The sequence below is a fragment of the Pteropus medius genome, unplaced genomic scaffold, assembly GCF_902729225.1.
Source record: "Pteropus medius unplaced genomic scaffold, Ma_sr-lr_union100, whole genome shotgun sequence".
Taxonomy (NCBI): Eukaryota; Metazoa; Chordata; class Mammalia; order Chiroptera; family Pteropodidae; genus Pteropus; species Pteropus medius.
In genome coordinates this window covers 41,533-104,076 of record NW_024343126.1, presented here as the reverse complement: position 1 = coordinate 104,076, position 62,544 = coordinate 41,533, and the positions used below count along the sequence as shown (strand labels likewise).

At 41.4% G+C, this 62,544-nt stretch overlaps 1 pseudogene; it reads left to right on the top strand.

Annotated features, from left to right (window-relative positions):
- Window positions 1-2,180: 2,180 nt before the first annotated feature.
- LOC120606077 (ubiquitin-like modifier-activating enzyme 1) lies at window positions 2,181-28,545 on the top strand (annotated as a pseudogene).
- The last annotated feature ends 33,999 nt before the right edge of the window (window positions 28,546-62,544 follow it).

Here is a 62,544-nt window from a genome sequence, read left to right as displayed (position 1 = left end):
CTCTCTGTCTCTGTCTCTCTCTGTCTCTCTGTCTCTCTCTCTCAGTACTTATTCTGCATATCTTATACAAAGGCAATCTGGTAATAAGTTACCTTTTGTGTTTAGTATGTTTCACTTAGCAAAATGTTTTCAAGGTTTATCCACGTTGTAGAATGTGTCAGAACCGTATTTCTTCTAATTACTTAATAGTATTATATTGTACAGATTAACAATAGCTATAGTGTTATGTATATCCACTCACCTTTCCATGGCATTTTAGTTACTTCCTCTTTTCACTATTAAAAATGATGCTTCTATTTACATTATTTGAAAATATAATGGATAAAAATATCCCAATTAATGATATCCAATTTTTACATTTTTGATTTTCCAAGTCTGACATTAAGGTTATTTTTTTAAAAGATTATAGGGAAAAATGTGTGTGAAGCTTTCTACCAAGAAAAGATTTAGTAAATGTCTCTTACTTGGCTTGTGTGCTTCAATTGAGTCAGAAAGTCATTGCTGTCTGAACTTAAAAAAAATGTGTGTCTTCACCTGTAATTGATTTGTTCTTTACTTTGTGATTTCTGCACTTTAAGAATCTTGGTGGACAATTATGATTTCATTCTAGTCTTTCTGTCTCATTTGCTCATTAGTTTATTTTTCATGTCTGTTTACTTAGTTGTTTGGAGGCATTTAATAGGGTCATTCATAATTTAATATGGTCATCTACGAGTATAGGCAATGCATTATTTTAAGTTGTGAATGCAAAGGAAAAAATCTTGAAGGAAATTCAAAGCACTACTCCAGTGAATGCAAGAATGACAAGAGAGTGAAACAGCCTTATTGCTGATATGGAAGAAGTTTCAGTGGCCTGGACAGAAGACTAAACCAGCCACAACATGCCATTAAGCCCAAGCCTAATACAGAGCAAGGCTCAAAGTAGCTCCAATTCTGTAAAGGCTAAAAATGAGGAAGCTTCAGAAAAGAAGTTTGAAACCAGCTTAGGTTGGTTCATGAGTTGTAAGGAAAGAAGCTGATTCTGTAACAAAAAGTACAAGGTGAAGCAGCAAGGGCTAACATAGATGCTGCAGCTAATTACCAGAGGATCTAGCTAAGATGACTAACAAAGGGGGCTACACTAAACAACCAGTTTTCAGTGCAGACAAAAGCAGTCTGTTTTGGAGAAGATGCCACATAGGACATTCACAGCTAGAGAGGCAATGTCAATGCCTGGCTTCAAAGCTTCCAAGAGGGAAGCTGACCGTCTTGTTTGGCACAGAAATGGACGATGGCTTTGAGCTGAAGCCAGTGCTCATCTTCCATTGTAAAAATCCTAGGGCCTTAAGAATTATGCTAAGTCTGCTCTGCTTGTGTTCTCTAAATGGAACTGCCATCCTCATGATAGCACATCTGTTTACTGAGTATTTGAAACCTAATTTTGAGTCTAGTTCAGGAAAATTAATCTTATTAAATATTTCTGCTCATCCACAAAGCCCCGTGTCACCTACGAGCTCTGATGGAGGTGGACGCTGACCTTAATATGTTTTCTTTTTTATCATGCCTGCCAGCACAACACCCATTCTAAATCAAGGAGTAATTTTGAGTTTCAAGTCTTATTATTTACAAAGAACATTTCATGAGACTTGAAATATCATAGATAGTGATTTGTCTGATGATCTCTGTAAAACAAGATTAAAAACTTTCTAGAAGAGATCCCTTATTCTAGAGGCCACTTGAGCATTCATGATTTTGGGGAAGAAGTCTGATCCCAAAAAAAACAGGTGTGGAGAAAAAGTTAACTTCAAACCTCACAGATAACTTTGAGGCTTCAAGACTTCAACAAGTAATAACCACAGATGTTAGAAATAGCAAGAAAATAAGAATTAGATCTGAAACCTGAAACTGTGATTGAGTTGCTGCCATCTCATGATACACTCTAACAAGTAAAAAGTTATTCTTATGGATGGTCAAAAAAGTGGTTCTTTGAGATGGAAAGTACTCCTATTGAAGATGCTGTGGAGACTGTTGAAATGACAATCAATATTTAGAATATTACATAATCATAGCTGAAAAAACAGCAGCCATGTGAGAGAGAATGGATTCCAATTATTACGAAGTTCTACTGTAGGTAAAATGATATACCAAACAGCGTTGCATGCTTCAGAGAAATTTTTTTATGACAGGAAGGGTCAAACAATATGGCAGTGGTCATCGCAACTCCACGCCTCAGCAACGGCCACTCTGATAAGTCTACAGCCATCAACGTCAAGGACAGACCCTCCACTAGCAAAAGGATTATGATTGGCTGTAGACTCAGACTGATAAGTCTACAGCCATCAACGTCAAGGACAGACCCTCCACTAGCAAAAGGATTATATTGGCTGGCAATAAATTATTTTAATTAAGGTACACATATTGCCTTGTCAGACATAATGCTGATGCACACCTAGTAGACTATAGAAGAGTATAAACATATCTCTATGTTCACTGGGAAACCAAAAAAAAAAAAAATGAAGTTATATTGTAATATTCACTTTATCAAAGTAGTCTAGAACTGAAACTACAATGCCTCCAAGGTATGCTCACCTGAAATAATGCCAGAAAGTAAAGTTGTCTTGTGATAGGTTCAATGAAGAAAAATGAAGACTTCTACATAGGCAATTTAAGCTAGTTAGGGCATCAAGGAAGAGTTTCATAAGAAAGCATGATGCAAATGAGATATGCAGTTTCACATGAATTTTAATGATGATAGCAGGAGTGTTTTTCATGCAGGAAGCAGTTTGACAGTTTGAAAAGCTGAACGCGTAATGTAATCAGAGAAGAGGAGCATACAGGGATTCTGGTAAAAGATGAATCAAGGAGTAAATAGAGATCAGATTTGGCTTGACCTTGGAGACCTTGGTTTGATACTGCTTGGTGTTATTTGGTGACTATTTAAAGAGTTTAAAATGAAGTTAGAAGTGTCTATTTGTGTTCCCATAGATCATTTTAGCATTATTCCAGAATGAATAATGCTCCCCTACAAGGTAAATAAAGTGATGTTTGTAAAAGAGGCATTATTGTTATTAGTGAAGAATAATGAAGGTGACTCAGATGTTTATAAGGTAATATGTATTTGACTTATTGAAAAGGTGAATATGGATAGTGAAGGTAAGAAGTGTAAAAGACACGTGTCAGCATGAATTACATGTTTTTGTGATTTTCTTTTAAGAATAATATTCATATTTATGAAGAAAGAATGTCTTAGATGATGGGGCTCTGTTCATCCCTCAGGAGATCAAATCAAAGTCGTGAGAGAAACATGAAGAAACAGCAAGCAAAGTTCCTTGGGATCTAGATGAAGAAGCCCTACAACAAGGGAGAGAAATAAGAAATCACCCTGCAACGGGAGGAGGCAGGACGTGGCCAGGATGTGATGCTGCCCTGTCTTGAGCAGCTGACTGTGACAGAAGCTGCAGCACCTGGCAGCTGCAGACACTTCATAACAGGGCCATGTGTATGAGAGGATTTTTGTGGTGATGGGCCTGCCCCGCCTGGGCACCAGCTCTGGGTCAGCTCTGTGGTGGGCACTAGAAACTTAGACGGAGATAGAGAGCTTTCAGAGTGAAAGCTAGAGGCAAGACTCTCTCACAGATAGAAATATGTGGATGCAGCACCGCCATAGCTGAGATATCATCAAACAAGATAACATAGGTCACTCTATTCAGAGGACTCCCTGAAACTCTGCATCCCTCAATTTGTGACCCCACCCAAGCCACATCCAGTTGTATCCTTGACAAATTAGGAGTTTCTTGGTCAGCAGGGCCAAGATTCATACTAGTGGCACTTGGCTTTGGTTTCTGGTATGTTTTCTTGAGGAAACTATAAGCATAGCATCTGTGGATTGCTTGCTGAATCTTAACAGGTGACCTTGGAATGGCCCCAAGTTCAGCTGGGACTAAACTCGGCCTGCAGCTGAAACCCTCTCAGGACTATGCTATGGGACACCTACCACACAAGGCCATTTTAATGAGACCAGGACACTTAGGAGCTTTGCTTAGTACAGAGAAACAGACAGAAAGGCAGCCAAATAGGAAGACAAAGAAGCAAAATCATGTGAAAGAACAGAACAGAGCTCCAGGATCAATGGAGTGAAGGCGTCTAACAGATGCAGAGTCCCAAACACTGTTTATAAAGATGCTCGGTGCATTTAGGAGTAGTAGAGATGCCCTCACCGGGAACTTTAACAAAGTAATAAAAAACATAAATATGAAAATAGGAATTATAAAGTGGAACCAGTCAGAAATAAAGAACACATTATCTGGGATGAAGTGCATATTACGAGGAATGAACAGAGTGGATAAAGAAGAAGATCAAACCACCAACTTAGAGGTTGAAGAAGCCAAGGACACTCAATTAGAATGGCAAGAAAAAAGAAGCCAAGCCTATAATAATCTAAGGAGCCTAGGGGGCACAATTAAATATAAAAATATCCATGCCATGGGGGTAACTGAGGGAAAACAAGAATTTGAATAGCTATTTGAAGAAATAGTTATGGAAAATTTCACTAACATGGTGAAGAAAATAGACGTACAAACCAGGAATCTCAAAGAGTCCCAAGAAACAGAGACCCAAAGAGGCCCACCCCAAGACATATCCTAATTGAAATGACAAAGGATAAATACAAAGACAGAATCTTAAAAGTAGCAAAAGAAAACAGTTACCGAACTATAAGAGAGTATGCAGAAGACTGGCAGCTGATTTCTCAAAAGAAACTATGCAGGACAGAAGGGCTTGGCACAAAATATTCAACCTGATGAAAACCTAGGATCCACAACCAAGAATATCTGATCCAGAAAACCTATCATTTAGAGTTGAAGAACAGATAAAGAGCTTCCAAGTCAATAAAAGCTAAAGGAATGTATCAACACCAAACCAGTATTACATGAAATGTTGGAGGGACTTCTTTAAGAAGAAAAGCATGTATCAAAAATAGGAATAAAGAATAGGAATAACAAATGCTTCAAATGGAAAAAAAAATTAAGTGCTCTAACGAAAGAGACTGGCTGAATGGATAAGAAAACAAGACCTCTACATGTGCTACCCATAAGAGACTTACTTCAGATTAAAAGACACACACAGTCTAAAGAGAAAGAGACAGAAAAAGATATTGCTTTCATGAACCTACAGGGTATTGTGCCAAATGAAGTGGATCAAATATAGAAAGACTATCATCGCATGATTTCAAGTACATGTGGAATCGAAAGAATAAAATAAACAGTAACAAAAAAAAGTAATAAACTCAGAATAATAACAGCAATATTAAACAAAGAGAAAATTTGAGGACTACCGGATTGGAGGGGGCTTGGGAGAATAGAAAAAAAAAATAGGCAAATGGATTAAGAGGTTATGAATGGATAGTTGCAGCATAGATATGGAGATGTAGAATGTAGCACGGGGCAGATGGTTAACAATGTCGTAATAAATATGTAAGGGAAGAGGAAGTTACTAGATTAGTGGATTGATCATTTCGGAGTCATTTGGACCTCTAATCACTAGGATGTACAACTGAAACAAACGATTATAATTGAAAACATGTTCATTGAATTGTACAATGTAAATACAAGTAACAAATTGTCTTATATTTTGATAAAGCCAGAATAAAATTACATATACAACCATTGTTACCTAATGTTTCTGAGAGTCAAGTATCTGAGGATAGAATAGCTGGATTTTCCGGTGAAAGTCTCTCTCTAGTCATCAGGAATTATCTCAGGGATTGACTGTTAGAGCCTTTCTTTACAAAATTGCTTCAAATGTTATTTGCAAGTCTCTTTTCCTGTGGGTATAGAACCTCAGTTCCTCAATGCCTATTCTTCATAAGGTATCCTCAATCTTTGTATCATGGATTTCTCCATAATATAGCTGATTTGCATTATCAGAATAAGCCAATAGATGGTGGGCAAGAAACAGGTCCCTGTCTTTTACACTTTAAAAAGTACAATTACAGCCTTTTCATTGTATTCTGGAAGTCAATCATCAGTTCCAGGTGACTCTCAAGCAAGTAGAGTACAGACTGACAGAGCCAGAGGAATAGAAATAAGTTTTTGAATTCCTTAGTGAAAAGACATTTATGTAACTTATGAAATGATCACCCACTATATCTAGTATTTGCCTGATACCATACACAGTTATTACAGTTTTATTAATTATAACCCAATGGGACAACATAGATGGACCAAGAGTCTTTTATGCTAAGCGAAATATGTCAGACAGAGGAAAACAAGTACCACATGATCTCACTTATGTGTGGAATCTAAAGACAAAGTGAATGAGCAAATAAAACAGAAGCAGACTCATAGCTACAAAGAACAAACTGATGTTATCAGATAGGGAGGAGGATTAGGGTGCTGGGTGAAAATCAGGAAAAGATTTAAAAAACAAATTGGTAGTAACAAAATAGTCATAGGGATGTAAAGTACAGCATAGCAATGACTACTTATGGATAATACATTTCTTTAGGGTGACAAATATGTCTCGGAACTAAATAGAGATGACAATTCCACACTATTATAAACATACTGAATGCCTTTGAATTGCATCAATTAATTTTTGTTCCTAAATGTTGTTTCTTTTTATTTTTTTAAATTATGTTTATTGTGTTGACATCAGTTAATGCTATCAAATATGTTTCAAGTGCAAACTTCAACAATACAACACATGTATATTGCATTGTGTTCAGTACTCAAAGTTAAATTTCCTTCTACCACCAAATTTTGACCCCCTATTTCCCTATCTAGCTCTCCCTCCTCTTTCCCCCTGGTAAGCATTAAACTGTTGTCTGTGCCCTTGAGTTTCCTCTTATGTTTGTGTGTTGCTTTAGATTTTGTATCCCATACGTGAGTGAAATCCGATGGTTCTCAATATTTTTTATCTGACTTACTTCACTTAGCACGGTGATCTCATGTTGTTGCCAAGTCAGTAGTTCATCTTTTCTTATGGCTGAGTAATATTTCATTGTATATATGTACCAAATCTTCTTTATTCAATCATCTATCGAAAATACTTTTGTTGTTTCCATGTCTTGGCCATCATGAATAATGCTGCCATGAATATTGGGCATATACATCTTTACAGAAAAATATTTTCAAATTATGGTGATAGACACCCCAAAGACAGGTTCCTGGGTCATATGGTAAATCTGTTCTTAATTTTGGAGGATCCTCCATATAGTTTTCCATAATGGCTGTACCAATTTACATTCCTCTCAGCAGTGTATGCGGGTTCCTTTTTCCCTACAACTTCTTCAACACTTGTTAGTACTTGTTTTGTTATTAACAGATATTCTTACAAAAGCTAAATCTAGTCTAATCCTAAATTAAACACTGACTCTAAATTTCAGCTTAATCATAACCTTAAGTCAAACTTAAACCCTAAATCACCTTGGCATGACACCAAGCATAACATTTCCTTCATAGAGTAAGAGAGAGTAAAGGATTGAAAGCTTATTTGAAGAAATAAGAACTAAAACTTTTCAAATTTGGGGAAGAAAACATACAAGTCCAGGAAGTTCAAAGAGTCTGAAGCAAGATGAGGTAAAGAGGCTCACAGCAAGATAACAAACAAATGTGGGTGAGAATGTGGAAGAAAGGAAGTCCTCATACACTCTTGGTGGGATTGCAAAATGGTACAGTCTCTATGTAAAACAGCATGTAAGATCCTCAAAAAATTAACAATTGAATTACCCTTTGCCCCAGCGAGTGCACTTGTGGATGTTTATCCAAAAGAAATCAGATCAGAATTTTGCAAAAAATTTCCATCCCCTCCCCCCAAACGCTGTTCATGGCAACATTATTCAAATAGCCAAGATATGAGAGCAAATTACATGTCTATACTATATGATGGGATAAATAATTTATGGTACATATACACAATGGAATTTTATTCAGCTATTTTAAAAACTGAAATCTTACCATTTACCATAACATGCATGGACTGAGAGGGTCTTCTGCTATGTGAGATAAGTCAGTCAGAGAAAGACAAATACCATATGATCTCGCTCATACATAGAATCTGAAGAACAAAAGAGACAAACTAACCAGAACCAGACTCTCAGATACAGGGAACAACCTGATGATTGCCATGTTTCTAGATATTTCCATAACATTACATCATCTTCTATGTCCCCTTGGATTTTCTAGTCACAAAATTATTTACAGATTCAAAGACCTACCTTGGATGCCTGCTCTAAACTTTGTTATTACAATCAGACTTTAAAATAAAACTTCTAATAATCACAAAAAAGAAATAAAAGACATTTAAATTAGAAAGGAAATAAAATTATTCACAATTACGTAATTTTACATGTACAAATTGATAAAGACCACAAAAAACTAACAAATGCAATACATTATAGGATATAAATCAACCTACAAAAAAATTGTTCCTGTACACTAATAATAACTTCTAAAAAAGAAATTTTAAAAAAGGCCCACTTACTATAGTACCCACATGAATAAATATTAGAAATAGCTTTTCAAAGAAGATGAAAGACTTGTATACCAAACACTGATAAAATATTCTTTTAAGTCACACAAAAATGAAAAGATATTCTGAGTACATGAATTAGGAGATTTACTATGGTTAAAATGCTCGTGCCACCCAAAGTGACCCACACATTTAATGCAATCCTTGATTTCATTTTAAAAATACATTGACAAGATTCAGAATGTTGTGATGCCCTTTTTCAACAGTATAAATACACAACTTGAGGTTGTATGCTTCTGACAAGATTGCAGTATTTGTTTTCACCATTTCTTTGTAAAAAAAAAGAGTCCTCATCTATTCATCTTGATCTTATTTCAAGGTTTCTCTTTGTCTCTGACTTTCAGCAGTTTTAATACTATTTGTGTGTGTGTGTGTGTGTGTGTGTGTGTGTGTGTGTGTGAGTGAGTTTATTTTGTTTGAGGACTGACTCTAATTTTGTAAAATTCATTGGCCAATTATTATTTAATTATTTTATCTCTTTTATTGTATGTTTTATTTGTCAATGGTTAGTCTTTCTTTTTTTTCTTTTCCTATTCAGATTGTAATTATTCTTACAGCACATTATTTCATTGAGCCCCACAGTGTGTTGATGTTCTCTTCTTTTTCTCATGTTTTTCCTTTTGAATTTCAGATTGTGTAACTTCTGACATGCTCAAATTTACTGTCTCTGCTACCCTTTTGCCTAACCTAGTTCTGAGCTTGTCGATAGCTTTGTTTATTAATTTTTCTGTTGTTTTCTTCTTGTTGTCACCACTTTCTCATTTCTATTTGATTCTTTCTTTTAGCTTCCATTATCCGGCTGTAATTACCTGTGGTTTGTTTAGCTTTCCTTTGACCTTTTAAACATAGTAACCAAAGTAATTTTTAATTCACTGTTTAGCAAACCTTAGATTTGTGTTACACACAAATGTCACTTTGATTTTTTTTTAATTTTTAAATTTATAGTTGACATAAGTGTAATATTAAAGTCAGGAGTAAAATATAGTGATAAAACATTAATTAGCAAAGTGATCACCCCAATAAAGCCACTCCCCCCTGACATCATATACAGTTATCAACATTTTCAACTATGCTCTCTATGCTGTACTCTACACCCCTATAACTACTTTGTAATGACCAGTTTGTATTCCTTAATCCCTTCCCTCTTCTCATCCTCCTCAACCCTTCATCCCATCCGTCAATGATCAAAACATTTTCTCTATCAATGAGCCTGTGTCTGTTTTGTTTACTTTTTCTTTGGATTCCATATATAGTGAAATCATACAGCATTTGTCTTATTTCATCTCCTCTGTACTACTCAGCACAATACCCTCTAGGTCCATCCATGCAGTTAAGGATGGCAAGATATTATTCTATTTTATGGTCCAGTGATATTCTGTTATATATGTGTATCACTTCTTTACTCAAATCTGGATTGGTGGGCATTTAAGGTGTTTCCATATGATCACTATTGTAAATAATGCTTCAGTGAACAGAAGAGTGCCTTAATCTTTTTGAATTATTGCTTTAGGATTTTGAAAATAAATACCCATTCATTTGATGTAAGATTGCTATGCCAGCTTTTCGGTGTTGTTTCCATTTCTATGAAACATATTTCCCATCGCTTTACTTTCAGTCTGTGTGTGTTTTTCCATCTGAAGTGCATCTCTTGTGGGCAGCATATGTAAGGCCTTTGTTTGCTTATCCAGTGAGCCGCTAATGTCTTTTCTTTGGAGCATTTCACTTACAATTCAAGGAGAGTGACAAGGTGACAGATGTGTAGTTATTGCCACTTTATTATTTATATTTATAGTTTCTTTCTTCACTTTCTTCTTTAAAAAATTTCTTTTCCGTAATACTGGCATGTATGTAAAGGAGTAAAAAACTCCTTTAGTTTTTTTCTTGTCTGGGAAGCACTTTATCTATCCTTTGATTCTAAATGATAAACTTGTTAGGTAGCATATTCTTGGTTGTAGGTCCTTGCTTTTCATCACTTTGACTATTTCATGCTAATCCCTTTCTGGTCTGCAATGTTTCTTTTGAGAAATCATGTGATAGTCTTATGGGAGCTCCCCTGTAGATAACTAACTGTTTTTCTCTTGCTGTATTGAAGATTCTCTCTTTGTCTTTAACTTTTGGAATTTTAATACGTGTCTTGGTGTAGGTCTTTTTGGTCCACCTTATTTGGGACTCTCTGCACTTTCTGGACTTGTTTGGGAAGCTTTCTTGAGGTTATTTCTTCCAAAAGGTTTTCAACTCCTGGCTCTCTTCCTTTTTTCTCTCGAAGCCCTATGAGAGAATGTTGGTATTCTTGATGTTGTCCCAGAGGCCTCTTAAATCATCCTTATTTTTGAATTATTAGTTTTGTGTTGCTGTCCTAATTGTGTGTTTTCTGCTACCTAATTTCCAAATTGCTGATTCAGTCTCCTGTGTCTTCTTTTCTACTGTCTATTCCCATTAAAGTATTTTAATTTAGGTTGTTGTATGTTTTATTTGTCAATGGTTATTTTTTTATGTGACTGGATCTTTTCCATATCCATTTCTATGTTTTCTATATTTTTGCTGAGCTTTGTACAGAGATCACTGAGCATTTTTATAATTGGTGCTCTGAATTTTGCATCTCGAAGATTGCTTGTCTCCATTTTGTTTAATTAGTTCTCTGGAGCTCTGTTCTGGGACATGTTTCTTTGTCTTCTCATTTTTACTGTCTCCCTGTGTATCTTTCTATAGATTAAGGAGGGCTGCTTGGTCTCCCAGTCTTTGCTGAGTGGCCTTCTGTTGTAGGTGTCCTGTGGGTCTTATTGGTGTAGCTTTTCTGACCATCTGAGTTGGGAGCTCCAGTTGCGTCCCATGTGGGGGTTGTGTGTGTTCCCCTGTTCTTGCTTTCTATTTGCTCATAAATGGAATAGATTGACCCTCCGGCTGATTGGTTGTGAGAACTGGCCACGACTGCACTGGAGGAACTATTGTGCATGAGCTGACCCTGTGGAGAATTTGATTTAGCGGGACACTGGTGCCTACCATTTCTGTCCTTAGGATGTGTCATATGTAAAGGTGGTTGAGAGTTGCTCTGGTGTGATTTGAACCTGGCCATTGGGCATGTTGGTTCTGAAGTCTCTTGGGAGGGGCTTAGTTGCAGTCTAAATTCAGCTCCTGCCAGTGGCCTTCCTGTGGCTACTTGATATGAGCTATGAAGTTCCAGAACATAGTTGCCACTTGTGCTGGGCTGGAGGTGCCTGGGAGATAATAAGCTGCAAATGAAGGCCAATGCTAGTAGTGCTGGGCTTGGGGATTCTTAGCAAGAGGTATAGGATATGTCATTGTGAATCTCTGAGGGGTTTTAGGAAAGTCTACATCATGAACAAGGACAGGCAAAGTCTACATCATGAACAAGGAGAAGCCACTGTAAGCAACTTAGTTGCCACTAAATATTGGATTTTAGGGAATCACTAGAGCAGATTCAAGGGTGTTATCTACTGGTGAGGACTCAGATATCGTGTCTGCCTGCATCAGCATGCTGGATGTAGGGAGGGCTCAACAAAGAAACTATGTCTTCTGTCAGCACAGTTGCTTCAGTCTGGGAGGCAGCTTCCCCTCCAACCCTTGCCATGAAGCTAGATAAGTTTGTTTCTCCTCCTAAGTCTCTGGTATCTTTTGAGCTGCTACTCCAGAGCTGAAACTCAGAGAAAGTGAGTCCATCAATGAGTAAGTCTCTGTGTGGGCTCTTTAAGAGGTTTGCCTGCACTCCAGCCTCCCTCCATCTCACTCAGCAGCAATCTCCAATCGTTTCATAACCAGAACTTGTGGAAACTTATTTTTCTGGGCTGGGGGAGCTTTGTGGAGGCTAGAACCCTTCACTCTTTAGGGGGGTCCCTCACAGCTGAAATATCTCTCCCAGTTTTTAGCTGAAACATGTGGATGTGCGACCGGTTCTGTATTTCCACCCTTCCTACCAGTCTCTATATTTTAATAGAACGTCTATTATAGGCAGACTTCAGGCGACTCTAAATGAAGGGTTTTTTTTTTCAGTAGTTTAGTTGTAATTTTGATGTGGTTATGATAGAAGACAAAGACAATATGTATCTCCTCTGCCATCTCAACCAGCAGCATTTTGAATGCCACTTTGAAAATATGTCCATCAGGACTCTCATGTTTGTGTTAGGTGTCATTATGTCATGTTCACAATTAATTAATTTGTGGGGACATGATCTCCCGGTACCTCCTACTGGCCTTTCACTGTGAATGTCTCTGTGAATCCAGTCAGGGCTCTTCCTGCGGGCTTTCGTTGCCCTGGAGACTACTGTTGAAACTGGTTTCTTTTATCGTCTTTAGAGAATTCCATTTTTCCTCTGATTCCTTGTTTGAGTTTCCTCCTTGGTGTGGAGTCTGTACATTCTGTTCTCCTCACAGAGCATCTATTTGCTTTTGCTCTCCCAGCTGCATCACCCTCATGTTTATGTTATGGTTGTTGATGTGGTAATGGGGCTGGGAGAGTGTCTCTACCTGACCTTTGACTGAGTCTTGTTCTCAGCCAGGGATGTGTCCTGGGTCTGGGTTGTTCCCATCTCTCCTCCAAGAACAGGTGTTCAACCTGACACATGTTCCTGCCCTGCCCCCATGATAGATAGTGATCTTAGCAGGCTGTCCCCCACAGGCAGTGGTTTTCTACCAGTTTACTCTGATGCCGTTTTCTGATGTTTGCACAACAGTTGGCTCAGAAAAGGGGACGTGGACACGTGCAATTAGTGGATGCTGATTTTCTCCCAGAGACCGCCACCTAGCTGAGTGGGAAAGGGTATGGATTCTTCCCAATCCTGGAGAAACCAGCAAGAGTGTAGGTATCCCCTTCAGTCTTTGCACCCTGGCAAATTTACACTCTGACCTTAGCACACTGACTGTTGGGAATGATTAAATATTTCTAGTTAAACCTCTGACCTTTCTAGGTCTGTGATATCTGCCGTAGAAGCAAACTGATGCTTTGTAGCATTTCCTACTGCAGAGACATGAATATCAGGAGTGGGTTCGTAGCTTTCTATGACTTTGCTTATCAGATTTGCTGAAAGAATTTATTGAATTGCAGTTAGTCTGGCTTTCTTGCTATTGTTCCTTGGAATGTTGTACTGCCAAGAACATTTCCACAGCTCTTTACATCCACAAGCTGTGTAGTATCTCTCATTGTAGTAGCCAGAAACTGGGGATAATCCAAACACCCATCAGCAGTTTAGTAGTAACACAGTGTGGTGTACACACACATGAGAATAAGACTCAGTACTAAATCTTCGCAAGCCTGAGTCACACCATAATATACATTTACAATCATGCTGCTGAGAGGACAATCAACTATTAGTACGTATTATGTAATTTCATTAGTATGAACTCTAAAAGATAAAAATTAATGTGAGGAAACAATACGAACATAGGAGCTTTCTAGGCACAGGGTGGGAGGCGTGATAAAGTGGAGGGAGGAATTGCAGAAGAACTTAAGAAGGACTGAGGTGATGAATTTGTTCACCATTTGCTTGTGGTGATGTTTGACAGGTGAACACATACCAGTACTCATCCAATGTAAATTTTCATTATGTGTAGTTTATTATACTGACATTGACTGCAACTACCTTAGCTATACCACAGTAAAAATGGTAGAAATAAAAATGTATGCATCGGAAGAGAAACAAAGTTAAGAGAAACAGATACTGCCATGAAACTACAGATGAGTCACACACCTGAAATATATATATGTGACCCTGATTCTTTGAAAATTTTCTCAGTAAGCACTAAGAGGAAGCAAATCACACACGCACTCATCACAGAAAGCAGACCTGCACCTCACTGGGCATGCCCCGCTCTGCCTGGTGGTGGCTCAGGGAACAGTGAGAACCAGGGGGGAGGAGCACAGGGACAGACAAATGAATTCACTCTTACCACACATGTGCTCTTGACACCACAACAACTCTCTGTGGTTCTGTTAGCTATTGTTCACCCATGAAATGGAGGTAAAAATGATGATACTTCTCGTGATTTCTGTGAATACATAAAAATCAAAGAAAATGGATACGGAGCTTTAAACTCAGTACGTCTAAAAAAAGTCATACTTTTCTAGTGCTCTCTTGGCCACCAAACTGCCACAGGACTCTCATACCTGCTCTGGGACTCTGCCTTCTCTGTAGGTGCCCAGCTCAAAACTCTGTCTATAGTTGAAGAACTTGCAAATAGGGACCCTCGGCTAATGGAAACCAGCCAAGACCTGACCCTGCAGCTGTGGGACAGGAAGTGCAGCCTAGGGTTTCCCAAGTGCCTTCCATGATCTGGACTCATACAGATGATGCTACACGGACTGTGGGCTTAGTTATGTTCCTTGTTATTTTTAAGAAAAAAAAATTGTCTCTTGTTCTCCAACAAAAGAAACTGAGCATGTAAAAGTTTGTGGCAGAAGAAAACAGAGAATGTGTGAGAGTTGCTCTATGTTTACAGTCATCCAGTGCAAGGTATAGCCTTGCACATGTCTGGAGGAACATGGTGCACATTGTCAGGGATGGTGGTCTTGATGATTCTCCTGTGTAGTCTCTGGATTCAACCTTGGTGACAATGACACCCTTGGCTCCAGGACAGAAGTTCTATTAATATTGATGGAAGTAGCACATACTATACCAGTTCATCTACTCTAGGGAAAATGCCAAGAACAAACCGTATGTGAAAAGGACTAGCCTGAGAGTTGAAGACATTGCCATATAGCAGTGTGCAAAGTAATGAGGGGCAGTGTGAGCACAGACACAGACCTTCCTATCAGAGACAGAAGGTCTGAGCTGCTCAGGACCTCCAGAGATCACTCAAGCCAAACATGGGTATTAAGAACCAGAAAATGGCCACGCAGGGCCATCAGCGTGCTCAGGACCACCAAGGAGCACTGAGGATCACCAAAGAGCACTAAAGATGAGGAGGGGACATTCAGGAAAGCCAAGGGGCATTGGATATCACTGGGATTACTCATAAACACAAGAGGCCACTCAGAACCCACAGGAAGCACTCACAATGACCAGAGCACTCTAAGCACAACCAGGGTAGGTCGGAGAACACCAGAGATCATTTGGGATAATTAGAAAGCACTGAAAACAACTAGGGGCTTCAGAACTACCAGAGAACACTCAGAACCATCATGGTACTCTCAGGACAGACAAAGCACTCAGGAACACGAAGAAGATCTAAAGAACACCAGGGTCACAACCAGGACCAATAGGAAGTACTCTGGACCAAGAAGGGGAACCAAAATTCACCAGGAGGCTCTCAGGAATACCAGGTGAAACTCAAAATCACCAAAGCACTATCGGCACCACCAGATGATGCTAAAATTCACCAAGTGGCTCTCTGAAAAACCAAGATGCTATGATGATGAGAAGAGATCTCTCAGGACAACCAGTGAATGCTCTGGACCATAAGGAGCCATCCATGACACCCAGAGAGCGAGAAAACCTTCCAAGGGAGTTTCAGAATCACTAGGGGTTTCAAAAGACTGCTTCCAGTAGCCAGGACGTCCACGGAAAACTAGCACCAAAAGGAAGTTTGCAGGACTACCAGGGTGTTATCAGGATGACCAAGAGTCGTTTAGAAACAGTAGGAGGGCACTCACCTCCATAAATAGAGCTCAGAATGAGCTCACAACTACCAGGACACACTCAGGAACTGCAAGGGGCATCCAGGTACACTGAGAAACAATCAGGAATAACAGGTGTGCTCAAGAACAATATAGCATATTCTGGACAGCCAGAGGGTCCCGGCATCACCAGGGATGCTCAGGACTACTAGGATACACTCGGAACCATTACCACACTATCAGATCCAAAAAGTGCTGAGAACCACAAGGGGACACTCAGAAGCAATGAGAGAACTAAAAATAACCAGGACACTATTAAGACCACCGGGAGCACTCAGGATGGCAAAGGAACGATCTGGACAAGCAACGGGCAGCTACAAATACCACCTGGGTGCTAAGGAACACCAGGTGGGAATCAGAAAAGAACGTGCTCTCAGAACCATCAGGTGGCACTAAAAACTACCGGGAGGAACTGAGAAATCCTGTGTGCTTCAGAATAAACAGGAGACTTTTAGGACTGCCAGAGAATACTTTGGACCAGCAGGGAATATCAAAAACCACCGGAGAGTGTTCAAGACATCCAGAACATTATCAGAAATACCAGGGTCTCTTGGGACCAACAGGGATACCCAGAATCACCTGGGGAAACTTAGGACTAGCAGTACAAAAAGGTAGCACTCAGGAATGCCAGCAGGTGATCAGCTCTACCAGAAAGCACTCTGCAAAACAGAGAACACTCAGAACAACCAGGAGAGACTCAGGACAAGTAGAGTGCACTCAGGATCAGCAGAGTACAAACAGCATAATTAGTTACGTGCTCAGATCCAAGAGGGTATGATCAGGAAAACCAAGGCTCAATCAGAATCACTAGGGGGTGCTCAAGAAAACCAGGGGCTCTCAGCATGACTAGGGAGCTTTCAAGACCACTGAGTGGTTCCCAGGAACACTGCTGGGTGTACAGAACAACCAAGAGTTGTCCAGAACCACTAGGAACCACTCAGGACATCCACTGCACCATCAGGATTAACAAAGCACTCAGGACCACCAGAGGGCATGAAGAAACAACAGGAGAGCTAAGGACCACCAGGATACTTATAACCACCACAAAGCACTTGGGACAACAGGACAGCACTTTGAACCAGTATGAGGCACTGAGGGACACCAGAGTTTGCTCAGGACTAGCAAAGGGTGTGCATGATCTACAGGGGGATCTCAGGACAGTGAGAAGGCTTTCAGAAATATGAGAGGTACTCTGAACATTAGGGGCTGTCAAAAGAAGGGCACTATAAGGACTCTGAGGTTGCACTCTAGACTAGCGATGTTCAACATTTTTGGCACCAGGGACAGGTGACCTAAAAGAATCTAAAGCCTGTGGATCTGAGGTGGAGCTGAGGCAGGGATTCTAGTTCTAGGGGGTAGCTGCAAGTACAAATGAAGCCTTGCTCACTTGCCTGCTGCTGACCTACTGCTGTGTGTCCTGGTTCCTAACAGAGCAAAAACAGGTACCTTTCCTTGGCCCAGGGGATGGGGATCCACAGATTAGAAGAATGCTATCACAATCACCAGGGCACTCTCGGGACCAATAGGAGGCTCTCCAGTCTGTCATGGGACACTCTGAAACACTAAGGGGTGTGAAGGACCAATAAGCTACTAATAGTACCACCAGGAAGTACTCAGCAAAGGGCAAGAAGGGCAAGCAAAGGGCAAGAAGGAACACTAGGGGGTGCTCAGAAATAACAGAGGTACTTGGGACAATAGGAGGTGCTCAAGAACACCAAGGGACACTCGTGAAGACCAGGGCATATTTAGCACTACCAAGTTGCTCTCAAAATGAGCAATGGGCACTCCAGTGAGAAAAGTGGAAACCTAGGAAAATATGGAAAAACTCAGGACAACCAGTAAGATCTTAGGACATCCTGGAGGCCCTCAGAAACTCTAGATGGCCCTCGGGATTACCAAGAAGCTATTAAAACTAACAAGAGCTCCTCAGGACCACAATGGGACATTCAGGTAGATCTGGGACCACCCAGCGCAATGCAGAGGCACTCAGGACCCCTGGGAGATGCTCTTTAATATAGAGGGAGCTGAAGTACACCAGGGCACTATTAGGACTGCCACAAGCTGTCATGATCACAAGAGAACAATCTGGACCATGGAAGAGCACCAAGAAAATCAAGGGGGCATCCAGAACAATCAAAAAATGCTCAAGAATACAGAAGTCACTCAGGACAATCAGGGCTCTATCAGCAACACTGAGGTCACTCACCACCAACAAGAAAGCAAGAAACAAAAAGGGATGCTTAGGACCAGCAAGTCAATATCTGGATAACTAAGGAAGCACTCCAGACAATGAGAATGCAATCAAAACAGCGGTGGGCCCTCAGGATTACCAAGGAGCTATCAGAATTATCATGGGATGCTGAACACAAACAGGGAATAACCAGGACAATCGGATGGGGCCTAGGACAGTCATGGGTCACTCGAGACCACCAGGGCACTCTTGGACAGACCGAGGTCTCTAAGTACTTACAGGGACACCTGAGAGGACTATAGGTACCTTAGGACTAGCAGGGAACACCCAGCAAAGATAGGTGAACACTCATGACCACCAGTTTGCTGTGAGGATCACCAGGGGAGTCTCTGGAAGAACAAGCAATTATCAAGACTATCACCTGGTAACACTTAAATGCATCAAGATGGCTCAAAACCACCTGGGCACTAGCAGAAACACATGGGTAGCTCTAGGCCACAAGGGCCCTTTCCAGATTAGCAGAAGGAAACTACTAGGAAGTATTCAGGACAACAAGGGAGCACTTAGGACAAGCAGGTGTAGCTCATGACCACCATGACACTCTCAGAAACATCAAGGAATACTCAGGATGAAAATGGGTACCCAGGACCACCAGGAGGCATTCAGTAACACTGGGGGCACATAGGTAAACAGGGCTTTTTCAGGACCACATGGTAGCACTCAGGATGACCAGAGCACTTTCAAAGTAACCGGGGCTGCTGAAGGCCACCACATGGTCTTCTGGGTAAGCAGGGGCCACCCAGAACAGCCATAAGGGGCCACTCAAAATCACAAATGCATTATCAGATGAACAAAGCACTTAAGACCAGTGGAAAGTGCATGGTTGACAAGGGCCAACCTTTACCCACAGGATGCACTTAGAACCACCAGAGCATTGTAGGATTAATAGAATGCTATCAAAATCACTGGATCAGACAAGAGAAAGACAGGACTGGCATCCCAACTGGGAATGAAGAAGTCAAAGTGTTACTCTTTGCAGATGACACGACTCTCTATATAGAAAATGCTAAAGACTTCACTAAAAAAGTATGAAAAAACTATAAACAAATACAGAAAAGCTACAGGATCCAAAATCAATGTACAGAAATCTACAGTAATCTTATTCAGTAATAAAGAGTTTTTAGAAAAAAGAAATCAAAAGAACAATTACTTTTGCAATCACAACAAAAATAATAAAATATATAAGAATAAAGCACAAGACATTGAAGGACCTACACTCAGAAGATGCTAGGTCAGTATTAAAAGGAATTGAGGAAGATGCAAAGAAATGGAAATATATTTTGTGTTCATGAATTGGAAGAATCAACATAGTTAAAGTGACCTACTAACCAAAGCAATATACACATTTAATGTAATCCTCATCAACATTCCAATAAAATTGTTTAAAAAATTGAACAAAAATAATCAGATTTGTATGGCAGCACAAAATACCTGGAAGAGCCAAAGCAACTATGAGAGAAAGAAACAAGGCTGGAGGTATCACTCTGCCTGAATTCAAATTATGCTACCAAGTGGCAATAATCAAAATGGCATAGCGCTGACAGAAAAACAGACACACAGACCAATGGGACAGAATGGAGAGTCCAGAACTAAAACCTCATGTATATGGGCAAAAGATTTTCAAAAAAAAGGAGTCAAACATATTCAATGGAGAAAAGAAAGCCTCTTCAATAAATGGTCCTGGGAAAAGTGGAAAGCCACATGCAAAAGAATGAAACAAGACTGTTGTCTACCACTATACACCAAAATTAACACAAAATAAATCTAACACTTGAGTATAACAACTGAAACAATAAATTACAAGGAGGAAAAAGAAAAAAAAAAACCTAGGTACTAAACTCGGAAACAGACTTAGAGAGGATTTTTAGCTTTGACCTCAAAAACAAGGGAAGTAAATGCGACAATGAATGAATGGGACTACAGTAAACTAAACAGCTTCTGCAGAGCAAAAGAAATGATCGACAAAACAAAGAAGCAACCATCTGAATGGGAGAAGATATTTGCCAACAATGTCTCTGATTAGAAGCTAGTATCTGAGCTATATAAAAAGCTCGTACAATTCAAACACAAAAACAGAAAAAATCAAATTTAAAAAATGGTCAGTCGACCTGAATAGACATTTTTTGCAAGAAAACATACAAAGTGCCAGCAGACACTTGAAAACATGCTCAACTTCACTGACTAATAGCAAAATGCAAATCATAAACACAAAAATACAACTTTGCACCTGTTAGAATGGCTTTTGTCAACAGGACACATAATAACAAGTGTTGGAGAGGTTGTGAGGAAACAGGAAAACTCATACACTGCTGGTGGTAATGTAAATTGGTACAGCCACTCTGGAGAACAGTATGGAGGTTCCTCAAAATATTAACAATAGATTTAGCATATGACCCCACGATCCCCCTTCTAGATTGGGAACCATATGATCTCAATCCTTTGTAGAATATAAAATTGAAAGCAAGAAACAACCAAGAGAAACAGAGAGTCAGACACAGACAACAGTTCAGTTGTCAAGAGAGGGAAAGGGGGAGGAGAGAGGTAGGTCAGGGTAAAGAGGGTCAGATATATATGATGATGGAAGGAGATTTGATTTGGGGTGGTGAACACACTGTGTATTACACATATGACTTATTACTGAATTATACATTTAAAACTTACATGATTTTATTTGTCAATGTCACCCTGATGTATTTAATTTAAAAAGAGCAGTAAGTAAAAATACACTGTATAACTACACTGTGAATATTTTCTTTAAATTTCCTGAAAAAGGGCTAGGTTTCCTACTATATTAGTAAAAAACTCCAAAGCATCATTAAGAAAAGATACAATTGAGTGACATCAGAAACATGGCAGAGTGAGAAATGTCCTAGATTCCTCCTCCTTGAAATAATAATAAGCTAAACATCTAAAAGTCAAAGGAAAACACCCAAACACTCACTGGCACATCTGAGCATGATCTCTGTGCATAAAAGCTACTACAGGTCAGAACCCCTTCAGTCAGGTAGTTGACAGGGAAAAACAAATGAGCTTCCACCTGGAGCTCCCTGTAGGAGGAATGAGGAGAGGAGAAGTTGTGGCGAGTTCCCTGAGCAGCCCTGCTTGGGAGATCTGTGAGCTCCACATGTCCTGCAGTAGTGCACAGGCATTAGGGCAGAAAGTAGAGAAGTGGGGATGGCAGAGAAGTGGGGATGGCAGAGAAGAAAGAGTTGATTACTACCAGTCATGGCTGCAAAACATGAGGCTTAGCTGCAGATCCCATTCTTCAACCTAGACTCCTACACCCATATCATTCAAGACCAAATGGTTGAGCCCCAGGGGAATCTGAGCAAACTTTATGGAAACTGTCGCCAACACTGACAGAGACTGAAGATAGAGAGCGTAATTGAATCTCTTTAAAAATAATGGCATTATTCAGACTTTATATAAAACAGGGATCCAAAAATATAGACACCACCTACTGGAAACCAAAAGAAAAAAACATCTTTTTTGAAACAGGCTAAAGAGAGACTACATAATAAATCTTCTTTCTGGGAAAAAAACAAACAAACAAACAAACAAACAAACAAAAAAAACAGCATACACTTTCATTAAAGCCCAGGAGGAGAAATAGTCCATTAAACATCATGAACATCCAAGGTGACAAGTTATCTCAGACAGAAAGAGAAAAAGCTCAAGAAAATAAGCTTACAGACATAGAAATATGAGACGTGAATGACAGAGAATTCAGGATGGTACTTCTGAAAAAACTTAATGAGATCCAAAACAATTCATATCAAAAATTTCAGGAATTGAAAAAACAACTAGATGAGCAGAATGAGTTCTTTAGCAAGGAGATTGAAACCCTCAAAAAGAAATACATAGAACTTCTGGAGATGAAGAACTAAATGAAGAACTGCAAGAGGCAAAAAATGAAGCAGAAGCTTGGGAAATAGACTCGACCAAATGGAGGATAGACCAAATTGAAGACAGAAATCTAGAAATAAATCAGAAGCAAGAAGAGAGAAACCAAAGAAAGAAAAATCATGAAAGGGAAATACAAGAACTAGCTGATATCATCAGGAGAGGAAACATAGGAATAATGGATATTTTCAAAGGGGAGTGAAAGGAGCAGGATTTAGAAAGAATTTTCAGTTAAGTATGTGATGAGAATATCCCAAATCTAAGGAACAATTTGGAGTTTGGATTTCAAGAAGTCAACAGAACACCCAATTATCTCAACCCAAAAAGGCCTTCTCCAAGATACATTATATTAAAATTATAAAAGTACAATGACAAAATCAGAATTCTCAGGACAGTCAGCAAAAAGAAGGCAGTAACCTATAAAGGAAAACCCATTAGATTATCATCTGATTTCTCAGCCCAAATCTTACAAGCAGAGAAGAGTGGAATCAAATATTCAAACTATTAAGTGAAAGAAAATAGCAGCCAAGAATAATGTACTCAACTATGCTCACCTTTAGATATGAATGAGAAATAAAGCCTTTCCGGACATGCAAAAATGGAGTGAATTCTCTACTACGAGAGGCCTGCATTACAGGAAATATAGAAAATGGTCAGCTCATCAAAAATAAAATGACCAAAAACAAAAAAGAAAAAAAAAAAAGAAGAAAAACATAATTAGGAGTAAAATGACTAGCAAGACGATAGAAACAGAGAAGTACAATCCTTACTAAGATCAGGGCATTATAAGCTTAAACAATAAGAAGAGAAATGCTTTAGTAAGATAGTAATGAATGTTCAGCACACGAGACAAATTGAGACAACAATGACTGAAAGGAGGAGGATTCAAAGACCCAGATTCTCTAAGGCGAATGGACATAACGCATACGCAGAAGAAAATGGATGATTGTATATATGTAACTGTCCTTTACATATTTGTAATAACCACATGCCAAAGATTTAGAACTGAAGTATATAACATAAAAAAAAGAAGGACTAGAGGGGAAAAACTACAAAATCTAATCAAATTTAAAATAACAAACAAATAAACAAACATAACAGACACACTAGGAAAAAGAGCCAATGGAAACACAGAGCTACCAGAAAGCAAAAGATAAAACGGCTAAAAGAAGACTTCATATTTGAATAATCACCCTAAATGTTAATAGTCTCAACTCACCAATAAAAGGCACAGAGTTGCAGATTGGATCAAAAAACAAATCACAAACATATGGTACCTCCAGGAGACACATATCAGTTCCAAAGACAATATAGACTCAAAGAGAAAGGGTCAAAAACGATATTTCAAGCAAATGGCATTCAGAGAAAAGCGGGAGTAATATTACTAATATCAGACGAAATAGACTTCAAAATAAAAAGGATAAAGAAAGATTCTGAGAGACATTTTACAATGATAAAGGGAATTATGCACAGAGAAGACATAACACTTGTTAATATTTATGATCCCAATCAGTGAGCCCCAAAATATACAAAGCAATTACTAACAGAACTAAAAAGAGAAACAGAGCAAACATCATTGTAGGGGATCTGAATACACCACTGTTGGGTATGGACAGATCACAGAAACAGAAAATCAATGCAGAAATTATATCTTTAAAGGACACACTAGATCAATTAGATACAAATGACATTTACAGAACCTTTCATGCCAAAACAGCTGTTTATACATTCTTCTCTAAGATACATGGAACATTCTCATGCATTGACCATATACTGAGACAGAGTGATAGCCTCAACAAATATAAGAGGGTGGAAATTATACCAACCATATTCTCCAATCATAATGCTTTGAACCTAGAGATCAGCTGTAAAGAGAAAGCAGGAAGAACCACAAATACATGGAGGTTAAACAACATACTACTGAAAGAAAAAATGGGTCAGAGATGAAATAAAGAGATCAAGTGACATAGAAATCAATGATAATGATAGTACAACATATCAAAACTTTTAGGACATTGTAAAAGCAGTCATAAGAGGAAAGTTCATATCATTACAGGCCTACTCCTAAAACGAGAACGAGCCCAAATAAACAACCTAACATTAATCTCTAAAAACTAGAAGAGGAAAAAGAAATGGAGCTTAAATTTAGTAGAAGGAAAGAAATAATCATAATAAGAGCAGAAATAAATGAAATTGAAAACAAAAAATCAATAGAAAAACATGCAACGAACAACTGGTTCCTTAAGACACTTAAAGAAATTGCCAGACCCCTGGCTACACTCACTATAGTGAAAAGAGGACAGACACACGTAAACAAAATTAGGGATGAAAAGAGAGGAAATTATGACAGACATCGCAGAAACACAAAGGATCATACGGAATACTATGAAAAAGTATATGACACCAAATTTAATAACTGAGAAGAAATGGACCAGTGTTTAGTAATATACCTTCCTAGACTGTATCAAGAAGAACTAAAAAATCTAAATAGACTGATCAGCAGTTTGGAAATCGAAATGATCGGCAAAAATCTACGAAAAAGTAAAAGTCCAGTTCCAGTTGGTTCACCAGTGAATTCTACCAAACATTCAAAGAACATTTAATATCTATTCTCCTCAAACTCTTCCAAAAAATCAAAGAGAATGCAATACTTCCCAACTCACTTTATGAGGCCAATATTACCCTGACATCAAAACCTAGTAAAGAGAACACAAAAAGAAACTACAGAACAGTATCTCTCATGAACATAGACACAAAAAATTCTAAATTAGGATACTTGCGATCTGAATAAAGCAACATATTAAAAAGATTTTACATCATGATCAAGTAAGCTTCTCAGAGGCACAGAGATGGTACCACATTAATGTGATACGCCACATTTTTACACAAATGAAAAAAAAAACAATCATATGATCATATCAATAGATGCAGAAAAAGCCTTCGATAAGATACAGCATCCATCTAAGATCAAAACCCTTAACAAAATCAGTAGAGAAGGAAAGCGCCTTGACATAGTAAAGGCCGTATAGGACAAACTCTCAGCTAATATACTGAATGATGAAAAACTAAAAATCTTCCGTATAAGATCAGGAACAAGGCAAGGCTCTCCACTGTCACCACTCTTATTCAATATAACTTTGGAGGTCCTAGAAAGTGCAATCGGGCAAGAGAAAGATATAAAGTATAAAAGGAATCCAAATAGGAAATGAATAAGTCAAACTGTCATTATTTCTGGATGACATGATCTCTATATTGAAAACCCTAAAGACTCTACAGCAATTTTGAGAAGCAGATGATGACCAGGTAGTCATTAAAGAGAGTCCCTCTCTCTCAACCTGCTGTTCTGTCTCATGCTCTGTAAGTTTCCCTCTACACTTGATCTTCTCTCTGTATAGTTTTCTTTCCTCCCCTTTATAACTTTCCTCTCCTCACCCTATCTTCCTTATTTCGTTTTCCAAATTCATACTTATATGTTCTCTGTATCTGGCTGTCTCCTCTTCCAGTATTTTCCCATTTCTTTCACCATTCCTGGATTTATCTCCAGCATTCTTTCATTGGTCGCCCACTTCAGATTTTCTTCTATTTCTACCTTTTCAAATTTCTCTTCTCTTCCCTGTCCGCATTTCGACCCGGTGCCTCTTCATGTATCTTCCTCCCTATAGCTCCCTCCTGTTTCCTCCTGTATGTTCCTCTGTGTCTCTCTGTCTCCCTCTTCTTCATTATTCTTCATGGTCTCCTACCTTTATATCTCCATCTACATACTTTTTCAAAATTTTTGGTTAAGAAAACATGGAGGATGTACCATCTTAATCAGTTGCGTGTGTGCTGCTCAAGGGTGTTAAGCATATTGACGTTGTTGTGCAATGGAGCTCTAGAACTTTCTGGTAAATCTGAAACTTACCTGTGGAACAATAACTCCAAACAATAACTCCACCCCAGCCCTGGCATCCGCCATTCTGCTTTCTGTCTCTGTGATTTTGATTCTTACAGATATGTCATGTGGTACTTGTCTTTCTGATTCTAGTTAAGGATAGTGCCCTCCAGGTCCAACCGTGTTGTAAGTAACAGGACTATTTTCCCTGTTAAAGGCTGTGTAACATTCCATGGAATGGACGTAGCACATTTGCTTTATTCGTTCATCTGTCAGTGAACACTGGGTTTCTTTCACCTCTTAGGTACTGTGAATAGTGCTGTTGTCTACATTACTCTTTGTGAATATCTTTCTTTTTGTTCTCCAGTGTCTGTAGATGCCTCTTCAAATTCTGTCTTTTCTAGGGTTTTTCTTGCTCTACCTTTTCTCGTCCTCACTATGCTTTTGCAAATCCTCTTCTTTTCAAATCCTTTATCTGCCTGAACAACTCTGGCCACCCTGGGTTTCTGTTTTTTGGCCTCAGTCCCTGACCTGGGATAGGACCTAAAGGACCGATGTTTCACTCATCCTTGAAGATAATACCCGCCTACAGGAGCTCAAGGTCATGCTGCCCAACCCAGAGATGCTTTCTGGGTTCAAGATGTACCCAGTCAACTTTGAGAAGGTGCTAGGAGGGAGTACCCTTTGGCAGAGTAGGGTAGGCTGAGGTATCCTAGGCTTGTGTGGGGATTACAGGCCTGCCGCATTGCTCAGTGATTACCTTTGGTGGTCTAAGGGAGAATTTGCCTTTCCATGTCAAGTACCCGACATGGAAAATACTCTCCAGTAGGCAAGAATCCGTTTTTTCCTCTAACCCTGTCTCCCCTAAGTTCACTTCATTTCCACTCATAACAAGATGATGACAGCAACTTCCACATGGATTTCATTGTGGCTGCAGCTAGCCTCTGAGCAGAAAATTATGATATTCCCTTCGCAGACCAATATAAAGTAATGATTATCTAGACATCATCTTTCAGTCATTTCCAGGCTTGTTTCTTCTCACATCTGTAGTTCCTAAAGATCTCTAATGGCTACCCGGTCACCTTCTGTCTCACAGAGCAAGCTGGTTGCAGGCAAGATCATCCCAGCCATTGCCACAACCTCAGCAGCTGTAGTTGGCCTTGTGTGTCTGGAGCTCTACAAGGTGGTACAGCACACCAACAGCTTGAGTCCTATAAGAACAGCTTCATCAACCTGGCCCTGCCCTTCTTCGCCTTCTCTGAGCCCCTTGCTATGCCTCACCACCAGGTGAGAGCAAACTGTTGGTCTTAGCCATCAATGAATAAGGCTGTGTCTGTATTTGTGTGTGTGTGTGTGTGTGTGTATCTCAAATTGCCTGTAGTCTTCACCATGCAGGTGAGGCTTTGTACAGTTGTGTTATCTGTCCTTTAAGTATACTGTTTGTTAATTCGTCATAAAGATTTTGGAATGTAGACAAAGTAGCTGGCATGTATTGGAACTGATGTGGAGAGGGCCAGCAGATAGGGGATATTGAGTGGGAAGGGAAAGGGTATGGGAGGTGATTAAAGAAATTAGCAGATTCTCTGCAGTGTGGGACCTTGTCTGCCTCTATAAAAGTGTCCGTTACTCATGATGAAATGGGGCCACAAGAGGAACAACCTTTAAAGAAAATACCGTTGTGATTGATCTAATTTCAAACGTCAAGTTGGCTGATTGGGGCAAAAGTATCTGAGATGGCCCCTGTTGTACTCCCTTGTGCTTTGTTCCACAGTACAATAACCAAGAGTGCACATTGTGGGATCGTTTGAGGTACAGGGGCTGCAGCCTGTACCTAAGAAGAGATGACCCTCAGACAGTTCCTCAACTCTTTTAAGCCAAGGCCCCTTCTTTATTCACTACCCTGGTGCTGTGAGGGTGGAGTATGCAGGTGACTAGTACTCATCATCCCAGTGACACTGTTATCCCTCCTCCTTCCCACCATCTCTAGAGAGAACATTAATTGGAGATCACCATGCTGTCCCAAGGAGTGTTCATGCTCTACTCCTTTTCCATGCCAGCCACCAGACAAAAGGAATGCTTGGATCAGCCGTGAGTTGTCCACTGCACAGTCTGAGGGGTCCCTGTGTGGTGGGGTGAGAGCCTCAACTTCTAGCTACACCATTCTTATTCAGTTTCCCCTCCCTTCTTTTAGCCATTTGTCCTTTCTTGCCTGCTTTCTATCTCCCTGACCCTCTTCTCTCTCATCCTAGAATTACAGAAATCATTAATTGTGTGATCAAACAAACATTGGGCCAGCACGTGCGGGCACTGGTGCTTGAGATGTGCTGCAGCAATGAGAGCGGCGAGGATGTTGAGGTCCCCTACAAACGCTACACCCTCTGCTGAGCCCCCTCTGCTCTCCTGGTCCTCATCCGAAGCCTTTTTTGGCAGACCCCTCGTAGCTATGGCAGAAGCTGAGCTCAGCCAGGTCATAAGTCTTACATCCTTTTTAAAAATTTTATTTAAATTTTTTAACCTGCTGTTGCCTTCTACTGTTTAGAATTAGAATTCTTAATAAAGCATAGTTCATTGAGTTTGCATTGTTCTTGTGTTGGCAAGAGCTCACATCCATCTGTCTCTGTGAAGGAATGGGGTTCCTGTATCTCTGTAGATTTAAATTATCATCCTTCAAAAGTGCTCATCCCCACTCTAGAGGCATGAAATTTGCCCCAAATCCAAAGTTAGAAGACCAAGAAGATTAATTCTTACTGTTCTCCTTAACATGGGGTTTACTGCCTTTTCCTCTTGTCCTCACTGATGAGGGGAAAATGTGACAAAAGTGGACCACAGAATAGGACCATCCTTACACATGTTTTAAATCTGACTCAGGTTTTTACTCTACCTTCTTTCCCTCCAATTCCTTGCCATATTTGTTTTGAGAGGTAGTAGAGCTCTGAACCTGCATACGGTCTGAACACATTCTGACCAATGTGCATAGTCTGCGTCACTTCTGTTTTGTGCCTCTGATGCTCCATATATAAGTAGAGGAATAACATGCTGTTAAGTGGAGGAGTAAATGGATTGAATGTCCTTTTCAGGTGCTTGGTACCTAGCACATGCATTTGTTGTTGTCTCAAAGTTTAGATCCTCTAAACCCCTTTTTGGATTGAGTTTGATCGTATCCCATCTCACTTGGTGCTCCCAGACCATTTATAAGCATGGTTCATTGCTGTCAGGGGACCTGAAGTGAAAAAGCTCCAGTGCATCCTGGGTTTTAGGAAGAGCTCACGCTGCCCCTGAACCTCACCTGTCATAACCTTTGCCAACCCAAGCTGCAACTGGGCCAGCTCCAGCCCCTAGACACAGTATATGCCCTTGCCTCCTAATGGCCATCTCTTTGGCCTGCTGTCCCAGAGATTCATCTGATTCCCTGAAGATGGACTGTGAGACATAAGGGGCAGACGGGCTTAGGCCTGGTGTCTTATTTACAGTAGTGCTAGCTATCTAGATTAAGTGCAGAGGTTTCCAGCTCACGCACTTTTTCGTAATTATCGCTCTAGAGCACCCAGACAAATTTGCGTACGAGTTGCATTCTTCTGCCCCCTTTCTTCACTTTCACAGTTCCCAAACTCTCAATTCTAGCACAGTGTAATAGGATTTGATGTGAGTATGGAAATGCTCTGTTGTTGAATACTGTAGATACTAGGTCACACATAGCTATTTAGTACTTGAAATGAGTGATGAACTCAATTTTTTCAGGTTAAATTTTAATGAGACATCTCCATGGGATAGAGGCCACTGCAATTATTGAACAGAACTCATCATTTCTCCCTGTACCTCGTCTCCATCTGCATCAACACCTGAATCAGGAATTCACACACACTGAATTTCTGGAGTCCTGTTGGACAGCAACACAGCTCCTGAAACCTGTGGCACTGTTCACTTCTCAGCTCGTTGTGTCACATCCAAAGGCTCACCTGTTGACTTCGGTATTTGTTTCTCGTTATGCTCCTGACTCTTTTGTAGAGAAAGAAGAATTGCTTTCCCCTCGTTTTAGCTCCCCAGTGTCCTAGAATCACCATTGCCACTGTTTCCTTCTTCGGGGTCTATTCTTTCTGTACACAAGTGTGTGACACAAACACAAAGAGAATGACACTCAAGTCAGTCAAGAAGACACACATGAAGATGATGTTGGTATCTAGCCTGCAACTAATGGACTTCAAGCCCATACAGGGTGAGTAGTTAGAGAGAGGGCTGGGGGACTCTCACAATACTAGGATTGTAGTAATTACTCTGGATTCTCCAAAGAAACAGAACCAAAGGAGATATATATGTACATGTTGATACAGATTTTGTATGGAACTTTTCCATAAAGTTATGCATGTATAAACAAATTTTAGAAATGTTTAAGAAACACAATGGTGACAGATGGTAACAGCTGGATAGAAAATAGATCCATAGATGTCAGATGACAACTAGATAGATGGATAGATAGAATTGATAGAAATACATAACGAGGTTTAGTATTTGGAATAGACTCACATTAGCAGTCTTCCAATGAACTTAATCACAGTGCATGGTAACACAGACCTCCGAAGGGATCAATCAATGTTCTATATACATGCTTTCTTACCTCTATGCAGTCGTACTCCAGTTTCCGTTAGATAATCAGGATCAATCGCCACAGTAACCAGCACAGTAACTTCTGTCTTTGCCAGTTGACTCAGGAACCCAAGTGGCTGGGTGGCAGTCTTAACTTGTGATTCAGTGAAATCATGTTGTATCTGCAGGTGGAAGCATTTCTCCCTTTGGAAGTAAGATGTCCAGGCTGGCATTGCATAAGGTCACATAACAGGAAGCAAATGTCAGTCGGTCACTACGGGCAATGGTGAATACTGCCACTTCCTCTTCCACCACTTCATTCCTAGACTCAGAAATTCTGGTTATGGCACAAGCAGCAACATATGCTGGAGGAATTGAGAGCACGTACAGCCTCCTGAAGAACCTGGTTCCAACCCTGCAAGGTAAGGCCACCCAATCTGTACAATCACTGGGCCTTCAAACGGTAATGCCACTGCTTCATCAGGCTGCCTGCCTCAGTATTGTGGAGAACATGGTGAATTCCATGAGCATAGATCCCTTGCCTCACTCCTTCTGCTTTACAGTGAATTCTCTATTCGAAACACAGTTGTGTTGACCATCATGATGGAGAAGGAGGCATTCTGCCAGTCCACACATGGCAGTTTGGGCAAAGGAATTACATACAATGCAGGCAAATTTACAGTTAGAGTATGTCTTCCAGGAAGAACAAGTGCTGCCCCATTCTTGATGGAGGAAGCCCAATGTAATCAACTGGCCACCAGGGGTCAGGAACTCTTTTTGGTTCTCCTATGGGCAAACCAGGCCCTCAGCAGTGGGCATAGCCAGATCAGGCTAGGTGAGTAAAAGTTCTGCATTGCTGAGTCCAGGCATGTCTTCCATCCCTTAAGTCTACAGGACGGTGGGACGTTGGCTGGGGAAAGAGACTTGCAACCAGCAGGCAACCCACAGTTTTCCTTTCCAATGATAGCTGATACGTCTGCTGCCACTGTTTCAAGGTCAATTGGTCAAACAATTTCCTTAGGCAAACATCATTCTAATCACAAGTGATGTACCAATGGACTACCAGACTATGTAAAATAACAAAGATTAAAAATTATTTTGTCAAACGCCACCAAAATGCATGCGATCATCTCCTTTGAACAATCAACTTCGATGTTCGCCTTATTAATTTTCCTTATTTTTGACAGTTAAGAGTAAAATGATCCTTTTTTCATGGTAGACTATATACTATTGTTTAATATTTAGATGTTTTGGTCATTAGGAACAATTAACAGTCCTCCTCCTAAGGAAATTATATCTAAACTGTTTCAAGGAGTCAAGATCAAGGGAGTAAAGGCAAATGAAGAAACTGGAGTTAAGTGATATCTGATACAGTCCAGGATGAATCAAATTAAGGCCTAACTTTGGATGATAGGAGAGGGATAGATACAAATCAAATCTAGAAAAGCACACATGCGGTATTTACTTTAGCATTTTCTCAATTACATTACATTTTTCCTGTGATTTTAAAATTTAAGACCTTGGATTTTAGTTGGCAGAGGCTGTCTTTTTTCAAAACGTATCTCCTACTTAAAAGCATAGCATATTCTAACCAACTCAGTAATCATGATCACCATGATACTCTCACTGAAATAGTAAAGATCATATACTCTTGTCATAGATTTCATCGCTATCAGCACATGCGGAATTTTACAAATACTTCAGATGTTTCTTTTTCTTCTACTACCCTCAAAGCATTCAAGCTTATTTGTACCTTTATTTCCTGCCTTTGTGGGTCCACCTTTAAATTTTCCTATGCATGTTTTTATCTTGTTTTATGTTCCATCCAAAGAGAGACTTAATTCCTTATTCTGGCATTGAATAACTTTTAGATTCTGAGCCCTGCCTCAGCATGGCTAGCAACTCTCTTGAAGATCTGGCCTCTTCCCTATCTTCCCTTCCATACCTTTCTCTCTCACTATCTGTCCAGAGATACATGCAAACAAACTCTTCTCAGTCATGCATACGCCCACCTCACAAACGTGCCTTAACCCTTTCCCAGCATTAAAAGACCCTGTCTTTGCTTTTATATTTCACTGTTTAACTCATCTCAACAATTTCCTCTCTGAGATTTTTCCTGCCTATTATCTCTTGTCTATCTTGCACATCAGCAGAGATCTGGCACAGCACCTGCCAGATAATATATTTTAGTATTTATTAAATGAGCAAAATTAAATTAAATTTTACACTAATTAAAAGCTACTTTCTTTTTCAAAACAGCAAACTTCCAATTCTCTTCAAGCTATTATTTGTTGGTTTTTACTCTTCAACACAAGCTTCCCGCTTTCATAGTCAGTGGGATAGATTGACAGCTACATTTGCTGCTTGAGTCAGTCAATTGTTCTAGGCCTAAAGACAGAGAATGTGCATTATTTTTCTTTACTTCATATTCCAGAGGTCAAAATAGTTCTCTTTCCATACTCTGGAATTGTTACTGTGTCTTTATGCCCCCCATCCATTAATGATTCTCATCTACATACCTATACCTTTATTGTGTTTTAATTAGGCACTACTTAGAAAAAAACAAAACAAAACAAAACAAAACAAAAAAACCTTTCAGCCAAAAGGTTCAAATGGAATTATAAGTTTTTCAGAATAGGCCTTTTTACGTCACACAGTGAGTTCTCTTCCAATCTGTATGCCAAAAGTAGCCAAAAGGACATAGCCCCTCATTTGAGACAGTGCATTTACTAACCTAATTGCCTTACTAAAATGTGTAGACTGAGGGGAGATGAGAGTGGAAGAGTTAGAAGTACGCCCAATGTACAACAATATCCAATGTCTGCATATGTTAGGGAATATGGAACATCCATAAAATACTTTGGCTTTCTCACATTGTTTGAAAATAAAAGTTGCAACATTATCAGAATATAAACGACCTCGAAAGCTAAATGCAGAGAGATAGCGTGGCTTCACAGCACCACTGTGTTGCTGAAATCTGTGAATCAGCCAGAAGAAAGCAGCATTGTGGCTTGAAAAATTATCGCCAGTGACCAGACAACTTAGATTTTTTTGAGAGGAAGCAAATGGATCAGAGCAAGTGTTGCAGAGACGGTTTGGAAGAAGAATCTGAGACAGGAAATGTGTTATTTACATGGATAAGGGAGAGGAGGATTGGCAATGCTAGCATCCCCCACCCCTGTCTCCATGGCTTTTTACTAAGTTTCCCTACAATGCTGGCTTTGTAATTTATTAATAGTCACTATCAGGTTAGTAAATATAAACTGCAGCCTATTCCCAGATCCAGCCTCAAAGCCCCCACCGTGTTCTCAGCTATTTTTTCTCAAGTATCTTTTTCTTATCCTCTAAAGTATCCCTTTCTGGTCCCTAGAGAAAGAAGTCTCAGAATCGGTCAGGCGTATGCACCCTCTCTGCAATGTGTCCATGTGTACAAGTCCACATTTGCTTCTGATGTCCTTGTTGTTCCAAGCACCAGGCATCCTGCCAGGACCGCAGGCGCCTCTTACAACATTTAAGCAATGGCAGCATCCCATATAATATGATCTTTAGGAACAAGGGTCAAATGGAGCACTATCCATCAGGAGTCACAAGTCTGTCATTCAGTGATAAATTCTATATGAACTACATGGAGTTTTTCAGTTTGTATACCTGAACACTGATGATGCCTGCACTGTCATATACAATGACAATCTGGGGTTCAGGTAAGCTGCATCTGCAGCTAGACTCTAGCTTTCTCATCAGACAGTTGGACTTACGACGGGCATCTTAAAAATTATCTAGATTGGTCAGTCATCTGCCGATGTTTGTTTTCACAATGAATGCCCCAAGAAGAATGTCTTTGAATTGTCAGATGTAATATTCATGATGAAACAGCTATACTACTGACAACAGCCTCAGATGGACTAGGATTGTAAAAATACTCCATGAGCTGAGTTTGGCCCCTAAGTCTTCCCATTGAGTCCAACAAACATGTCTGCCTTCACATGTATGTAACAGCTGGTGACGATGACTAGCCAGACAGAACAGTAGACACCATCAAGCTTTGCCTTAGCTAAGCCATCTAGTGAATTGAACCGTTGAGGCTTTATAAATCAAGGCTGTCATTGCACCACCAGCTTTGTTCTGAGGCAGGGACTGAGAGATAGAGTTTCTCCTCGTAGAGTATTTGTGATCCCTTCAGATAAAACGGAGTTGATGCTAGGGCCCAGCAACTACAGACTTGAATTTAATCACCAGACGTAGAAGCATTCTCCAGTCTCTAGAGTCCAGCAAGGTACCAGGTCTCCTTCTTAGGTTGGGATGAACTTCTGTATCTCCATATGTTCAACATTGACACCACTTATTTTCAGCTCTGGCTACCCTTCAATTAATTAGCCAAAGCCATATTCCTTATTAGTTGGGACCTATCATATCATCTTTCTTCCTGCAACCTGGAAAGAAGTCATTAACAACTGACATACCATTTGGGAAGATACATTCAGTTTTAATAGTGCAGAATCCTTACTTTCTCTTGTCCACCACTTGAGTAAGAAAATTTGCTACAAGGTCCCAGAAAGTATTCTCCTATTTCTAACCTAAACTTGTGGACCCACATCCTTTTTATTTATGTAAAAATATTATTTCATTATTTTTTTTTTTAGTTGCTATTAACATTATGACAAAAATTATATGGCTTAAACCCAGTTGCTTTGAGTGGCTTATACAACACAAATCTGCTATTTTTCAGTTTTGGAAGCCAAAAACTCAGGGTTGGTTCCCTCTGAGGACTATGAGGGAAAATCTGTTCTCTGCCCCTCTGATAGCTTTCAGTGATTTGCTGGTAATCTTTGGGATGCCTTGGCTTGTAGACACATCACTCTGATTGCTTTCCTTATGTTCATAAGGCATTTTCTCTGTGTGCATGTCTCTGTGTCCAAATTTCTCCTTTTTATAAGGACACCAGTCATGTTAAATTAGGGGCCCATCTGACTCTAGTATGACCTCTGCTTGTATGCTACATCTGCTTGTATAGACTAAGATTTTACCATGCTTGAAAGGTAGGAACCTTCAAGTTACTTTTTCACACATACTGGCAGAAGACATGAGTCTGAGTCAGAGAAAAAAAAAGTTTTATCACTCATAGCAAAAACAGTAGTCATTGTTTATCTTTGTATTAGTTACCCTAATCATAACTTGGTAACATAGAATAGATCTTTGGTGCCTTCACATGTAGTGGTCTGTTTCAGGAGAGAATTCTCAAGATGGAGCAAACCCAGTTTTATAAGTATATCTTCCATCTGGGAAAGATATAGCATTTCTCATGGTGGTTAATAGCCACTAAAAACAAACAAACAAAAAACCTTAATGTATGTCTTGGAAAAGGAATAGTCAGGACTTATCATTCTTATCATCTAGAAGAAGAACATGTGGAAATAATCAAGGTGTGTAAATTCCCTCCCTCAACATATGAGGCTTCTGCTCCCATGTAACATAAAAATAACAGACTCCTCCAGGAAAAACAAAACAAAACAAAACAAAAAAACCAAACCAAAATAAAAAACAACAACAACAACAACAAAAACATTGTAAAAAGTCCTGATAGGTCTGCTTCAAGGATGGAAAGATCAATTCTGAATGCTTATAGTAAAACTAAAAATACCACTCTTCTTTTTCTTTTTTGTTTTCTCTCATATCTCAGCTTTGAAGAAATCTCAAGGAGATGGTAAGCTGAAAACGGGAGCCCACAATTACACAATAAATTAAAATTCTGAATGAGAGTAATTTCCTCAGAATTTGGAAAAAACTGTGATGCTCAAAGTTGGGGTGAACAACTTTTTCTCCTGTCTCCTTTCACTTGGATGTAGGGTGCATTTATGATTAATGTATAGTAGGGCCAGATAAATAGAATTCCACTTTTCTTCCGGAAGAACCAATAGGAAAGCACACAGAAACTGCAAAATCACAGTGTGATTGTAGAAAGGAAGACATTGGGGAAAACAAATCTATATGGTTGTGTGCTTAGTGGCATCACCCCTGTGCTGCCTGTAAATACCATGTAGTTAAGAATTGAACAAGCTAGTATTCATTTCTCAAGTGACCGCTGCATGGCACATTCAGAAAATAGATCTGAGTACAGCAACAAATGCTTTGAAAATGAAACTAACCCTGAAACCACAGAACCAAGAGCCTGCCTGGGACAGGCTCCTAAATCTTTCTAGATGAGGTTGATGTTCAAACAAAAATGTCAACATTCTTCGAAGACTTTACATAAGGCTCTGAATGTTAATTATCAAAAGCCCAGGATAAAACCCAAAAGTATCTTAGAGAGAATTAGGGAAAATCTCTTCATGTGGGCAATAAAATACAGTAGGTGCAAAACAGAGAGAGAGATCTGACAAAGGCTTTAGAGCAGCTGTTATCCAAGTGCTTCTTCTAGTAATCATGAACATTCTTGAAACAATCGTATAGATTAAAAGTCTTATCAAAGAAGCAGAAGATATAGAAAAAATCTGCACATTTTAGAACTGACAAAGAACATAAATAAGAACCCACCAGGGATATTCAAAGCTAGAAGCTGAATATTTTTTGAAGAAATAATAACTAAATAGGTTCTAAGTTGGGCAAAAGACATATGTACAGAATCGAGAAGAACAAATATGTAAAAAGGATAAAACTAACAAAATCCACATCTCAATGTACCATGGCCTAATTGCTGAAAACGAAATTAGAAACAATCTCCAAAGAAGCCAGAGAAAAAGAGTTCCTTAGCTACAGGAGAACTATGACTGAATTGACTATAAAGTTAGCCTTGTGTTGGCAGATGACTAGCCCAGGAAAGAAAGAGCAAAATTCTGCCACTCGATACAGTACCTTCTCAGGGATCAGGCAAAAGGAGTAATATAGCCTCTGGTAGGGACACGTTTGAAACACCAACTTCTTTGATTCTGAATCTCACCTTATAACACTCCCATTTAACTTGTGCAGAATGCTGGTATGAGAGAAAATAGATTTGTTCACAACCGGAGAGCAATTAAACAGTAGCAGAGTCCATTCATCTGGTGGTCCCCAACCCATACACACTGTTGATCACCGTGTCTGTGGGTGTTTGTTGGTTCATGGTTCTGGATTTGGAGGATGCATTTTCCTGTGTACCTTCAAGTGCTGAATTCCAAGAACGATGCTTTTATATGAGAGGATCCTGATTCTAAGGTTAAACAGAAATAAATCTGGATTGTTTTCCCACAAAGGGAGTCTCTACCCACTCCCTTTGACTAGATATTTGAGAGAGCTCCAATGACGAAAGAAAAGCACTTCTTCAATGAGCAGATTGAATCATAGTCTTTTTGCAGTGCCCTGTAAGGAGGCTGCTGACAAAATACAGTCCAACAGAGAGAGGATATAAAGTTTCTCTCAAGAAGTTCTTTGGTGAAAAATCTTGGGTTCCAGCTAACACTAGCCAGAGAAATTCACTTTCTGATAGTCAAGAAGCCTTGATGAGAGTGGCAGTGTCAACAACTTACAGACAACTGAGAAGATTATGGAATTTGTTGGTGTATAGGGGTAGATGTGAACAGAAATCATGTTCATTTCTGTGTCCTTCCATGCTGTGACCTTTGACCAATGTCACTACCCTTAGTAAGCATATTTGAGCCTTCTAGTTAATGAAGATCTGTGATTCTTAACATGTAATCATAAATATTTTTGTCAGTAATAGCCAGAATGATAAGCAAGATGAACATCAGACTGATCAATCACCAAGAAGTATGGCTCTTGGAACTACTGCACTCTGGTCCATCAATAATACCCGAGCTATATTATGTATGCTGTACAGTAGCAGGAATCTTTAGGGCAGAATAACTTGCCCAAAACTGGTGGACTGCAGCCCCATCTTCCCATAAGTAAATTACCCACAACAATTGAAAAATAATATTGACTAGGTATTTTGCCACTAAAAACATTTATTAGGGAAAAAGAAAGGGTTGCAACCCAGAACATGCAGACATGGCAAGCCACGTACATACCCTGACCTGTGGTTTGAGATGGAGGGGTATGTACAGGAGGGAAAGGAATGTGTTGAAAGAGGCAGTTATAACTACAGAGCTTTATTATAACATGGAGTTCTTCCTGAAGTGTCTTCTCGTGTAGGGTCCTCATGATTCTGTAGCCTGTGAGGACTTCCATAAGCGCTAGCTCCTCCCATAGACCCTCCAACTGATTGTTTGCTTAAAGTTCCAGTTAGTCTTTATTCCTCCACGTTTTGATTGATACTTTCTTTTGAAAGTGTTGCCAGGCAACATTCCATTTTTCCCACTCCAGCAGGCTCTTGTTTCCCAAAGTTAGGAAGGACCTCTTCTTGGTGTCCTCTCCCTCATCAGAAGGAAGGTGCAAGCAGGGGATCAGCTCATGTTCAGGGGCAACAGGTGCATAGCTTAAAAAGAAGAATTCAAAGTGGATTTAGAACAACATAACAACCAAGTCTATGTGATCAATTAAACCAGAGCTCAAACCTACAATGAAAAAAGACCATTATTATCTTGAAGTTCCTGATGACAGATTCATATTAAGAAAAATTACCCCTTTCACAGTAGATTTGAAAATGTAAATGAAGGTACATTCTTTCTAAGTAAAAGAGAAAAATGAAATAAGAATTAATAGTAAATAAGAAAAAGAATCATACAGCCCTTATCCAGTCATGTGGGAAAAACAATGTCCTTCCACCATCACTTGTTTTAATTTTATTTCAGCTTTATTTTCACGGCATCAGATTACATGAAGTTTCTCTCAGGTTTTGGTACTGTCTTTAGGACTGACAACTGTATACAAGGATCTGGGATCTGGTCGCTGGAGTTCAGCAGTACGTGGGTGTGTCAATGGTATCTGGTAAGGGCCCTTCCAGAGAGGCTGGCAGGAATATATTTTTAAGGAGTCTTTTCTTGTAAGCCGATCTCCAGATGGTAGATCTGGATTTTCATTTTTTCATTTCCTTGGATTGCACTGTGAAAAGATTGTTCTATCAGAGCCTGATGGTGTTCAGTAGAAGCTATTAAGACTTTAAATATTGAAGTATGACTTCCTTTATCAGCTGTAGATCCACAGAAGCAGGGATCAAATGCATGGTGCATTCTGTAAGAATCTTGAAAGGTGAAAGCTTATAAGTTCCAAAAGTTAGAACTGAGGTTTACAATGCTTTTGGCCAAAGTATGTGAAGACGATCTACAAATTTGCTAGTTGACTTTTACTGAGGCCATTAGCAGGCTCAATAAAACATGGAGATTGAGTGTGGTAGACACAGTGAAAATGTTGTAGAACTGACCAAATAGCACAACCTTGTTTTAGCACCTGACCAGTAAAATAGTTTCCTGTGTGACTGTGGAGTTTGACGGGAGCTCCCAATGGGATCAGTGTTCTCTAAGCATTTGGTCAATAAGAGGGAGTAGTTTTCTCCGTCCAATGAAAAAGCATACAAACCATGAATAAACATACATTTTTATCCATGAGATAGAGTTAGTGTATGGGGAAAGCTATATGAAATCTCTTCACCAGACCTCAAATGGTCTACTAGGCAATCTAAAATTTCCAGCAGCAGTGTCAATACGGTCCCTGGTATATCTTTGGAACAAGTGGGAAAAGTGAGGCAGGCACTTTTACAGCCTTGTTAATATCTCCCTCCACCAGTTTAGGTTCATAGATGCTTCCATTGTGCCAGTGGCCAAAACGTTTAATACATATACAGTATAAGGAGAGGGAACCTCAGATTTCTGGTAAGACCAGTTTGCTATTTGGCCCAAACTACAGTTGCCTACATTTATTGAACCGACAATTACTACATTTCCATATCGACTTTCCTTTTCTGGGGTTAATTGTTGGTCATTTCAGTCTCAGTGGAAACAGCCTGACTCCAAAAAGAATTGGGCCAAAGACTAGCATAGTTCTAATAAAATTGTCTGATGCCAAGTCAGGCAGAAGTGCCAAACAAATACTTGCAGGCAAAACACGGTCTTTAATTAGAAAAGCAGGAAGCCTTGAAATAGATCCCACATAGAGTTTGGAGAGCTTCAAAAAGAACAGAAGCTCCAAACCAGAAGGTAGACCAGTGCTCAAACTCCCTGGTCAGTGAGGGAACGGTCAGCTCAAACAACTTTTGTGGATACAGCACATGCTTGCTCAAGCACTCACGTGATGTCCAGCGTCCTTTCTGGATCCCCATGTGTGTCATCACATAATTACGACTTTAAATATAAAATGACTGTGACAAGGCCATGTCACTTTCTTTCAAGCTCCATGTTTGGGTGCTGTGACCCAGGTGGGTTCAACATGTGTTTTAAAAAGTCTTATTTCTGTTCGGGGAACATATACTCCAGCCACTGCATTATGTTCAACTGTAAGGATTGCAGGTTGTTCAGATTCTGTGATCCCAAGTGCATAGTTACTGTACAACAAAGCACAATTATTTCAAGTGCAAGAGGTCTAAAAGATTCAATAAAGCTGCTGGTAAAGAGCCTACAGTAGATAATTCATTTGCATTTGAAAACCATAACAATAAACCTGTCAAATACCAGTAAGAGCTGGAAGGGGGGAAACTATTGATGCAATGAAGAGAATCAAAGGGATGAAACAGATGCCTAGCTAAATTTATAATGAACAGTTTGAAGAAAAGTGAAGAACTACAATAAGTCCAATCATCCAAGATGAGAAGCAAAACATTCCTGTCATCTGGCTCGTTGTGCATGCAAAAGACAACAGCTGGGGAAAAAATGGTATAGAACTTACGACAGGATGTGGACATGGAAGTTGTTTATGAAAATCTTACTGTCTGTGACCGTTTGTACAAGTGCATTGGAAAATCTCCTTTAGAGACAGAACGTCTAAATTGCCGCTTTGTTTTTTACATATGGTGACTCAAATAAAAAGATGATTAAGAACACGTCTTCTATATTGCTATCAGCAAAACAGCATATATTATGCTAGACTGTACCTCGATGTCAAGCCTTCAGTAATGGATGTACATATGTAAATCATGAGAATTCTATAAATACAGAAGTGACTTGTGGACATAAAAGGGTCATACCACTAATAATGACATGAGGCAGCATTTAGTTAATAACTAATGATAAAAAGTTGTGGCTAGCGATACATAGGATAAAATTTTCTTTGCAGTAAAAAATAAAACAATTATTTTACCATCAAAATATGGTTTTATTCCAGAACAGCAAACAGTTTCAATGTGAAACAAGCAGGCCATAGTAAAAGTCATAGGCAAGTCCAACAGGTGAAGAAGAGAAATGTTATTTCAAGAGAGGCAATGGAGATGTTGGGTGGGGTCATTTTGAATGCAAGTCCATTGGAGAAATGAATGAGATCGGCATGGTTCACAGTGAGTTCAGGTTTCTTGTTGGCTGGGTTGCTGGGCATCAGTTTCTTGTAGGAAACACAGTGTAGGTCTTTCATGTTGTGGCCTATCATTGGTCTTTCTTTCCCGCAGAGGAGCCTTCTGTGAGATAATTGATGTTGCGTGAGAGCGTCCTCACCTGGCCCCCAACTTCACTGGCATGAGGTTATCCCTCATTCAATTTCACAGCAATTATAAAACATCTACAGTTGGATTCCTTCCAATACATGAAAATCATGTTATATTACTGTGATCAAAAATGGATAAAGGCCAGAAACACTGTTATCATGTTCTATTATGAAAGTCAGTAGGTGTTAAATTGAACCACCTCTATATGTTGTGGCACGATCAATTCTAAGACCCACAGAGCCAGTTGAGATGAATTATGAGCCTTTATTAGCCGGCTGGCGATTGACTCTCTACCAAGCAGGGTTCCAGGAGATCAGCCCTGAGCTCTCAAAAGAGGCAGTTTATAAAGCCTAAAACCACACACCCTGGTTTAACATCAAACAAGCTGACAGAGTAACCACACTCTAGTTAACATCAAACAAACAAGCAGATTACAGAAGCAGAAGTTGGCCTTTAGCATATTTTTGCCCACAACCACACCCTTACCATTCCCCACTGGTTTTTTTAGGGGAATTCAAATCATTGATTTGTCAACCTGGAGTGGTGGGTAGTGAGTTCTGAGAACCATGAGTTTCACTGTCTGCACCCTTTTTTGACATACGTAGTTAACAGTAGATCTAATCCTCTCCTATTCTGTCAGGTTTCACCTAAAAGCCATACAAAGACCTCCTTACTTTAGGACGGAGAGAATTAAGATGGTCCAGACTGGACCCTTTAGTGGGTCCTCTGTCCGACGCAGGGTCCATTGTTCTGATGTCTGTGGTGGATGGTGAATCCAATGACGGCATCCAGCTACCTTGACCGCGTTGGGTGTTCTGAGTGTTGTAGCTGCCAGCCCCTGAAAGACACACGGACCCCCAGAAATCAGTGAGTTATAGGAAACATGCTCTTTATTCAGCCAGCTGGGTCTGCCAGGGGTACGCAGACCCAAAATTAAGAAGCCCCAAAATGTAGAGGTACAGGGATTTGAAGCCCTAAATCCCATTCCTCATTCTGTCTTAAACGCAAAGGTCTATTTTTCTCCTATAACTACCTGCCAACCACTGGTCGGTTGCACAAGCAGGGGTACAGAAGCAGAAAGCTTATTGTTAGAATGTTATGTTCCCATGGGTGATAGCCTATGTTCCCATGGGCGATAGCCTATGTTCCCACGGGCAACAGTCAAGCAGTAATTTTCCGGCCAGCACAAGAGGATGACAGGGAAAGGTCCGTCCCAGCAATGCTCAAGAGAAGCAGGCTGTACCTTTTTCACCGAGATCCAATGGCCTGGAGCGTCGCTGTGTGGCTGGACTGGATGCTGAGCAGTCGTTCTGGTGGCAGAGACCAGTTGGTGGGTCTCCTGCCGTGCGAGATAGAGGGCATGCAAGGACTTAAGCAGTGAAAAATTATGAACTTCTGTTAGCTTTTCTTCCCCTAATTTGGGGAGGAGAGGTGGGGGTCTTCCAAACATCATTTCATAAGGTGTGATGCCCTTACAATAGGGTGTGCACCGTGCCCTTAACAGGGCAAAGGGGAGGAGACTCACCCACTTTTCGCCTGTTTCCAGCTTGAACTTAGTTAGGGTTTCTTTCAAGGTTCTATTCATTCTTTCTATTGCCCAGAACTCTGAGGCCTATAAATGCAATACAATTTCCAATTGATCCTTAACACCTTTGCTAGAGATTGGCTGGTCTGGGCGATGAAAGCCGGGCCGTTGTCAGACCTCAGTGTTATGAGCAGGCCAAATCGAGGCACTATTGCTGAGACTAATTTCTTTGCTACTATCTGAGCGGTCTCCTGCTTAGTGGGGTAGGCTTCAGTCCACCCTGAGAAAGTGTCAATGAACACAAGCAAGTACTTGAATCCGAAGGTTCCCAGGCTGACCTCAGTGAAATCCAACTCCCAATGTTCCCCCGGTACCTGACCACAAAGTCTCATCCCATGTTGTATTTCCTTGAAGGGCCCTGGATTCACTTGTGCGCAGATGTGGCACTGGGCTGATACCTGCTTGGCCATTTGTTGCAGCCCGGGAATGGAATAATCTCTTCTCAATAGTTCAATTAACTTGGTTCCTCCCAAGTGAGTGCTCTGGTGAACCTGGGTTATAAGGTCTCAGCTCAAGGCCTCAGGTACTAACCCACTCACTAGATTTCTCTTTGCCTCCCAGCTTGTTGCATAGTTCAACTTCCCCTGAAGTGTAGGTAGGGGTGCATCGTCAGGCAGTAGGGTAGCTAGGTTGAATGCGGCAGTTTTCAGGAATTGTATGTGAGGTGGGTTGAACCATTGCAGCCCCGGTATACCTGACTCCTTCTGATATTTGGCTAAGGGCTGTCAAGTCCGGTCTGGTCGAGTTCTGGTGACCTGGACAATGGATGATTGCCACTTTATTGGCAGCCAAATTGCCTCTAGAAGGACTCGTATTTCTTCCTTATTCTTAATGTATTTTCCTCCCGACATCAGTTGCCCCCGTTCCTTACATAATGCCATGTGCCGTGGCAAAGGCATGTCTGCTGTCCGTGAAGATGTTAAGTCTTGTTTTCACCCCACCGCAGTGCTTGAGTCACTGCTACTAGTTCAGCCCGCTGAGATGAAGTTTCATGGCTTAGGGCTTCTGCCCAGATGACAGTTTCATGGTAACCACTGCAGCCCGGGATACCTGACTCCTTCTGAGGTGAAGCTACTGCCATCCGTAAATAGAGTAGCGTCCAGGTTTGGCCAAATGCTGTCTGTCAGGTCCAGTCTGGTGCAGGTGACGTTCTCTAGGACCTCAAGGCAGTCATGCAAGTGTTGGCGAGGGTCATCATCAGGCAGTAGGGTAGCTGGGTTGAGTGCGGCAGATTTCAGGAACTGTATGTGGGGTGGGTTGAGAAGCACGATCTGATACTGGGTGCCGGGCTTCTGTACTGGGAGCAAGGGAGTGTTCCAAGGGGAGTGGAAACTAAGATTCCTGCCTTCCTCAACCTTCGAATATGAACAGCAATACCCGTTCGGGCCTTCTGACTGATAAGGTATTGACGTACCCAGGCTGGAGTAGCTGAGCTGGACAGAGTCACTATAATAGGAGGATGATGTGCTGCCAGACCGGGGGGATTTGCCTCTGCCCAGACACCAGGAATCCTTTCTGGATTTCAGATAACAGGGGATTTTTAGGCAAGACCCCAGGCAAGTTTGCTAGGGGCTCCTCTAGCAAAAGGTATTCCTCAGACAATGGGAAAGTGAGTGGAATGGTCGGTGGGCCTGACCCAACAGTCAGTTCAGTATGCACTTCCTTGAAGGAGATCATGGCCTGTAACTTCTGTAGCAAGTCTCTACCCAGCAGTGGGTATGGGCATTCCGACATAACTAGAAATGAATGAGCAATCGTTCCTTTTCCCAGATCTGTTATCTTGGCTTGGGTCCAAGGGTATGATTTCCCTTGTCCAGTGGCCTCTTGTATAAGTGTCTTTTCCTCTGAGAGTGGGCCCTGGGCGCTCTGTAGGATGGAGTAGGTAGCTCCTGTGTCCACCAAGAAGTTCACAGGCCTGACCCCATCTTGTAAAGTTACCCTGGGCTCGCGGGGGCTCATAATGTAAGAGCCCTGACCTCTTCATTCTGTGTCCTCGAAGAGGATGAGGGCCTTCTTCTCAGGGGCTCGTCCTTTTTCAGGGCACTCATTCTTCCAATGTCCCTTTTTCTTACAATAAGCACATTGGTCCTTCTCTAGCCCGACTCTCCTAGGTCCATTGTTCGCTCTGGGTGCTGTCCCTGGCCTCTGCCTTTTCCTCTCAGTCCCTTTGGATTGGCTCCTTGCATGGTTGCAAGCAGGACCTTGGTCATCTTCTTGGTGTGTGCTATATCTACCTCATCTCTATTGTTGATACTCGTTGGGCTATCTCGACCAGCTCAGACAGGTTCTTTCCTTCGAACTCTTTCATCCTCTGCAGTTTATTTCTAATATCCAGGGTCGACTGACTGACGAAGGCTAAATTCACAGCCCTCCTATTATTAGGCTCCTCTGGGTCAAAGGGGTATATAACCAGGATGACTCTAAATGTCATTCCAGGAACGCCGCCGGCGATTCATCCCTACCTTGGATGACCTCGCTTACCTTAGATAAGTTAATGGGTCATCAGGTGGCAGACCGGAGGCCCTGGAGCAGAAGCTGGCAATACCGTTGGAGAGCCTCCTTACCTTGGCTGGTGTTGGGGTTCCAAGGCAGACGGGTGTTCGGGAAAACATGCTGGATGTGGGCCAGATCGGTGGAAGGCTTCCTGTTGGGCTCTAATACCATCCTTGCAGCCTCCCTCAAGATTCACTTCCGCTCCTCTGAGACAAACAGGACTTGGAGGAGTTGCTGACAATCGTCCCAAGTCAGCTGGTGGGTAAAGAGAATAGTCTCTAGGAGAGAGGTTAATCCCTGGGGTTTCTCTGAGAACGAGGGATTCTGGTGTTTCCAATTGTACAGATCACTGGTGGAGAAAGAGACATAGACCATGAATGGCCTCTGGGTTTCTCCCCCAACCGGGGGAGCCAATTGCCAGAGTGGGGCCAGGACTGCTGCCTGGTTCGAGAAGTCAGGGACAGGATCAGGGTCTTGTTGGTGCTGGAACACAACCCCACTGTGGGTGTGGGGAGGACTCTGCAGGGGTTCTGCCTCCTTGTTAGATGGAGACAGAAATGGGTCACGAGGGGAGAAAGAGGGAGGATTAGTGATCTCAGGATCCTCAGGGGTGCCTGTAAAACAGGGTAAAGAGAGTTAGGTGTCTGTCTGGACGGTTTCTCTTTTGGCCCTTTTGGTGTGGAGAGGACGGACTTGGGAGTCACCGTGGACTCGGCTGCAGCGGCAGTCCTTCAAGTACTTGGGAGGGCATCAGAAACAATATTGATCCACACATCGATATATGGAGCCTGATCAGGGCGGCCAGGATTTCCGTAGATAATGCCCTGCACCTGAAAGGCTGTTTGCAGGTCGAGTGACCCCTCTGATGGCCACCCTGTTCCAAATGTGGGCCAATCTAGAACCTCTGAAGGTCAAAGGGAGTGACACTAGCTCCATAGGCTTGGGATCGTCTCCTGAAATCCTTAAATTGGTTAAGGAGACACTGAAGAGGGGTAGGACGATTCGAGGAAGAAGCCTGACCCATGTTAGTAAAAACAAGCAAGATCCCCACAAAAGCCAAATAAGCCAGGGCTAAGATCAGCCCTTGACCCAGCGTCCAGTCAGACAGGGCCACAGAGGCCAGACCTAAGGAAAGAATTAAAATACCATACATCGATATATGGAGTAAACTTATGAAGACCAAGGCAATAGGAGGGTAACAGTACATTCGACCAGTCTGGACAGACAGACACAATACAGACAGACAAGACAAACTACAGGTAACACAAAACGCTAGCGTACCCCAAATCCTGAATACCTGAACCGGAAACCTGGATACCTGAAGTCAAGTCTGACGTCTCAGATCTTGACCAATCTCGGGAAGTATTGCTGCGTCCAGCCTTCCACAAGTTTTCTTTAGGGCCCACTGACAGACAGATCCAAGTGCAGTCTGACTTACCGGTGAAGCTGCTCCAGATGGCTCATGCCCAATTGTTACAGAATTGAACCTTTTGTCCACCTGCCCTCCTGGGCGAGTCTGCTTGGCACCCAGGGCTAAAGAATGTCTCTCAGCGACCGTCCCCTGGATGGGGGTGGGTCCTCACCCAAGGTGGCCAGTGGGGTCACGGGTCTTAGGAGATCTCCCCCTCTGGAGAGATCTCGCTGGGGCCTCCAAATGTTGTGGCACGATCAATTCTAAGACCCATGGAGCCAATTGAGATGAATTATGAGCCTTTATTAGCCGGCTGGCAACTGACTCTCTACCACGCAGGGTTGGAGGAGATCAGCTCTGAGCTCCCAAAAGAGGCAGCTTATAAAGCCTAGAACCACACCCTGGTTTAACATCAAAAAAGCAAGCAGATTACAGAAGCAGAAGTTGCCCATGAGCATATCTTTGCCCAAAACCACACCCTTAACATATGGACCCCTTGACTTTGTATGGGATGTCTTATTTTTATGCAATATACTTGTCAGGTTGTTTTCGGGTTTTCATTTGTGTTTGGTTTTACCTATGTCTTTTTACTTCTTAAGCCTTTTTAGATCCACCCGACTTAAACATAGGTATTACTCATAATGTCATGTCTTTCACATTTAAAATTCTCCCAGAGTTTTGTTCTAATACACATTATTTCACTTGTGGTTGCACCTTCGACACATACGGATTTCATTGTGTGTCTACGCATTGTCTTAACAGAATTTACCGAATGACCCAGTGTCCCCAGAAAGGAATGTGGTATTCACCACACTAACCGGTTCTAAAGTTCTTGCCGAAAGTAGATTTCATAAGGAAGGGCAAAAATGGGCGGAGGGCAAACTTCGGGATGCTGAGTCAAGTCCGGTGGAACAGCAAATCAGGCCAGGATGGCCCCGTCCACCCTAAACATCTGCTGCGAGCTCGCGGCTCCAGGCTCCGCTTGGCTGTGGGCGCCGGAACCTGCTGGGCGGGTCCTTCACCAAGGCGCGCTCGAGATCAAGAAACGATCCCCGCGAGGCCGTCTGAGATGGCCCACGGCTTCGTGACGCACAGTCACGGACTCAGAGCCACCAATCCCGCGGGCTGGGGCGGGGCCTACCGCAGGTCACGTGGAGACCCGCTCACCGGCCACGCCCTTAGCCCAGGACTGGGTACTACCAGTGACCGACGGGCAGGCTCCACCCCATGCCCCACCCCTTCAGTGTTTTCAGACCTGCAATTGGCGAGTAGGACCCTGGGACCACAGCACTGATTGGCTGCTGACGATGAACTGGCTCTACTAGCGGTGCTTACCTTCCCACCTTTGAGCCTGGCAACCGAGCAGGAGCTTGGACTCTGTGCCTATCCCACGTCTGCTTGCAGCATGCACACATCAGCGGGAGACTGACAGGAAAATGGCTGTCTGGGAGAATATGCCATGCGAATTCCCCTTAGCCGAAGATCTTCAAATTCCAGCCTAAGAGCGCAAGGGTCCAAATCCCATCAGCCTCCAAGGACACGGAGGCTACTCACCTTGAGTGAGCCCACATCCTCTAACCTGGAGGGACCTCAAATCTCATTGTCCTGACAAACCCCAGCAATGTTAGACCCCAGCAAACACCGTGAAAACCACAATAACCCTATTCCCGAGGCACCTTCAAACCCCTCATCTTGGGAAACCCTACCTATAGCACCTACTGGAAGACTAAACTCACAGAGTCGGACAGCCGAAATGTCCTAGGCCCAGAGCTCTTAGTCCCGACTATTTCAAAGGGCCTAGCTTCACTCAGTGTCCAGGAACCTAAAGCATCTTAATGAGAGCCCTAAGAATTCATCAGCCTGGAAGATCCCCAACTCCCGCGACCTGAGCATTCTCAATGGCTTCTCCCGAAAGACCTCCAATTTTGTCCCAAGAGACTACAAATACCACCAGCATGAGGGAGCCCAAATCATATCAGCCTGAGAGTCCCTTGCCCCGTGAAGACTGAGTCTGCTTTATATGGTTTATGCCCGGAGTTTTCGATCATCCCCAGTTGGGATTCCAACAATGCCCCTTGAGAAATACGCATCTTTGGTATCCACAAGGGCATGCTGATGGTCAGTCTGACCCCATAACCAGAAGCAGGGGCCTCCAAGTTTCCTTAGGACTTCTGTGGCCTCTCACCTTAGGGCTCCCAGCAACCACTCACAGCCATGTCCATCCTGCTGCCTTTGCCCCCTTTCCTGAAATGGGCCCAACTACGGGAGAGTTATCAGTAGACTCTCTCCCACATACACAGATCCTCTTAGAGTCTCCACATCTCCCTTCTCTGGCACATCTCCCTTCTCTGGACGTCTTATCAGATGGGGAAGGCAGGTCTGGCTCTGGGTAGTGGTCTTCACTGTCAGCCCCTCTCAGTGCTTTCTCCACAACAGGCATCTTGGCCTCAGGGCTAGGAGACTCAGCGGGCCTTTGTGGTCCTGGTAGCATGAGGCTTGTGGGAGACACAAGGAAGAGAGGGCATAAGCCCAAGGTGAGAGACGAGGGAGGCAAAGCCAGCCTCTAAGTGGGATCTGAATGTGTGAGAGGCCTGGTGACAAGGAACTGGTCGCCAGAGGACCACTGACTCCTAGCCTGCACTGGTGAGTGACCCTCTCTGTGTATGCACACAGAATGGGATGTTCTTTTCTGTCTGGGGAATGGGGAGAGAACAGAGTAAAGGCAACAACACCTGCTCTGGGTCAGGGGAGAGCCAAAAAAGTGCTCAGTGTTTGTTCAGGTATCAGGACAGGATCGTGGGGGAGAGAAAATCTTCATCCTTGTTTCACAGAGACCATCCAGAGGTCTCAGTTGACACCCTGCACACAGGTAGATGAGAAGGCCTAGCTCAAAGTTCTGACTTGTATTCTGATGTTATTGAGGGAATCTATTATTTTCTCTTGGCCAATGATGCTTTCCAAGACATCCACTTCTCCAAGAAGAATATACAGACTTGGAAGACTGGGAGAAAATCTATTCCAGGAATGTGAAAAGGAATTATGATGTGCTGCAGGCTATAGGGAACAGGAAGTGCTAGGTACAGATGAGCCTGCAGGAAAACATGCAGCTTCTGTATTACCTGGGCTCTCTCTTAGGTAGTTCCATCTGCCTACAGTTTCCTTCTGTGTGGAGAACAATTTGGAGGGAAATTTTGGTCTTTTGTGTCAGCGCAGGGCTGACACTAACAGTACAGAGCTCAGGATGCCTTGCTCTAGGCTCTCCCAGCCCATCAGAGTGAGTCACTCTGGCTTTGTGGTGCTTTGTTTTTCCTTCAAGATGTTCTCGTTCAGGATAATGAAAATATGTTGTTCTTTTCCAGGTCTCAGAACCCCTAAACCAGCATTCCTGTATCAATGCAGGCAGGCCATCAAACCCCAGGTGGATGACTCTGAGGATTCTGATGAAGAATGGTCTCCAAGGCAGCAAGGAGAGGGGCCAAGAGGACTTAGCGGTAGCATCCTGAAACTTACCAGGATTTAAGTCGGAGCTGCATCTCAGGTTACAGGGGATGGTGTTTGCTTCTTTAGCAAACAAGGTGCAAAACTGTATGTCATCCACTAAGGAGCTATTCACAAAACATGTTTCACTGCGTAAAATAATTATATATAATTTATAAGATATATCCATATAGCCACAGACATGCACATTAATAATCAGTAAGTGTATAATAACCTGAGAGTGAGTAAGATCAATTCAGAAGACTTATCATCAAAAGAGAAGCAGGAAGGTCTGCCAGATGACTTGGCTGTGTCTTGGTTAATTTTTTCTTTCTTTTAGAATTTTGAAATAGAAATGAAAAGATCTGAAGCCATTGTGGCAGATGTTGAGATCAGACTGTATAGTTGTGGATGTATAGGTTTTCCAGTAAAATTGTGCTTTTCTGTTTGTGTAAAATGTATCATTTTTAAAGAAAGATTAGTTTTGCTAAATGTGGTCAATTAGAGGGCAATTAAAGAAACCTTAGTTAAGGTGGAATCCACCAAAGAAATTTCTAACACTAGCCTCATAGTAGTTCAGTGGTTGGATTAAATGTCTTAGAAGAAGAAATGATGAAGATATGTAAAAATACATAATTGATTTATGTATATTTTATCATACCATGTAATCTTCTTACCTTAAATAAATCTGATTCTTTGTCTTGATTAAGGGAGGCACTTTCAGAAAACTGTTCAGTCACGCTGATGTCTCCCACACGTCAGACTGGAGACAGCACCACATATATAAAATGAGTGCAGTTATAAAAGAGAAGTGAATAGCTCACTTCCTCTTCTGCTCTCAGGAGAGTTTAGAAGAAAGTCAATCTGCCTAAACTGGAGAGAGCAACTTGGACTGGGTCTGCACTTTCCCCATCTATGGATATCTGGTTCCTCAGGCTTATAAAATACAAAGTATAAGAGCTCTGAAACTCAGCACATGGCTGTCCACAAAGGTTTTGACATGAAAAGGGGGTTTACCGTACATGTACACATCTTACCTAGACTCAGTGAAAACCCACAACTCGGTATGTTTATTTATTTATCCTGGTGTTTAACAACACATGCTATACATTTATCGTCTTCTAATTTTGAAGTATACACTACAATATTGTGAACTATATGCCTATTGAGTTACAGTACCCTAGAACTTTGTCATCTTCCATGACTACAGTTCTAACCATTGAACAAAAGCTCTCCGTTTTCTTTCTTCCAGCCCTTGGCGACTGTAATTCTATTCTGTTTCCATAAATTTCATTCCTGAAGTACTTTCCACCAGTGAAGTCCGCAGTATTTGTTTTCATCAAAGTTTTGTCATTTTCAGTGTACAAGTATTCCTGTTTTATTTTAATTACTTCATTCTTTTTGGTGCAATGATTAACAATATTATTTTCTTAATTTCCCTGTTGGATTGTTCATTGTTAGTGCATAGAAATGCAACTGATTTCTGAGTGTTGATGTTGTACTCTAAAATTCAATAATTCATTATAACAGGATGTTTGTGTTTATGTTTGTTTGTTTGGGAATCTTTAGGATTTCCTACACATAAGATCATGTCATCTGAGAACTGACATAATTTTATTTCTTGTTTTCCAAATTGAATGCCATTTTATTTTCTATTCTTGCCTAATGCTTCCAGTGTGTGTTTGCTGTGTCAAGTTTCCTGAGGACAAGAGCCCAAAGAGAGAGGCTGACAACTGCATCATTACATCAAGAGATTATTAAGGGAACTTACATATGAGGTGTGTCTAAGGTGTAGGCGAGACAAGATGGATATCTTCCACGCCATGTGGCGGGTGCTAAGGATTTATACAGAATGTGGCAAGAGGGATTGAAGTATAAGGTATGACCAAAGATAAGGGGCAAGTGCCTCACATGCTTGCCTGGGGAAGTGTAGCGGTCTGTTCCAGAAATCAGCACGAGATGGGGCGGGGTGTCTGTGAGACTGTCTCTGGAGACTTATGGAAAGCAATCTCTGTTCTGGCTTGGATCCAGCTGGATAGAATTCATGGGGCCCACAGCAGTCACATCATGGAACAGTTGCTCCTCCACAATGGTGAATAAAAGTGGCTAGTGTGGGCATCTGTGACCTGTTCTTGATCTTAGAGAAAATACTTTCAGAGTCTCGGTGAGCATGACATTCAAGGAGGAATTCTTCTATGTGACCTTTATATTGAGGTAGTTTCTTTCTATTTCTACTTTGTTGATTATTATTATTATTATTTTATTTATTTATTTTTTTGGTCATGAAAGACCAACTTATTTCTTAAGTAAAAGTAATAGGTACCTTATGAACATAGAATGAAGAATAGATGAGGCTTTGCCTATTTTTCTTAACATTTAGAATATTAGTTGATGCCCCAATAGAAAAATAGGCCTTAATGATTCTTCAGAAATCATTTTCCAATGACTCTTGGATTGACCTTGTACTCAACACTCTCTGAGGAACAATTCTCTATAACTGATAAGATTTTGAAAACGTTTACCAACCAAAACAATGATTTCTCTTAACCTTTTTGTCAGAACTTCTTGGGTAGCCTTGAGTGAAATGGAGTAAGCAACAGAATGTCAGTATTTCCCAAATCCCATTGATAGTAAAATTGGGGAAGATGAGAAAAATGCAGACTACTCTAGGAACTGCTGCCTCTCTTTTGAGATCTCTCCAACACAGTAGCTGACTTAACAATCAGTTTAAATATTTAATACAACAGCAAAAATAGAAGCTACCATTTGTTTTATTTTCACCATATTTCACACTCTAAAGAATTTTACATGTATAAACTCACTCACACCCCAGTGAGGCGGGTACTATAACCATTACTATTTATATATCAGAAAATTGAGGTATAGGAGGCATGAAAAAGTTAGATTCTCTGTCTGAGACTGCAGCATCAGTAGTAGTGTGGTTGAGTCCAGTAGCTTCACTAAGACTGTACAAACTCACTGAAACTCTCATAGTTTTATAAAGTCTACCCTGTCTTACCCACACACAAACTTACATTCTTCATCTGACAGATGATCTCAACCTCAGTTCTTTTCTGCTATGCTAAAGTTACCCTATGCACATGACCCTCTGACTAGATGAAGCTAACTGATATACAGGCAGTTTATACAGCGAGTGGTCCCACATGAAGGAGGATAGGAGACCCTAGCCACAGAGCCTGGCACTCTAAGAAAAGGAAGCATCTCCCATCCCTGCAAGGTTGATGATTGAGACACATCAGACAATTGAAGACTTAAAGACTTCACGTCAGTCATGTGCTAGGAACCCATGTCTCTGGAACTGAATTCAAATGCTTATACCTGTAGGAGGAAGCAAGAGATTCTTTCACAGAGCCCCAGTTGGGAAACTCTCGTGTGGTTGGAACCATTTTTTTAGCCAGTCTACCGTGCACTGTAAGCTCTTTGAGAGAATGCTTCACACCTGATCTTTCTCATAAGTCCCAGGACATTTTCAGGGTCATTGAAGGCCCCCTGAATGTTTTTGGAATGAGTGATTTCACCAGCAGAAATTAAACCAGAAGTTAGAGAGTCAATCAATGTAACGATAATATCTGTGAGTCAGGAATGGGGATGGCTAAGGGGATAAATGTATAGCAAGACTGTAATCTGACATTGGTACTCTGTTTAATAGCTCATAGAACACTTTGTTAAATGTTATTACATGTCACGTTCACTAAGACGATGATATAGAATTAGTATGCTGAGGACTGGGAAACTAAAGAGAATTATTGGTGTATGACCTTAGTGATGGGAATCAGCTCATCCAATTACAAATATTCTTTCCAAGATATATTAATAACGCAAATGTTAGCATCATTCTCTGTACTATCTAGATATGTTTCTGCCACTCATTTAATTGTTCTATTCCCAGGACCTTCGCTCTTACTCTCACAGAGAAAGTGAAAAGGAAAGAGCCATAGGGCACAGCTCGTAGACTTGGATTCACTACCTATATAGGCCCTTTCTTTTCCCTATACTCTTTCATACTCCCCAGTAACTTCCCAATGTTGTTGAAGTACTAATTAAAGTTATGGATGTGAAAACACATCATAAGCTTTAATGTAGTAAAGAAGTGCATGTTATCTTTTAATATGTGGCACTCATTTTGCAGGCAACGTTCATTGTTCCATTAAGTAATAAACTCAGTTTGTAAAGAGCAGCAAATTTGCTGATTGTTGTGGCTTTGAACAGGCTCAGAAACCATTGTCCACTCCTGGAGGAGCAGGTGTCCCTGAACAGCACTCTAGATGAACATTGGTGAAGAGAAAATAATTTGGGGACTTTCAGCATTTATTATATTCCAGAACTTTTTTTCTAAGTCCTCTAGAAAAAAAATGATAGTATGGCCTGAGTATTTGGGGTGGACTGTGGTTAGGCATGGGTTTAAACTAGACTAAGTTGAGACTTGAAATTAGCACTGGGGCTTTGGGCAAATCTTATAAATTCTCTGAGTGACTCAAAGCTAATGGGTACAGTGAAGGTAAGGACACCAAGTCCTTGTATGAAGGCAGATTTTCTACCAAATCTGCTGGCACATTTGCACAAGAGTGTAAAGTGCTGGTCTGGCATGGGGACGAGCATGGTCAGTAACTGGGTATCTGTTGCACAGCAAGTGGAAGAGACAGTGAGTGTCAGGGGTAAGTGAGTTCTACTGTTCTTCTTCAGTGGAGAATTCTCCTTGGATATTTTCATGGTCTATCTCTTAGGTAGAGTAAAATCCAGTCTAAAGTTAGTAAAATTTCAAATGAGATGCTTTAGAAATTAAGAATTTATTTCTTATGACTTTGAAACTTAGGAACAAATTTTATGGGGTTTTTTTTTTTTCAGTTCTGAGTTTTATTTCTTCAAGCACAAACTATATAACAGCACATAGTGTCAAAAGGCTTAGAGGCAAAGAAACAAACAAAGAACAGAAACAAGTTTTCTAGCACTTACTTTCTCTGTCATCAAAGCAGATCTTTCTGAAATTTTCTGCTGTTTCTTCTTATTTTTCTTTATGTTTCTAAATAATTTATGTGTGTTAATATGCATTCAGACTATTTCAGTTAATTGTCACGTGAGGTCCTGCCCTGTGCCACACAAGTTTCCTGGAGCTGGGAATGCAGACTGAACAGGATGATCAAAATCATCACTCTTGAGCACCTCAAGATGAAGGAGGGAAGCAAAGGTGCACCTACATGCATGACATCAGGCAGACCAGTGCCCCAGAGTAAGTGTTCAGGGCAGGTGTGTAGCAGACCTTCTGGGAGGGCTCTGTGAAGAGAGAACATTTACAGATACCTGTGGGCAAAGCATCCCAACATATTTAGAAAGAGTTGTTCTGTTTCAGGACTGGCTACGGACCACTCCCGTCTCAGCATAAAGGGTAAGGAAGGTGATCGGAGAGACGCCTTGCAGCCTGGAATGTAGAGCCCATGATCCGACTAAGGCACCAAGGAGACTCTCCTATGTGATATGGGACAGTGCTGCCATTTTCATCTGGAATGTCATGGTCTCTGTCCAAAGATTGTGCGCTGTGAATTTTTGTGAAATAGTCTGCTGTGAGGAATCCCCTCAGAAATGACTCTGTCTCCAGGTGACAGAGGATGGCAGACTGGATGAAGATATATGGGAATCAGTGTTATAGGACGTGAAATTGGGGATATATTGTACGACATAACTTCCCGTTGTATTTGGAGTGGGCTAACACCAAAAGTAATACATCAAGTATGACTATTTGTTATGAGGCTACTTTATGATCTGTGGAAGACTGAGAGAGAAGCAATTCATGACATAGGTAGAGCAGAGGAAATGACAGTCCTATAGACCAGAGGACTCCAACATTTTTGGCACCAGGGCTCAGTGCTCCTTTGAGAATCTAATGCCTGATGATCTAAGGTGGAGCTGAGGCAATGATTCTAGTGCTGGAGATTGGCTGCAAATACAGAAGGTTTGCTGGCTCACGCTCTGCCCACCTCCAGTTGTGTGTTCCTGTTCCTAAGTGACCATGGACAAATAACCAGTCTATACCTCAGTGGTTAGAGACCCTGCTAAAATCTGTCAACCTAGATAATAAGGCAAACTGAGGCAAGCTTAAGTCAACAGAAATGGAGTTTCTTCATGAGAGCAGAGGATTTTGCGACCAAGTAAATCTGAAAATGTCATTGGCTTTACTCAGGAATTTGAGCAATCCACGTGGTAATGAATTCCAAAGGTGCTGTGAAGCATTGTACAAAAGACATGTTTTTTTATAGGAAGAAAAGTAGGACAAGGGAGCCCTTGGCAAAGGAAAGGTGAAGATTATTCTTGGACTGGGACAGATTTTATGGTGGGAGGGGAAGTTTTATTGTGTAGATCGCCTCTCTTCTTAATGGGATTGAAATGGAGTCGGCCCTCAGAGAACCTCATTGGTATTGACTGGAATATTCTATACTGTTTGACAGAGATTAAGTTTCCAGGAGAGGTTGAAACTAATTTGATATGGGGTCCAAAATGTAAGTTCAGTTTCAGGGAAATTAGTATGTGTGGCACCAATTTGGGGGCCTATAGATTTTTTGTTGTTCTTCTTCTTTCTGTTTTCTTAATGTGACTTGGAAGATACATACATGTGGGGAAAGTTACTGAAGTTCCATCTCCATGAAGAACAAAACTGCCTCAGATGCAACTTAAAAATTAGTAGTCTGGGCCTTAGGTAGAAAAGGCTTTCAACTGGTCTTTCTGGGTTTCTGAAGAAGATGTATTGCATAAAAATGAATGACAAGATAGAATGTAGAGGAACACATTGTGGGAAACAGAGCTTGCATTCTCAACAAAATATGAGTAATTAGTGGGCAGGTTTTACCAGGAGACAAAGCATATGGCCCAGGCAGCCTTGTCAATGTCTACAATGAACACAAGGTTCTCTTTTAGCATAACCCAAGCCAAGGATCCTCCTGTTCTCTGGCATTCTCCAGTCAGTAATTGCTCAGCCAGCACGTGGAATGCAGTCATCCCTCTCAGAGCCCTCCAGGAACACCTGCAAGAAAACAGCTCCAGTCGGAGGAGCCCTGCCCAGAGAGTCAGAGTCAGCAGCAGGAGCAGCATACTGCCCCACACAGCTGAATGACAAACTGAAGGTCAAGATTTCAAAGAACAGTCCAAACCTATGCTTGAACAGATCAGGCAAAGAAAGATTTTTAGGGCCCCATAGACTAATGGGGAGCTCTAAGGAGTAAGAGAGAATGATGGAAGCAGAGCCAGCACAGGCCAAAAGTGAATTCAGGGGACACAGACAACTTATTTGTGGGAGTGGGAAAATCAAGAATGTAAGAGCGTAATGTGAAGGGTGTTGGCCAGGCTTTGATCATAGGTCACATCTCATCACACACCACAGCAGACACGCAGGGAAGAAGCCCTTTGTTTGCATGGAGTGTGAGCAAGACTTCAGTGTGAAGTCCCATCTCATCAAATGCATGAGGACACACTCAGGGGAGAATTCTTTTGTTTGCAGGGAGTGTTGGTGCAGCTTTATACAAAAGTCACATCTCAGCAGACACCAGAGGGCACACACAGGGAAGAAGCTCTCTGTGAGTGACTCATTAGCAATAAATTGCATTTTATCAGCCCCAGGACAAATGTAGCCACCACTGCCTTGACACCCCAGCTCTTACAGGTGTCCAGAGAGGGCCTCCTGACTCCTTAACCACTACGAAAGTGAATGAGTGAAAAAGTAACTGGTTAACAATTCCTCCACTTTCTTGACAAGAGACAAGCCAGACAAATCATTCTTACTTGCTAGAGGGATTCACCAGCAATCTCAAGGATATTTTTGTTTGCCTCTTGCTCTTATAAATTTAGTCTCCATATAACTCTGAAGCCCACAAACCTCAATACCCATCTGTCAGTGAAAAACAGGGGGGTGCACAAGGGCCATAGAAAACTTCTAGCATCAGCCATAGAATCTCAGCCACTGGAAAAGCATAAGCCTGGAGTCAGTCTAGTTAGGGGACTGCCCAGGTTGAGAAGTCTAAGATTTGCGAAAGACTCTTAGGGGATAGGAATTCCCTGAACTGCTAGCAAGCATGGACTTTTCTGCCAGGAGGTACCCTGTCCTCCTCACTCTGCTTCTCTTGGCTCCTCTCCTGGTTTCCTCCAAGTTAGAGCCTGGGTGGGAGCTGAGCATGTATGTGAACGTGTGTCTGGCTCAGTCTGGGCCCCTGGTCTCCTCACTCTCCATGCTGTTCCTTCACTGTCGGCATCTCATGGTGCACAGCACGTGGACTCCAGATGGACCCACGGGGGTTTGACTCTCAGCTCTGTCCTCACCAGTTGTTTGACCTGTGGTAAGATACTCTACGTCTCTGTGTCTGTGTTCTAATCTATGACATGAGAACGGTAATCAGCCTTTTGGTCTGATGGTCAAAGTTGAGTCAGCATAGGCAGAACCCAGAACAGATGATGGGTGAGAACCCAGGCGACTCCCTCAAAAACTTCCAGTGCCCATGTATTCCAGGACTTCAGTGATGCACAAATGAACGTAGAGGGAGGGTAAGAGCCTTAGAGCCTAGGCGTTCAGAGAATGCACAGACTCACTGCTTTTTCTGCATAGACTCAGCTGCTGTGAAAATGAAGTGTGAGGCCAGGGAAGCACGTACCTCCCTCCAGGCCACTGCCCTTCCCACTGAGCCTGGGCTGACTTAGAGCCTCCTTCTACAAAGGCTGTACTGAGAGTAACCTGTGAGGCAGGACCTCACCTGCTCCTGCTATGAGCTGTCTTTGGGATCAACCATAGTGAGTCTCTGAGCCCTTGTATGGCCTCATCTGCACAGGTGTTCGCAAAGTCCCCCACACAGTAGATTCTCTAATGCACTTCCTTGTACCTGGGCCCAGAGAGGTTTATTGCAGCCCTGTCAACATCCCAACATTTTAGTTATTGTATCTTTAAGCTTACGTCTATTACGCAAAGTCTGATGAGACACTGGACATGCTATGAGCGGAGCAGCCATGCACAGCGATGGACATTCTTGGGCACCCACTCACAGATATTGTCCACAATGTCTCAGAAACAGAATTCCTAGACCCACTCTTAACCAGCCTCTGCCCAACCACAACCATTAGGAAAGTTCTGAGTAAAGCTTGCAGGCCATACAGACCCGGATGACTTGGCTAGCCTGAAAGGCCTCTAACCTAGGCCTAAATATTCAGTACTCACTGAGATTAAATGAAGCCCAGAGAACAGGTCTGGGTTCCATGGGCTGGCCCTACTCAGCCAGGGGAAGAAATGACAAATGGCCATTTGTATATCTAGTGCCCAGGGATCTGAACAGATTTCTATCAGGCTAAATGAGTCAGGTCCTTTGTCTAGAATCCAGGGATATGCTCAAGGCGGTCAACCTTGGGATCCAATCCAAAGTGATCCTTTATCTCAGTTCTGTGAATGTGACCTGGGACTTTCTGTGTCCATCCTCCAAATTATATGCAGCAGTGACACCTGCCTCAGGAGTTGCAGTGCAGGTTAATGAAGGCTATCTGTTACTGAGAGCATTCTCTCGACAGTGATTTGTATCAGTCGGCCAAATGGATTGGTGAGGCACGTGACCTACCTGCGTTTAGCATCTGTGAAGAGGAGACAGTGATTTTGGCCCACTTAGGTATGTGAGGACAAAGTAAATAAGTCATGGGAAGGTGATAACACATTTTCAAACAATGTTGGCTCCTTCTCATTGCAGCAGCCCCCTGATTGATGCTGGATATGTTGTGCTGGAGTCCTGGTAAAATAGCCAACGCAGCTGCAGCCCCTTCTCCCAGGCCCACTCAACTTTGACACCAGGGACACATGCCTAGCTCCTGGGTATGTGGTCCATAATTTTGTGCTGAACCCTGTCCCAGCAAAGGCATGGGTCTGACGGTCAGGGATAAGGGTATGCCAGGACTTAGTTCAGGGTATGAGTGGGTGAGGCATTGGGCAATACGACCCCTTGCCTGCTTGTCTGCTTTGTTTGTCCACCGATTCCTGGGGCCTGCACAGGGGAGGGAATGGTGGGGCCCAGGGCAGAATCCTACCAGCTCTGGGCTGGGAGAGCATCTTGGGGAGATGGGGCATGGCCAACGGGGGTCAGAGAGGCTTTCATGCCTGCATGGTTTGTTAGCCTTTGGTGAGCTCAGCAGATCACATATATAGGAGGATAGGTGTGCATGGTGCGGTGCCTCCTCACTGCCCTTCAGCTGTTTGGGACTCTGGCGATTGAGACCTAACCATAATGGGAGGAAGCCATAGGAACTCCCTCTTAATCCCTTTTACAATAGGTGTTATCAACGACCATTGGGGGGTCAGTGGCCAGAAATTGTGCTCATGCTCATATCCCCTCTCATCCTCCACACAGTTCCACTAATTATCCACATGTTTCAAGATAAAGTCAGAGCCATCTAGGGTTGGCCCGATGGGGGCATTTTTCTCTGAGGCAACTAGCCAAGATCACAAAACTTACCTGAGATCTGGGAGCTCACCGGGATTGTGACTGACACCTAACTCGTATATTCTACTTCTTTTTAGTAAAATGTTCTCAAAAGACCAATTAAGTCTCTTTGTCTAAAGCAGCATTTAATGCCACTTTTATCCTTGTGAATTTTGTGTCTTGGTGATGCATCCACTGCTGTCAATGGGGTTCTAAAGTTTTATTATTATTGTTTAACTGCTGATCTCCCGTTTACGTAGCAATATTGGCTTTACATATTTAAGTGCTTCTATTTTGGTATGCACATACTTTCAAGAGTAAAATCTCTGTTTGTATAGTCCCCTTTATCAATATAAAGTACCTTTTTTCTTTTCTTGTCTCTTGTTATAGCATTTGTACTAAAGTTTATTTTCTCTGATATAGGTATTGCTATCCCAGCTTATCTTTTTTCAACTTTCACTTGCATGATATTTCTTTTTCCATTGACTTATTCTTACCCTATGTTTCTTTTGGTCCGAAATGGATCATTTGTAGGCAGTATATATATGGGTTTTATTTTTTTTTTAATCCTTTCACCCATGTGGTTTAATTAGAACATTTAGGGGATTTGGGTTTTTGTTGTTGTTGTTGTTGTTGTTGTTGTTGTTTTGTTTGTTTTTTTGTTTGTTTGTTTGTTTTTTTCAGATAATTGTTGATAATTCTGTAGCTTTTTTCTAATTATTTTTTTGTAGTTCTCAGGGTCTTTTTTTCTAATTCTTTGCTCTTTTCTCTTGAGTGCCAATGACACTCTATAGTGCTATGCTTGAGTTTATTTCTCTTTATTTCTTGTGTTTCTCTTCAGATCATTCATTTATAATTACCATGTGCTTCCCCTATATCAAACTATATT